The 72,089-nt window shown below is 42.4% G+C and overlaps 2 non-coding genes across 2 annotated transcripts; one reads left to right on the top strand and one right to left on the bottom strand.

Moving 5' to 3' along the window:
• Positions 1-44,396: 44,396 nt before the first annotated feature.
• Trnas-cga lies at positions 44,397-44,471 on the bottom strand. The gene has a single exon. It is a non-coding gene; the product is annotated as a tRNA-Ser (tRNA).
• A 90-nt stretch (positions 44,472-44,561) lies between these two features.
• Positions 44,562-44,636, top strand: Trnas-cga. The gene has a single exon. It is a non-coding gene; the product is annotated as a tRNA-Ser (tRNA).
• The last annotated feature ends 27,453 nt before the right edge of the window (positions 44,637-72,089 follow it).

The raw sequence follows: 72,089 nt of genomic DNA, 5'->3' as shown, positions 1-72,089 counted from the left end.
ACAAGAATAATATACAGAAGAATGGAAAAGAAAATTGAGAATGCGCTAGGTGACGATCAGTTTGGCTTTAGGAAAAGTAAAGGGACGAGAGAGGCAATTCTGACGTTACGGCTAATAATCGAGAAGGGGAAACGACACTGCCGACTTCCTTTTTCATTTTCCCAAATTCGGTCTTGAGCTCCAACAGCCTGGTCGTCGACGGGATGTAAGTGACAGATCAGTTTAAATAAACATGTAAATAAATAAATAAAATTAAGCAGTTATTGCTATCGATATTTGCAGAGGAGAAAATACCGCTGGTGACTGATAATTTCCACCACTAGCATTCGACAGCTTTCCTCTCCTTCGGTCGTTAGCGTCACGGTATAAATAATTGCTGAAATTGATTGAGGTGTCATCTATATCCAGATGTAAGAGGGGAAGATGCAGGACGAATAATAAATAAACCTCCATTTTTAGGTAAAGAAGGCAGTACTATAGTCACCAGCCGATGAAACATTATTGTAGGCAAATGATATGATGTACGAAACCCACTGACAGATTCTGTGAACTTATCAGTTTCTGTCAATAAAAAGAGTTCGCCGTAACAGCTCAGTGTCCCAGGTCACCGATAAGTGTTATGAAATTGACGCAGCTCAGTCTCAGAGAAGATTTTTTCAGCTAGTTATTTAGTTTCAGAAGTTATGAGCTCTTATAAGTTCAGATTTACTTCTTTTTGTGCAGCCTGAAGCTCAAAATTAGGGTGCGCTGTTCCGCGCCCCACCTTCTGGCGCCGCTGTACATCGCGTGCGAGAAAACGCTGACACTAGTGGTTCTACGAGTATTAGAAGCCGCACGCTTCTAGAGCTTCCCAGAGTGACAATGGCTTCAGGAATTAGTGACGTCACGTACTTCACACCATCGGATCGGCTGCTATTTCCTGAAAGCCAACTGGGGCATTATTCTGTTTACAACTCCATATTCTTCCCTCTCAATATTCGCTCAGGAGGCACTTGAGCATACGTTCAGCTAATATGGTAGTATTGTACATTACTATGTGTCACTGAAAATCAAATGTTGGTATAGCTTAAAAAGTATACAAACATAGTGAATACAAAAGTGCAATATTAGCACCAGGATAGGTTTTATAGTATGTGAATAATATTGTCATTCTGGCCGTAAAATCCCTTTTTCTCATCTGCATACGGTGAAACGTTCGTGTCCCTCGACTATAAATTGCTTAATACGGCAGTTTCTCTGGTTTACTGACACCTTTTCTAGCGTTTTGATGACTACTACTACTTGCGCTCGTACGGTATCCTAATAAATTTTATTTCTAGAAACTATGAGGAACAATGAATTCTGTCCGTAACTCTTTCAGTAATCAGTCTATCTTGTGCTAATTTTTTCATGCTAGGGAATTTACTTAATCAAAAATCGTAGTAAATCTGTTTACATACTCTGATTTTTATCCGAACTTGAAGCTTATCTGCTCTATTACTTTCCCCACACCAAGTTAAATAGCTTTGGACATACAATTGTTATATTCCCTCTTGTTGTAGACGTACGCTTTTCTTGTCACCTTGCGCACTTCCCGTTTCATCTTTTAACAGTCCATTTAATTTGTAACACCCATTTGAAGCACATTTCAGATGTTTTACATCTCTTCTTCTTGAGTTTTTCCACCTTTCGCGTGTCACCTACATCTGGTGCTGTGCAACAAACTTATTGTTCTGGAATAAATTCGATACCAATAAGTGATAATTCTATCACTCTACAGTGATATTAATGAGATGTTAACTGATTCCCGTTGCACCTGTCCATCCCTTTTTAACAGTTACTACACAGAGATTGTACCTATGGATTACTTCACGTCCATCTAGCTACCGAGTACTTCGCAAAGCAAACAGTTTTTTTCTGGTGGCTGGTTGTTCTATTGCTTATTACTTTGTGTCAGTATGTAAGCTATTGTTCTCAGACTAAGGTCGAATTAATTCTTCATCAACTTCATTCCGCGTATGCTTCTGGCAGGATAAATAGTCACTTTACTGGCATTTGGATTGTTTTACTTTCTTGTAGTTCTAACGTCGATGACGTCATCATTTGACTCGGAGAGCACTCTCGGTCTGGGGAAGATTTGGGAAGGAAACCGGCCCTGTGTATTTCAAGAGAACTGTGCAGACCTAAAGCATCGACTGCGCACCGACCAGCACAGCGCCGCGCAACGGCATCAAGGCGCTGACCCGTGCGCCAGTGGAAAAAGTTGGATGTACTACACTTCCATCTCTGGTCGGCCTCAATTCGCTCTCAGATTTCGAGAAAAACAGTACTGACTAGAGGATGCTACGACGTTGTGATCACAGATTGACTTCAATCTTTGTACCCCTTTAGTAGGCCATTAAAACAAAAAAAATGTGCAAGTAGTAAGGCGCACAACTGTGGCAATTCCAAGAAAATATCAAAAGAATTTTTACGCATCTGTTACTTAACTGACGTATCAGTGTGTAGGTTCCAGACATGAGAGTTCTTGGTAGTCAAGTGATTAGCATTTGAGCTTCGTAAGACGAACGTATGTAAGGCGACTGACGCCTGCTCAAACCTGCGTTTTTGTAGTACAAGTGTAAATTCAGAGATATTCAAAAAATTTGACCTACACTACTCGTTCTTCCTCCCTTAGCAACGTCTGACCGAAACGTGGGTTAACTGTCAAATGGGTCCTGCTCCTGTGCCTGCAGCTCGAAGCGTCGAGGTGCAAAGTAGTACTTCGTTATAGAGACTGCGGTCTAATACGCGCTGTGCCATTCAGCAACAGTTACAGTATGCATGCATTCCTCCTAAAGGGTGGTACTGCTCCTCATACGTCATGCCATAAGAACTGGTAATGTTGTGTCCGATTCACTTCTCTTGCTGACTCACCTTTAGTAGACGTGACGCAGCGTTGTACACAATGTTTACGTATTCGAATCGGGAACTTACGGAAAGGGAAATGGCAACAGATGGCGGGCAACAAGGTTTTATCAGGAGACCTATCTCCGCCGACAACAAAAAAATAGTTCAAATGGCTCTGAGCACTATGGGACTCAACTGCTGAGGTCATTAGTCCCCTAGAACTTAGAACTAGTTAAACCTAACTAACCTAAGGACATCACAAACATCCATGCCCGAGGCAGGATTCGAACCTGCGACCGTAGCGGTCTTGCGGTTCCAGACTGCAGCGCCTTTAACCGCACGGCCACTTCGGCCGGCCGCCGACAACAATCTCGGCATTCAATGTTTACAACAGTGTTTCGACGTTTGTCTGAGACAGGGTAGTCTCAGGAAGCGAGAAATCCAGAAAGACGTACCCGAAAGTTGGGACACAAGACTTGGAGGAAAATGTGATTAACAGTGTGGAAGGCGACCGCCGTGTCAGTACCAGGCAGTTGGCTCGCCAGCGTAGGGAAAGCCAGACGACCGTGTGGAAAATTCTCCCTTATCACTTACAGGGTGTGCAGGGCTTACTAGCGACATATTTTCCACATCGGTACTAGTTTTTTCACTAGTTTCTTCACTTGGTAACCCCGATTCCGGGATTTGTGTCATCCATCTTATTCACAGATGGGGCCACCTTTACCCGAGTGGGATCTTCAACTCTCGGAAGAGTCTTTTGTGGGATAGTAAGCAGAACACCATGGTTTGGTGACAGGCAATCAACGGCATCGGTGCGGCCGGAATGTGTGGGCCGGGATGATTGGAGACCGTATTTTGGTACCAATCTTCCTTCCACGTCACCTACAGGCCTAATATCGGCGTTTCTTGCGGACTACTTTGCCTCCCTGCACTGAGAATTCGAGGGGTTATGTGGCTGCTCTATGATGATGCTTCAGCCCACTTCGCCGTTAACGTCCGGATGCATCTCTATCGTGTCTTCCCTGGTCGATGGATCGAACGAGAAGGCCCAGTTGCATGTCTTGCTCGTTCGCCGGATCTCAACCCGTGCGATTTCTGGTTATGGGGCCATCTCAAAAGTGTCGTGTATGCAGAGCCCATTCCAAGTGTGGAGACCCTAGAGCGGTTTATTCATGCTGCCTTTGACACTGTTCGCATGCAGCCTGTCCTACGTGAACGTGTGAGACAGAACATGCTAGGGCGCGTAGACGCATGCGTTGAGGCACATGGAAATCATTTTCAACACACACTTAAACTGTAGTTGCATGGTAAAGGTGCGTATTAGACCGCAGTCTCTGTAACAATATATGACTGAATAAAGGGTCTCTAGCACAGAAATAATGAATTTACGACCATAAGTTCATTAGACCTTTTTGTTCCGTTTCCTCTCATCGACCAAACCCTACAGTTTGTATACGGTAGAAGAAATCATGACATGCATGTATTTTCAGGAAAGCTCTGTGCGTTTCTTCATTTACTTGTCGATAGCTATAAATATGTTTGTTCTAATAATTAAATTTAATTAAAAATAGTAAGTAATAAGTTAACATGAAAGTCACTAAAACTTCATGCAAATAAACGTGACTTTTTAAAATAGTATTACCTCTCAAATGTTATATACATTAAATAATATGACCAGTGGTGAAAAAAATATAGATTAAAGACTAAATCTGAGAGGAAGTCGAAAGGGCACATCATACACTTTCGTCTTACGAAACTCTGACGCTAACCACTTGTATATATATATATATATATCATCTTTTTCTTTAATGTTCGTTGCATTTGTCCGGGGCGGACGTCTCATGACACCTGTTTAACTTCAGCGGTAATCCGCTCACTCAGTTTTTTTTATTACAGAGGACAGCTAACCCTCTGACCAAACACGCTACGGTGCCGGCAACCACTTAACCATGATGAATTCTAGTATTCAGCGCCTTTGCACAGGTATATCCGTTACATAATAGACTCATAAACATTCTCTTGCGATTTTTTCGGACTTTCCAGAGTAGTGCATATTACTACTTGCAAAAAAAAAAAAAAAAAAAAGATGGTTCAAATGGCTCTGAACACTATGGGACTTAACATCTACGGTTATCAGTCCCCTAGAACTTAGAACTACTTAAACCCAACTAACCTGACGACATCACACAACACCCAGTCATCGCGAGGCAGAGAAAATCCCGGACCCCGCTGGGAATCGAACCCGGGAAGCCGGGCGCGGGAAGCGAGAACGCTACCGCACGACCACGACTGCGGAATACTACTTGCACATTATGTTGTTTTAATGGCCTACTGAAGGTGTACAAAGTTTCAAGCGAATCTGTGATTCCAGAATTGAGGACTCCTCTTGTGAATAATAGGAACTGCATTCTGCAACTAGTAATAATGTGTAAAAGTACTGTAATTGCACGTAGAAGGCACAGGAAGCCACCTCATAACAAGAAATTAAGTTATGTTTCTTTTATTTTTAGAAACAAATTGTTTTGGTCGTTTGAAAGTGTTTTGTACAGATCATTTTGGATTATTGCCACCGGCCATCGGAACTTTACCCATTCATTGTGTCGGTACTGACTCTCACAGTAGGCTACGCAACGGAAACCATTTCCAGTATTTGCCTTATGATTTAGGGAAACCTAAATCTGGATGACTGGAAGAGGATTCGAGTAGGTGTCCTCCCGAATCATAGTCCAGAGCTCACTCTTATGTCACTTCGCTCCGTGATTTTCAAGAAGAACGACGAAAAAGAGGTTGTAATGTCACTTCATTATCAACTATTATTTCCGTCTCATGTCCTTCTGCTCTTGAAATCGCGTTCCTGCTCAATGTTTAGACGGTTTTGACTCCCCGTATTTTATTACTGATCAGGATACAAAAGGGTGTGTTAAAACAAAAGCGAGTTGCATCATTAGCACTGAGCATACACGACGACACAATCATAAAAACCACTAATCTACATGTTTGCAGCGGGCTACAGGTTCGTGTTTCGATATACGTGTCATCCTAGAATTTTTCAATCGATTACAGATAGAGTAACAACAAACCCTGATAAATGAGAAAGTAGCAAGAAAATAGTTTTCGTTCTGTACTACCAAATAATTCTCCGTCGAAGTCCCCAATATTCGGCGTCCTGGAAGCAACAAAAGGTCGAAATTCTACCTATATTTAATTGTGTCAAATGAGATTAATTCATTACAATGACGGTAAGACGACTCATATTTCAGTAGAGTCGTTTAGCTGAGTTAAGTTATAAATCACTAAAATCCCATGAGAAGTATGGAAGATGATAGTGCAGAAAGGACGCAGGATTGTTTAGCTGGTCTGATTTACCTAGAAATGATTTTCTCAAATGATTCCAGGCGCTTTCCTACCGAAGGACCGGTAACTTCTTCCTCCTCTTTCTTTGCGCTTTATGAAAACTCATTAAATAAAGTAAACTTTTATTATGCTGGATGTTTGTTATTATTATTCTTACTGAATCAGTTTAAAGGCAGGAAACCATGGTCGTGTCATCTCCAATAGCACTATATTAGTATGGCTCTGTGGTACTGAGAACAACCTGCTCTAATTTATCTGAGGCTTTTTTATATGCCTTTAGCGTTCTGACTGGTTTCGTGCAGTCTACCATCAATTCCTCTCCTGGGATAAACTCTTCACCTTAAAGTAGACCTTGCACCCTTATTTTGTGGACATATTCCAATCTCTGTCTTCCCCTACCGCTTTTACCCTCTGTAGCTCCCTCAGCTACCATGGAAGTTATTCCTTGTCGAAATCCACGTCCTATCACCCTGTTTCATCTTCTTGTCTATGTTTTATGTTTCTCTCCTCACCGATTTTGTGGAGAACCATTTATGTGTCATCTTTATCAGTACATTTAATCGTTAATACTCTCCTGTAGCACCACATCTCAAACGGGTCGATTCTCTTCTTTTCTGGTTTTCCAACAGTCCATGCTTCATAACCACACCGTTCTCATTCTCAGATTAAGGTCGATGTTTGATACTGGTAGACTCCTTTTGGACGGGAACACCCTATTGTCTGACAACGTCTACGTTTTTCATGCTTAGTATCTATGTATTAGTTTGCTAACAAGGCAGTAGAATTCGTACATGTCGTCTATTTCGACGTCACCAATTTTGATCTGTAATCTAATTTCTGCTACTCCTTATTACTTTCGGCTTTCTTCGGATTCCATCAATAGAAAGTGGTCAGTTGATTGTTCATTCCATAACAGGTCCTACAGTTCTTTCGTTTTCTATTGAGGATAGCAGTGCCTCATTGATATCTTTTCGCCCCGAATTTTAATCCCATTCCTGAACCTATATTTTTAGTTCCATCATTGCTTCTCCGGTGTACATATTGAACTGCAGATGCTAGAGACTACATCCCTGTCTTATTATAATCTTTCAAAGCTGAACGCCTTGTTCCTGGTCTTCCACTGTTATTATTCCCTCTTTGTTCTCGTACATGTTGTGTATTACCCGTTCTTTACCATAGGTTACTTCTATTTCCGCACTTCGAACATCTTGCACTACTTTACATTGTTGAATGATTTTCCTAGATCCACTAATTCTATGAGCGTATCTTGATTTTTGTTGATACTTGCTACCACTATTAAGCGCAACGTAAGAACTGTCCCCTTATACGTTTATCTTTTCTAGAGGCAAAGTAATCTTCATCTAACACATGACAGGAAAAAAATCGCTGTACTAAGAAGGAACTGAGTGACATAAACGGAAGTTGGTAAGTGGGTTTCTACATCTGAAAGATGATGCGTATTCAGACTTCGAGCCAGTCGTATGAAGGAGACGCTACTAGTGCCATCGTGAGGATACAAATCAGGTTTGCTTTAAACAGACGCTGTAACTGCCATGAACGTCAGGTACATTCCAGGCTGGCAGTGGTGAGCTGATGTTAGTTAAGAATGTTTTTAAGGCGACGAAGACGCCATTACGAACAAACTTCCTATTTGGAGAATGAGCAGGAATAGTAGGAACATCAATAAGGATACTTATTAGTCCCGAACTAGGCCAACACAACTCACTGAATTGAACGAGGTCGTGTAATAGGGCTACGAGAACCTGGATGGTCGTTCAGCGATACTGTAGCCGCTCTACATGACTGCTGGCAGCGGTGGCCGCGAGAATGTGCGGTAGCAAGAATGCCGGGCTGTGGACGGCCACGAGACACTGTCGAGAGGAAAGACCATCGTGCTCGGCATATGGTTCTGGAGCATCGTACTGCGTCTATAGTAGCAATTGGAGCAGCAGTAGTTGGCACGACGAACTGCCACAAATCGGCTGCTTCAAGGACAGCTCCGAGACTGACGCCCCGTAGTGTGCATTCCACTGACCCCAAATCACCGCCATTTTCAATTTCAGCGGTGTCAAGCGAGAGCTCATTTAAGGGCAGGGTGGAGGTCTGTTGTGTTTTCTGATGAAAGCCGGTTCTGCCTCGGTTCCAATGATGCCCATGTGTCGGTTAGAAGGAGACCAGTTGAGGACCTCTACACGACCTGGCTGAGTGCTAGACGCACTGGAGCTACATCTGGAGTTAAGTTCTGGGGTGCCATTTCGTACGACAGCAGAAGCACTCTCATGGTTATACCACGCGCCCTGAAGACGGAAAATGTGTAAGTCAGTCTTGTGATTCGACGTGCTGTGCCGCCATTCATGAACAGCACTCCATGGGGTATGCTTTCCAACAGGATAACGCTCCCCCACATATGACTGGTGTAAGCCAACATGCTCTATAGTCTGTCGACGCGTTGCCTAGGCCAGCTCGATCAAAAACGCTATCGGCAGTATAGAACATATGGGACATCATGGGACGACGTCTCCAGCGTCATCCACAAGCAGTATTAACTGTCGCTGTATTCACTGACCAAGAGCAACAGGCATTGAACTCCATCACACAAACTGACTTCCGGCACCAGTACAGCACAATTCATGTACGTTTGTATGCTTGCATTCAACATTCTGGCGGATACACCGATTATAAATGTACCAGCGTTTCACATTTGCAATGGCTTACCTCACGCTTACCTTAACCTGTAATCTTGCAATGTTTGTCACTTAAATATTTTACCTAGACAAATGAATTCCAGAAATTTCATTACTCCACATTAATTTTTTTTGGTGTTATAACTTTTTTCCGTCAATGTACATCGTAATTATCCCTTTAAAATGCGATTATCAATTTTGTTAAATTAATTTGATCCGTGCGAAACCTCTCTTCGTATGCATTAACGAGACCAGTGCGGCTGCCTCTGCACGCCAGTAGCTGCGCACTGTTAGAGAGCAGCGAAACCGCAGCCGACCTCGCGGAATCAGGCTCACCGTGTAGCCACTGCATCTCAGCGCAGGCGCCGCGGAGGAGCCGCTAACCGCGGGAATTTCCCTGTATTACACAAGTTTCCGGATGTACTCGCAGAGGAAAATAGTTTACTCGGCGACAACTTGCCCCTGCTCGAATATTGGGCTGTAAGCGCCAACGGCGGCCTGCCTGCCTTCGTTACTTTCAAGGCAGTGAGATGCTTCAAAGCCAGAATTGTTGTTGTTGTTGTGGTCTTCAGTCCTGAGACTGGTTTGATGCAGCTCTCCATGTTACTCTATCCTGTGCAAGCTTCTTCATCTCCCAGTACCTACTGCAACCTACATCCTTCTGAATCTGCTTAGTGTGTTCATCTCTTGGTCTCCCTCTACGGTTTTCACCCTCCACGCTGCCCTCCAATACTAAGTTGGTGATCCCTTGATGCCTCAGAACATGTCCTACCAACCGATCCCTTCTTCTAGTCAAGTTGTGCCACAAACTCCTCCCAAATTCTATTCAATACCTCCTCAATAGTTATGTGATCTACCCACCTAATCTTCAGCATTCTTACGTAGCACCACATTTAAAAAGCTTCTATTCTCTTCCTGTCCAAACTATTTATCGTCCATGTTTCACTTCCGTACATGGCTACACTCCATACAAATACTTTCAGAAACGACTTCCTGACACTTAAATCAATACTCGATGTTAACAAATTTCTCTTCTTCAGAAACGCTTTCCTTGCCATTGCCAGTCTACATTTTATATCCTCTCTACTTCGACCATCATCAGTTATTTTGCTCCCCAAATAGCAAAACTCCTTTACTACTTTAAGCCTCTCATTTCCTAAACTAATTCCCTCAGCATCAACCGACTTAATGCGACTACATTCCTTATCCTCGTTTTGCTTGTGTTGATGTTCATCTCATATCCTCCTTTCAAGACACTATCCGTTCCGTTCAACTGCTCTTCCAAGTCCTTTGCTGTCTCTGACAGAATTACAATGTCATCGGCGAACGTCAAAGTTTTTATTTCTTCTCCATGGATTTTAATCTCTACTCTGAATTTTTCTTTTGTTTCCTTCACTGCTTGCTCAATATACAGATTGAGTAACATCGGGGAGAGGCTACAACCCTGTCTCACTCCCTTCCCAACCACTGTTTCCCTTTTACGTCCCTCGACAATTATAACTTCCATCTGGTTTCTGTACAAATTGTAAATAGCCTTTCGCTCCCTGTATTTTACCCCTGCCACCATCAGAATTTGAAATAGAGTATTCTAGTCAACATTGTCAAAAGCTTTCTCTAAGTCTACAAATGCTAGAAACGTAGGTTTGCCTTTCCTTACTCTAGTTTCTAAGATAAGTCGTAGGGTCAGTATTGCCTCACTGTTCCAATATTTCTACGGAATCCAAACTGATCTTCCCCGAGGTCGGCTTCTACTAGTTTTTTCATTCGTCTGTAAAGAATTCGCGTTGGTATTTTGCAGCTGTGACTTATTAAACTGATAGTTCGGTAATTTTCACATCTGTCAGCACCTGCTTTCTTTGGGATTGGAATTATTTTATTCTTCTTGAAGTGTGGGGGTATTTCGTCTGTCTCATACGTCTTGCTCACCAGATGGTAGAGTTTTGTCAGGACTGGCTCTCCCAAGGCTGTCAGTAGTTCTAATGGAATGTTGTCTACTCGTGGGGCCAGGATAATGAGCGGCAATAGCTACAAACGACAGTGGTCCAACCGGCTGCTATCCTACGACATATGCATCATCACATGTCAGTTATGCATATCGTAGATCCCAGGACGCCTAACAATACACTGGCGAACGAGCAGTTTACTCATGCAGCACGTTTACGGTAAGCACATTTCTTGCGAATCCTTTTTGCTAGGGTGCTACTGACAATGTGGATTAATACTGAGGGGGCTCACAAACATTACGGCATCAACTGAGTGACCGTCTTAGCGCGAAAAACATACACTGAGGAGATCAGAGTCATGGGTCACCTCCTAATATCGTGTCAGATCTCCTTTCACTTGGCGTAGTGCATCAACTCGGCGTGCCATGGACTAAACAAGTCGTCGGGAGTTTCCTGCAGAAGTGTTTAGCCATACTGCTTCTATAGCCACCCTTAATTGTGAAGATGTTGCCGGCGCAGGGTTTTCGGCACCAATTGACCTTTCGATTATGTCCCATAAATTTTCGATGGGATTAAGGCCTTCTGGGTGGCTAAATCATTCACTCGAAATGTCCAGAATGTTCTTCAAACCAATCGCGATCGATTGTTGCCCGGTGACAAGGCATATTGTCAGCCATAATTTTTTTTTTTTTTTTTTTTTTTTGAACATGAACTCCACGTATGGCTGCAAATGGTCTCCAAGTATCCGAACAGGAACATTTCCATTGAATGATCCGTGCAGATGGTCCTGTGGACCCGGTCCATACCATACAAACATAGCCCACACAATTATGGAGCTACCGCCAGCTTGCATCGTGCCTTGTTGACAACCTGGATCCTGGAGCCCTTCCATCAGCTCTCACCAACTGAAATAGGCGCTCATCTGACTGGGCCACGGTTTTCCAGTCGTTTGGGGTCCCACCGATATGGTCACGAGCCCAGGAGAGACGATGTCATATTGTTAGCAATGGCACTAGCGTCGGTCATCTGTTGCCGCAACCCATTAACGCCAGATTTTGTCACACTGTTCTAACGGATACGCTAGTCGTAAGTGCCACACTTATTTCTGCAGTTGCTTGATGCAGTGTTGCTTGTCTGTCAGCACTGACAGCTCTACGAAACACGCGCTGCTCTCGGTGGTTAAGTGAACGCCGTTGGGCACTGCGTTGCCCGTGGTGGGAGTTGATGCCTGACATTTGGTGTTCTCAGCACACTCTTGACACTAGGATGTCGGAATATTGAATTTCCTCACGATTTCCGAAACTGCTTGTTCAAATGACTCTGAGCACTATGGGACTTAACTTCTGAGGTCATCAGTCCCCTAGAAATTAGAACTACTTAAACCTAACTAACCTAAGGATATCACACACATCCATGCCCGAGGCAGGATTCGAACCTGCGACCGTAGCGGCCGTGCGGTTCAAGACTGTAGCGCCTAGAACCGTTCGGCCACTCCGGCCGGCTGAAACTGCTTGTTCCATGCGTTTAGCGCCAACTACATTTCCGCATTCAAAGTGAGTCAGTTGCCGTTGTGCCGCCGTAATTACTTCGGAAACCGTTTCACATGAGTCACCTGAGTACAAATCACATCTACGGCAGTGCACTGCCCTTTTATACCTTGTGTGCGCAATACTATCGCCATATTTATGTGTGCGTACCCCAATTCCACGACTTTTGCCATCTCAGTGTGTTTGTAATTTTGTTTAGGGTGATTAGCTTGGGTTATTCACATATCGGAGTTCAAAGGAAGCAGAAGTCTTAGAACTGAAAATAAATAAACACTTATTCGTTTACAGGAGATTTTCTGTTTTACAACGTACATTGTATAAATCGAAAGCCTGCAAGTCACTAACGTAATTCCGAAACTAATTTCAACGTGGTTGTGGGGCACGTTTACGCAGTTCTGTTGGGGAACGTTTACGCATTGTTTTGCTTTGCCATCCTAACTGATACACCAGTCAATGAAACTTTAACAGACCAGCTGCTGGAGACGCAGTCTAAAAAAAAAAAAATGAATGCACAGAAGAATAAAAGGTAGAAACTGCTAAAAACGCTATTTGAATCTAATGAATTTAAAAAAATTACAGTTAATTATATGAGGGCAAGAACTGATAAGAACAAGAAATTTATAAAAGCAAGAACAAGAAATTAACTGGATAGACCTACTTCTGATATAATTACCGTTCTGCCCAAAGGCAGGTTTTCGCAGGATTACTCTCTATGCTGCCTGTCTTCTGCCTCAGGTCGCTGTTCTTTATGTCGTCTACCATCTTGCGTCTCCTCCTTCCTCTTAATCTCCTCTCACAAACAAGTCCTTCCAAAGTGTCTGTTAGCAGGTGCTCACGTATTAACAAATGTCTCATCGATTTCTACTTCCTTTCTCTAATAACCTGCAGCAGTTTGATGAAGAGGATGAAACAAAATACCAGTCAGAAAGAAATCAAGAATGGGTCCAATGCCTTAGACGTAAAAGGCGAGATCACGACAATTGTGCCACAGGAAACACATAATTTTTGTATTCATAAATTACAAATTGGACAGTGACGATGGTTTGGTCTTTAATTGACATCCAGACTTCTACGTAGACCACATATTGCAAACATGTGGAAGTCTGCCAAAAAGTTTTTTCTGCGAGTAAATTTTATGTTTTTTACCTTTTTAATTGGTGTAAACAAGTCCGTAATTTTTTTAATTTGAGGAATACGTACTTAGAAAATTTCTTAGTGTGTTACGTTTACTCATTATTGGCTTCTAGGACATGCGTAAACGTACCGCCATAGATGCGTAAACCTGCCCCTATTCGGGGGACATTACGCGCGTGAGCCTATCTGCGATTGTTTTACACTCTTAAATATAATGTTGAGCTAGAGTTATTAATACCAAGTTACACTTTAATAACCATGTTATAAGGCTAAGAAATTTAAGACAGGGTAAATCTTGTCCCCCCCCCCCCCAAAAAATAAAAAAAAATCCGAAAAGATAACCGCGCTGGAGGTGTTCCGGCTTCCCTACCCTGTGCGACTAGCTCGGCTCAAGAAAATCGTTTAAATAACCTGTCAACACTTCCTCTGTATGAAGCTTTCCATGCGGTGATAGGTGCAACAACGAAAGATAAGAAAACACGGAACACGATGAACAGGGCTCGATGCTATAGACCCCCCTCCCTCCCGCACTGTTGAACGCTTGTGTTCGCCAGGTAGCAGGTAGCAGTTACACAAGACTTGGGTGCAGGTGCATTAGCATACGGCTACTAGCGTACTGCCATCCTCTATCGGTGACTGTCACAGGAAAACAATGCTATCGGTAATGGGCTGCCGGATGCCCAGGTCTGGCAACAATCTGCGTATGTGGAACAAGCACAAGTAATAGATTCTGCATAAGACCCCGCCTCCGAATACCACATCCTTGCCCCCTTCACCAACCACTCACTACAGACAGGTCAGTATAGGAACTGCAACAGGAAGACTTAGTTATTTGGGCGGATTTTGGGGAGGTGCAATGCAACCATTAGGAAGACGTAATGTGATCATCCCTTGATTACTACTGCCGGTTTTAGCGTCCTTATGTAACTGAATGAAAATGTCCAGTGAGGTGTTTCGCAGTTCAATGTGGAACAAACTCACAACCTCCATATTAAACTGAAATTCAGACGTAGGTAAAGAGCTAAAAAATAACAAAGCTTCTGGAGAGTATTCAGTTATTCCGGAAACGAGGAAAAATGTTAGCGATAACCGAAAAACTTTTGGAGGAAATCTGTGATAGTGAGAAAAAATTCAAAATAACAGGATCTTTCCACAAGAAAGGAAATAAGTCTTTAGAGCAGGGATTCCACCCTGGCGACCCAAAGGAAGTTTCAGTGTGGCCCAGGAAGTATCACACGATCGGAAAAACATAAAAAATCCATCAAATTCCGTTTATGTAAAGTTACAACAAACTGAATTTTTTTCATTGTGAAATCCTGTCACACGATACTCTTCTCTCATTGGTCAATCCCCCATTCTTTTTCTCTCTTACTGGTCAAAGGTTACTGTTAGTGTTAAGCATGCTACATGCGGTCCAAAGATATACGTATACCTCCAATGTGGCCCAGGTAAGGTGAAAGATTGGACAGCGCTGCTGTAGAGGCTTTTACGTACAAAATCCACACAAGTAGCTTTAAAATCGTTTGGCGGGCAATTGGGCAATCGGTCCGGTGAGTACGAAGCAGTATTTGCAAACAGCCAGACCTGCGTAAGACAGATTATTAATTTAAAACTGATATTAAGAAACTATTGTTTAAGAAGCAAACATCTTGTCGTAACATCAGTAGACTTCAGGGGCGGAAGGGACGCAAGGGTTTAATGTCCCATCGACATTAGTAATAACGAAGCAGCATCTCGAATTTTTTCAAGGATGGGAAGGAAATCAGCCGTGCTCATCCAAAGTAAACATCCCGGCGTCCACCTGGAGCTAATAGGGAAATCACGGAAAATCTAAATCTGGAAGGTAGGATGCAGATTTGAACCTTCGTCCTTCCGAATGTGGATGCACTGTGCTAACCATTGCATCACCTCGCTGGGATTCAAGAAAGCCTACTGCTCCGTAGACAGGGAAACACTCTTCAATACACTAGAAGAATTCGATTCAGGTATTACAATTACGAACAACTTAAAGTGGAAGGAAAACATAGACAATATTGTGGAGATGGCTAACCAACGACTGCGTTTTGTTGGCAAGACACTTGGAAAATGTAACAGATCTACTAAACAGACTGCCTACACTACGCCTGTCCGTCCTCTTTTAGAATACTGCTGCGCGGTGTGGGATCCTTACCAGGTAGGACTGACGGTATACATCACAAAAGTTCAAAGAAGGACAGCATGTTTTGTGTTATCGCGAAATATGGGAGAGAGTGTCACAGAAATGGTACAAGATTTGGGCTGGACAACATTAAAATAAAGGAGTTTTTCGTTGCGAAGGAATCTTCTCACGAAATTCCAATCAACTTTCTCCTCCGAATGCGAAAATACTTTGTTGACACCGACCTACATAGGGAGAAACGATCACCACGATAAAATAAGAGAAATCAGAGCTCGTGCGGAAAGATGTAGGTTTTCGTTCTTCCCGCGCACTATACGAGACTGGAATAATAGAGAATTGTGCACGTTGTTCGATGAACCTTCTCCCAGGCACTTAAATGTTATTTGCAGAGCACCCATGTAGATGTGGATATAGACTAAAACAATTTTGGCTAAAATTATATAAATACAGAAAGAAACAAATAAAACTTCATTGAGAAATGTCGAAATTATTTGAGATCAAACAAGGTGACGGTCTTACCCCAATACTCTTCAACTGCCTTCTGGAAAATTAATAAATGAACGGATTGTTAGACTTCAAGGAAAAGGAAAATAGGAAACCAGATTAGGATCTAGATACTCTACCTCAAGCTCCGTTGTCTAGGCTTTGCAGAAGAGTTAGCAATATATCTCGAAAACATCGGCGCAACAACTGAACAAATCAGTTTGTTGAAAGAGACGGCGGAAAAGGGTGGATTACAAATTTCTGTTGATAGGACAGAGTTCATAACGAGCATGAAAAAGGTTCCAAAATTCCTAAGCATAAGATACTGTAGAATCAACGAAGTGAAAAATTTTAAGTGCTCAGGGAAAATACTACAACCAAACAGTGTACATAAGCAAAAATAGAGCAGAGGAAATGCGAACGGTTTATCAATTAACGAAGGACGTTTGAAATTAAAAAAACGGCTGAAACGTCCCCTTTGAACAATTCTTACACGACTGTCCTTAAACTGACACACAATATTTTGTTAGCGCAACGCAATCTGACTTTCAAAATTCTCTGCAAAAGAATGGCCCTGACTAACATTAAACTATACCTCTCACAAATCACTTACCTCACAAAAATCTTCGCTGCTCAAGCTACTGCAATACAGCGAGCGCCACTACTGCCAGCTAAATAAAAGATTCAAACTACTGAAGGCACTAACTACTGATAGGGATAGTTAGCAAATGAAAGATATTAATAGAGAACAAACAATGTATTTACCTTAATATCATCACAAGTCATAATATATATATCAGTTCATGACAAATTACAAATCCCCGCCATCTCTCTCCCCACATCCACCACTGCTGGCGGCTCACCTCCAACTGCGCAACGCTACGCGCTGTTCACAGCCAGCTGCCTAACACTACAATGGCGAGTATTACAACAATGCAAAGCAGACACAGACTGCCCACAGCACAGCCAGTGATTGTCATACAGAGGTGGCGTTACCAATAAAAAACCTAAACAGCCTACTTACATAGAGAAAACATAAACAGCCTACTTACACGGCTCTCAGTAAAAACGAAAATCCAATACTTTAACAACGTCATAAAAGAAGGGGGCCCTTTTACAGCGAAAATCTTAACGCTCAAAAACAAGAAAAAAAGAGAAATTTAAGAGTTAGAGAAAAAGAAAAGGAACGCACTAAGGATAATACTTAGTCAAGAAAGAATGGGAGAACGGGGATCCGGAGAACTAATGAATAAATGTATCCCCAAACTATCTGATGCTCTCAGGAGAAGGACAATTTCGTTTTATGCTCCCTTGGTTCGAATGCGCCCCGAAAGACAGATGGGAAAAGCTTTTGAGCATTTCTACAATAACCCAAAAACGCAAATTACTTGTTTCGGGGAAGTGGAAAAGGACTGAGCAGAAATTAGTAGAAATTGCACACAGTCCAAATTTTCGAAGGAAGATTAGCAAGTTCGGATGTTTTCAAGAAAAGGTCAGGAAGCGCCTCATATGTACAGATGAAAGGAGACAAGAATGCGCCGGCCGTTGTGGCCGTGCGGTTCTAGGCGCTTCAGTCTGGAACCGCGTGACCGCTACGGTCGCGGGTTCGAATCCTACCTCTTGCATGGTTGTGTGTGATGTCCTTAGGTTGGTTAGATTTAAGTAGTTATAAGTTCTAGGGGACTGATGACCTCAGATGTTAAGTCCCATAGTGCTCAGAGCCATTTTTTTTGAGAAAAGAATGCAGTGAAAGAATGAGGAAGTACTGGAATGACGAAAATCGGGAAAGAAAATAATATCATGAGGAAATTACTTCACATGGTCCATAGGTGGCAGAATTCGAAGAAAGTAGAAGAAGAATCTGCTGTAGTTTCTTTGGTTAAAATATCATTTTAATTAGTATTCTCAACTACTGCACGTTTTCGGCTGTACGTGCAACCCATCAAACGAACATGCCTGGATTACAATCAAACCTACATTGGTCATTCATTGTTAAAACGCCCTACGGTCAAGCTAAGTTTACTGTGACCCACATAATCTCACCAGATAAAAACGTAGTAGTCACCCCCCTAAACAAGCACTCTGGTCTCCCTAGAGCATTGTAGATTGTATAGAACTACTAGAAGGCGGTCATGTTACTCTCCACTGCGGTAATGTGACCCCTGTATCTCCGTCATAAATCATGACATTGAGGTGGTCTGTTTGTGACAGTCAGTTGTATGAAACCAGCGAGGTAAGATATGTCGACGCAGAGACGTGACAGAATGGCAGAAGGAACTATCGTGTTTTGAAGTGCCATGACGTGCATGAAGTTGTCCCATTTATCTGTTTATCAGCTGTCAAACCCGTCTGAAGATGAGTGTCTCGCGTTGTCAGTGACAATCGGTTTCAGACACGTCAGGAAGTACTGGTGTCAGTACGATGAACTCAGGTCAGTCTGAGTTAGTTTCCGTGGGAACGTTGCGAAAAGAACTGTGTACAATAGAAATTTGGAGTCGCGTACAGAAGGACCCACTGCTCATAGTGGCACATAGAGCTGCAGTCTTTAGTGGACCAAATAACACATAAAGTAGACATCAGCTGATTGGAGGCGTGTGTTGTCGGTGACGAGACCGCGGTTTTGCCTCTTTTCAAGAGATGCGAGACGACCAGTACGCCGACTGCCCAATGATGCACGTGTGTGGTGGATGTATTTTAGCTGGAGGTGGTTCTATGATGTTCCGCACCATGACTTACGCCAACTCACTCAGGTTTCTGTGAACATGAACTAGGATGTTTGTTTCAAGTCTCAGAACTTCGTCCTTTCTCCTACATACAGGCTGTTTATAAATGAATATCGGGCTTTTAACCTTTATAATACTTATTATATTAAACTTACAGTTATAAATGATACGTCACAAGAAAGAGCAGCTCAAACAGTTTTACCAAGAACCTTATAAATGTTCAATGTGAGCACCATTGATTCTTCACTGTATCCAAGCGCTGGACAGGCCGCAAGGGACCCAGAGACAGGGCTTGACAGGGCTTGCTTTGCATGGGCTCCACGTTCAGCCGACCTAACGCCATCCAATTTTTTTCCTTTGGGGCTTCATCAAGGATCGTGTGTACGTGCCTCCACTACCAGCAGACTTCCCTGAATTAAGAAACAGGATTGAAGCAGCTGTTGCTACGATCACTGAAGACACACTTATCAATGTTTGGGAAGAACTCGGCTATAGACTTGATGTGTGCCGTGTTACAAATGGTGCGCACATTGAACATTTATAAGTTCCTTGGTAAAACTGTTTGAGTTGCTCTTTCATTTCACATATCATTTATAACTGTAAGTTTAAGATAATAAATATTATAAAGCATTAAAATCCCAATATTCATTTATAAACACCCTGTATTCAGGATGAGTATACTGCGGACACTCCATTCTTTCCAGATGACGGCAATACTGGTCACATAGCCGCATGCCCACGTTTCTGACTTGACAATCACTCCGCTACTCTGTTGCTGTTCGACTGGCTTCCTAAATCACTCTAACTTAATATGACATAAAACCTCTGGAACAGGGGACAGTCAAGAGCCTGAAAATCTGATTTCTATATAGTACCTGACTATGGTCTAACCTTAAATAACCTGCTGACACTCTTCCGCAACGAACTGAGCCCATTATCTACTCTACAGCTGGTACACGTTATTCCTGAGATATGTCTTGGGGTGATATAACTTTTTCTAGTGCGCCTACATCCGTTTGGCGGTCTACCTCAAACATTTGAAAATGGTTACACAGCTGAAACTGTGCGGTAGTGAGGAATGCATAATAAAATGACGTTTTAATCCAGAAAATGACGCCAAATGCAGTAAGTCGTTGTCATTCAGGAAATTTGTTTTGACTTTACAACCCTTTGCAACTACAAATTAAAAAAAATACAACAGATATTCTAAAATAAATTTCACTTATTTAGGGGACCAACAGCTTACTTCGCCTGTGGTGATGAGGATAAGACGACGGAGGTCACAGTGGAACGAAAGCATGCAAATTATAACTTTCCCTCTTCCTGTGCGCAAGCAATATAGCCCAAGGAGCAGCCAATATCGGTACGAAGCACGCTCCTCCAGATATTGTACAGTGGACAGCTGCGGAAGAAAGGAAGGGATACTTGAAATGTACTCGCAGTTCCGAATACGAACAATCATCAGCTGTAAAGGGAATAACGACAATGAAAATTTGTGTCTGATCAGAACTCGAACTCGGATTTCCCTCTTTACGTGAGCGGTCGCCTTAACCGCTTTAGCTGAACGTGCACGGCACGCCAGACTCAAACTTTCGTATGTCGTCGCTCTTGCATGGCTACCTGTACTCTTAGATGGACTATGTAGTTCCCATACAGGGGAGGACATTTGTAACTGAAAGTTACTGCGCTGTCCTGCGGGCATGCATGCAGTGTTGTTAAGACGAACGATGCAGAGTTCCTTCGGACATGCTTGCACATCTTAGCGACACAGGCACTGCAGCATAGTATCGCTAGTAAGGTAGGTTGGCGTTTCACGTCAAGCGACGACGAAGCCATTATAAACGGTGCAATTCGGCCGATTTACTTCCCCGTACTTTCTCGAAGGAGTTACCCCGGAACTTTTCCTTGGATAGTTTAGGGAAATTACGGATAATATTAATCTCGACGGGCGGACGGGGATTTAAACCGCTGCTTTCCCGTATACAAGTACTGCGCCAGTTGCGAGTACGTATGCAAATTCAGACGTGGGTTCCAACAGTTTCCGTGTCCCGAGGGATGTTATTGAAACTCAGTTCGTACGTCGCCTCTTAATATATTTTACAGTGTAATGAGTCATTAACTGCGGGTAAAAATAATATTTTGTAGAAGTTTTATCTCAACTTCAGCGATGTTCGGAAACCACGGTTTTAGGGCTTCAAATTTTTAAATTTCTTGCTACAGTGTTCAGTTTCAGCGAAGTTGATGTAGCAGCGAAGAGTAGTTTCACCTGACTGTGTCGTTCTGTTCGAAGAAGAAATTTAATGCCCTGATGCTTGCTATTCCAGGAACAACTTGCCGTTTGAAGACTCTAAGGTGTCAGCGTTTCTAAAAACTTGCAGTGCAAAGTGTAAAGGAACTGTGCAGCGCAAAACAATCGTATAGTCACGGATATTGTTATGGAGGCGGTACGTAATAAGACGAGAAAATTTCCCACGCTTCGAATCACTGCTACTAATACTAATAACTAAAGTATCGCTAAATTCTTGAACCACCGGGGTCTTTATTATGTCTATGGTCTAGAGCATATACCTCACTAGACGGAAAAACAGAAAAAAATGTGTACTGTCATGTTATGCTTGTGATGGTACTGTGCTGTTAACTTACTGCTTGTATGTTTATTGGTTGCTGCGGTGGTCGAGCTCCCGTCCTCGTTTGTGTAGTACCTTGTTCCACAGTTTTCAGTAACTTTTCACTTTCCCTAACGTTTTTAACGTAACGTTTCTCCTGCTTTTACAGAGATAAACCGCACCCCTTTAGATTTTATTGAACGTGAATATCTTTAAGTTTCCGGATTTAATATTGAGGACGATGCACGGGATACACAACATTCCATCAGAATTTCTGATGTCATAGCGGGAAGTGGCAACAAAACGATTATTCGTTATCGCACAATCGTTTTAGTAGCTCATGCATCAAAGTTGCTGACAAGAATAATATATAGGAGAATGGATAAGAAAATTGAGGATCTGTTACGTGATAATCAGTTTAGGTTCAGAAAAGGTGAAGGCAGCAGAGAGGCAGTTCTCACGTTGCAGTTGATAATGGAAGGAAGACTAAAGAAAAGTCAAGACACTTTCATAGGATATGTCGACCTCGAAAAAGCTTTCGACAATGTAAAATGGGGAAAGAGGTTCGAAATTCAGAAAAAAATAAGGTAAGCTATACCGAAAGACGGTTAATGTATAGTATGTATAACTGCCAAGAGGGGACAATAAGAGTGGAAGACCGAGAACGAAGTGCTCGAATTAAAAAGGGGTAAAACAGGAATGTAGTCTTTCGCCCCTACTGATCGATCTATACATCTAAGAAGCAATGACGGAAATAAAAGAAAACTTGAAGAGTGGGATTAAAATTCAAGGTGAAAGGACATCAATGATACGGTTCGCTGATGACATTGGTATCCTGAGTGAACGTGAAGAAGGGTTACATAATCAGCTAAATGGAATGGACAATCTAATGAATACAGAATATGGACTGAGAGTAAATCGAAGAAAGACGAAAGTTATGCGAAGTAACAGAAATGAGAACACCGAGAAACTTAACATCGGGATTGATGATCAGGAAGTAGTTGAAGTTAAGAAATTCCGCTGCATAGGCGGCAATGTAACCCATGACGGTAGGAGCAAGGAAGAAATGAAAAGCAGACTAGCACTGGCAAAAAGGGTATTCCTGGTCAAGAGAAGTCTGCTAGTGTCACAAATAGGCCTTGAGGAAGGAATTTCTGAGAATCTACGTTTCGAGCACAGAATTCTATGGTAGTGAAACACAGAGCGGATCGAAGCGTTTGAGATGTGATGCTACAGAAGAATGTTGAAAAATTAGGAAGACAGATAAGGAATGAGGAGGTTCTCTACAGAGTCTGCGATGAAAGGAATGTGCGGAAAAGTGTGAGAAGAAGAAGGGACAGGAAAATAGGACTTGTGTTAACACACCAGAGAGTAGCTTCTATGGTACCTGAGGGTGCTTTAGAGGATAGAAACTGTAGAGGAAGACAGAAATTGGAATACAGCCAGCAAATAATTTGAGGACGTAGGTTGCAAGTACTAGTGCTGTTCTGAGACGAAAAAGTTGGCACAGGAGAGGAATTCGTGGCGGTCCGCACCAAATCAGTCATAAGCCTGAGGACTGTAAGAAAAAAAAAAGTGGTGTACGTGAATGTAATTTTTTTTCTGAGTATATCATTTCATAACTTCTTGCTTTTTGTCAAAGAAATACGGCATAGAAAAAAAGTCGAAGTGGTCTCACACTCAGAAAGTGAGCGCAGGGGAGCAGATACGGTAATCCTGTGTCGCTACTCTTGGAAAGGTACCTGTGGAGATGGTATGACATTGCCCTCCTCCGGCCTGCGTATCTGTGTCATGCGGATGGGCGAGTGCCTGCACAGTGTAGTGTTCGGTTTATGTTGTTATGTATGAGGGGGACAGCGTGAAATTCTGTTGTCGCACCGAACCTACTACTGACGAACAGCACAAGCGAGGCCGCTGAGCTTAACGTCCCCAGCCGGCGAAGTGATGGCCAGCAAGTGTCACCCGTCTTCACTTGATGAGACGCTGCGCAGGGTTTTGGAATGGAATCCAGCACATTGTCGCACAGAATAGAGATCAGAAACTCTCCGCCACAACCTCTCCTGCTGTTGTAGGCCAATTACTGGCAGCGAAAACTTCATCCACTACCAGGATTCGAACCGACCAACCACCGAATCGAGAGCCACCGCACAGGTGTGTCTTAGCTACTTCGGTTTCGGGGGCAGGAATACAGGAAACATGTTTTCTGTTTTTATGTAGAGAGCGATATGCTCTTTAACTAATGAATACTCTGGCGACTCAAGGAATTATGGATCACCCAGTTAATAGTACTAGAAACAAAAATAACATTAAAGTGCTCTGTAGATCTTGTTGCCTGATGACGGGCACTTGTGGCTCGAAACGCTTCGTTAGTAAATTAAGACCATAAGATTAACAGTTTTACACACTGAAACCAATCAAAGTTGTCTTCATATTTGAAGGAACCAGTCAACGATTTTGCATGCAGGCAGGCTTGGCGAGAATTTATGCCTCATATGAAAATGAGCCCTCTGTTTTAGAAAGATAGAAATGACACGGTCTCACCGTCTCGTACTGTCCAGACGGGGTTGGTGGACAGTGTCGTCATAACAGATCTTTGCATACAATGGATGAAGAGGTGTTCGCCTCTTCTAGGCAATTGCTGTTATGTTATACTTCCCACATAATGCTTACGAGCTTCGTAGTCAGACTGTTTCCAATTATATCGCCGCCAATCTGGAATGGCTCTATTCAGTGAGCGTCAGTCGTCTGTCGTATCTGTTGCGAGATCAAGGGTATAAGACCTCGAGCTGAAGCAGATGCATGTCGTCAGTATTAACGAAGTGTTGTTTTCACTTTGTTGGTAATCGGCGTTTAACCATTTCTTTAAATTAGAGATGTTGGATGTCGTTTTAATCGATATATTGGGATACTGTCTCGTCCCAATATTCCTTCTCTTCGACGGTTCATCACCTACGAAAGTTCAGCTGAAGTTCGTTTAGGTCGAACTCAAACGTGTCCAGATTTCTCTTTCGAGAATATCCCAAAACTGTAACGACCATGGGAAAAGTACACAATATCATGTTGGAGAGTTGGAGAGTAACAGACTGTGAAACAGCTGACGTCATGAACATATACTAGGAAAGAGTATGCTCCATTTCACTTGGGTAGCTGTTTTGTGTAAGTTGGATTTCGCAGTTATTGTACTAAAAGCAAATGCTCAAACGATCGTCTAATAAATACCTGGAACGTATCATAACGATTTCAGCTGATTTTGTTCCAAATTTTGTTACCACTGATGACACATAGGTCCTTTACTTCACACCAGACAGTAATCCCAGGTAAGCATTGAATGGAGGTCAGTGTTCATCCAAAACAGCGAGGCTGAAACGGCAGTTTACATTCTATTTCTGGGACGCGGAAAGGATTTTCACAATTACCTTGAAAAGGATAAGACAGAACATGGTGAATATTAAGTAAGTCTCCTGGAGAAAATGGATGGAAAAAATAAATGTAACTTTCAACTCATGTTACATATGTTCAATGTGTGAATGATTTTTTTGCTTTTATAATACGTTTGGCAGCAGTCGCTTGTCAGATATGGTTAATATTATTACTATTTTGATTCTCTGTTATGTATAAGTTTTTGTGCTGTATCTGTTTCATTTTACGATTTTTGATAATCTTCAGATGGACAGCGTCTGTGAGTTAGCTGCGTCTAAAGATTAGGTTTTTTTCTGAACTTTTGTATATATTTTTCCTTTTATACCCCTCTTAGTAGTGGCTTTGTGATTACTCGCTATGTATCATCCTACCCTGTTATTTTATGATAATAATGTCGATTATTTAGTCCAACCGTTTCGTACAACACTTAAACATTTTCATTAACAGCTTTTTCTACTGTGGTACTAGATACAGTTACCTGAAACCATTACATTACCTTCAATTTGTAGCTATAATCAGGTAAATTTTTCTCTTTTAACCATTTTCCGTAGTATTTTTATTCAGATGTGGTACATGTACGCCATTCCTTTGTCGCCAAATGACATTTTGGCCTGTGTATACCGTCGAGAAATGCATTATTCGTGTTAATTATGTGAAACTATAGTCATTTGCACTTTTTTAACGTAGAACGTAAGATTTTATTTTTATATGTGATATTGGTTTACAAAATAATGCAACAAGGGATTCCTGGATAACCTAAAATGCACGTGGCTTGACCTAGAAACAAAAATTTTTTCCGACTAATATCGCATTACCTTATATTTGGCGAGTTTCGGATACAATATAAGAGCATCAAGTCCGTTCTGAAATTTTCGGATCCTACTAGCATCATTCAGATATTCCAGGTTTACTTGAAAATGTATGAGCCGTTAAATTACTAACAATAAATATAATTAATTAGAAAAGCTAATCTTTTCCCCTTGTTTGTTAACAGTGAATCATTACAAATTCAAAGCACAATGAATAATGTGAAGCCTGCGATATTACCTTCAATATTACACAAAAAAACCGGACAAGATTAATTATGTATACAGACAGGTAATCTAACTTTTGATGAGTGAGTTGGCGAGCATAAAAATAATGTGACATAAATGGTCGTATCATTTGATTGCATTGACTCAGAACATTAACTTTGTTTACACCGCCGAGGGAACGTAGAACTTACTATTTGACATATATTTAAACTTATACGTCTACCCGTTCCTGAGTTAAAGGAGTCTTAATTGACGGACAAACAGATTGAAAAAAGCGGTCCTATAACGGTTTAATTTTTACTCACTGAGTCACGGAACTCTAAAAGGGGATACATGTTCTATTGCTAATATTAGGCACACGGGAACGGCATAAGAATGCTCTTACTCACAAAGAAGTTGGATCAGTAAGAAAATAGAAATTACAATTATGTTTTGTTACAATACGTTCTCGTGTTTAGTAGATGAATGAATTTGTGTTCGGAAATGTTAGTACCTTCTATGAAAGAAACGGTTTTATTATCTATGCTCAATGGTGGAAACTTCTTTGATGGATTTCTGAGCTTCGTATCTTTCATACTGGCCAGTACAGCTGATATTTTTTGGGTGTGTCTTGTCTGCTCCTAGGGCTGCGAAATGCTAGACGAAGATAAAGCCTAAAGTTTAACTTCCCTTCGGCATCTAACAGATTAGCGACGGAGCGAAACAATTAAACAAGGATTTCGGAGGCAGTCGACTGTAGCCTTTCTGAGGAAACAGTTACAGAATTTGCCCGCAGTGATTCAGAGAAATGACCAAGATGCTAAATCAAGATGGCTGGATCGGAATTTGGAGTTCAGTTCTCTGCATGCAACTACATTGCCTCAATTCTGCACCACATCGCCGGCGTTCAGAATTTCAGATACTTGACTACATTGTTTATGGACACATTTTGGAGATATTCAGGTAAAGTGAGTTAGTCATTTTTGTTCGTTTATTACCTGCCTTGCCGTTTCCTCTTTGCGTGTTGCTTCTAATACCAGTTACCTTACATTTTAGGGGCAACATTTTTTTTTTTTGTCCTTCCGACAGTACTTGAATTATTCGGACACGTATTCAGCAGATGAACTAAATAGAATATAGGTTATAAATGCGATATAATGGTCACACTTAGGTATCGTGATGTTACCACGCGATGCGTGAAAATTTCCTGTGGCATTTCTGCAAATGAAACACCAGACAGTCAAACTACTGTAGCTACTCATGATGGAATGAAGTACGATGTAGGATTACCAGTAAAGGACCTGTCAAAGATTATTCTATCTCATTATTCTTCATCTCAAAGACTAGGTCTCTCGCCATCTTTTCGTGTTCCAGTATCTCGTACTCGTTGTGGTTTGTAGTTCAATATTTATTTAGGAAGACTTCCTTCCGGCGTCCTGTCAGTATATGCTACTCACTGGAGGCATTTTTCATTAATCCGTTAACTAAATAAATTTCCGTCTCTACGCTGAAGGATATTCCAATCTTCCGAGTGACTCATAAATCAGGTTTCAGTGGCCTGTATAACCGTTTCGTCTTGATTCCGTTTTGTAGAAATAAGGAAAAACTACAGCCGTACTATTTATAAATTTATTAATTACGCAACCAGTTTCGACACTTCATCAGTGTCACCTTCAGGCCCCTATAAAGACTGTATTGTGAAATCCAACCTTCTGTGCGTAAGACAGGTACCAAGCATATTCACTGGTCTCATGGATGTTTACACGATGTGTGCGCTCCTGCTCCAGTAGACCAGTGATTGATTATACATGGCATCTGTCCTAATGCACAGAAGGTTGGCTATTACCACTCAGGTTACATAGATGTCTGAAGATGATACTAGTGTAGCGTCGAAACTGTTAGCCGTACGGCTGTTGGTATTCCTTATTTCTACAAGTTTGTGACCAGCCGCATTCCCACGTCCAGTTCAATTAATGATCATCTAATGATTTCGTTTTGTCCACGACTCTGAGCCGTATCTCTAAATATATGTAACAGTTATTTCATTTTATAAAATTTTATTATCGTTTCTGTTTCCGTCCTTTGTACTGTGCCACATTTCATCTGGTATTCATTTAATTTATTGTGTCATTTTTAAAACTGGTAGCTTATGTCTCAGCGTGAGAAGTAAACTGCGAAGCTGGAACCTACAGCGTCTTTTCAAGTCACAGTCGTAGTCATCCCGTGAAAAATATTAAAACTATAGTTTTTGCATATCTAAGATGTTACGCACTGCATATCGTACTCGGTCTCTTGTAAAATTATTTGGTCGTCATGGGGTTTATTCAGTTATCTAGTTCTATTTTAAAGTTCTCCATTCTCTGACAATGTTGTCAATATGGATATTAAGAAGTGTGGGCGAAAAGATACTCTCTTGTCTCCGACACCTATTAAATCTTATACTTCCAGCCTTCTCTATGCTCTTGTTTACTATGGTTTTAATAACTTGTACTAAGTTCCTTATTTGTCTCTATAGCCGAGTAGTCAGTGAAATAACTGCCCTGCAGAGAACCATGGCTCGATTCGCGATACTGCCATCGACCTTCGAACGGTGTGCACTCAGCCTCGTAATGCCAATTGAGGAGATACTTGGCCGTATAGTAGCGGCTACATATCTGCTAATCCGTCAAGGGCCTGGACAGCGGTGTGCTAACTTCACGCCTCTGTATAATGCATCCAAGTGACGCCATTGTCTAATGGATGAGACGGCGATCGGTCGGAGCCAACTGGCCCGTCTGTAGCCAGATCAGAAGAGCCTAGCCTAACTGCTACAAGCACCCTGGTTTTTCTAAAGTACTTCGTAAAATACAGCGTGACCGAAAATTCCGTTAGCATTTGAAAATTCAATACTTCACAGTAAACTGTAGGTAGAGAGGTAAAGAATGACACACGTGCTTGAAATGACCTAGGGTTTTATTGAAACAAAAAGACAGTGCTCAAAATGACCAGCGATGACTCTTCATATGACACAGAAGCAATAATTAGCATAGCAATTGATTTTTTAGTGAAAAAGATATTCTTTATAACAGATGTTCATATAAGTCGTCATTCATCAACCACACATGCAGTTGAGGGACAATGCTGTGAACAGCACTGTAATACATATCAGTAGATCCGGCGAGAAAGTGCTGTCGATTGTCACCTTCTAGCATCCGCAATGAGGTCCGTTGATAGCGTTAGACTTGCGACTTCAGTTAACGCCACAACCAGTAATCACACATGTAGCAACGTGGTGTGGAGCGCCTTCCAGCAGTTGTTTATCGGACAGGCCCAAGGATGACCTGATAGCCTCTCTCTCAATACAGCTCATGTTATACACGATTATCATGCTTCGTCACTGACGTGATGCTGTCCAGATTTGTAAAACGCTGCAAACGGAAAAAAAAAACACGCTGTATTAGACAGGCACCTCGGATCCCGAACCCAGTCACAGCGGCCAACAGGCTCGTACGGATCTACCATAAGCAATCAGAGGATGGGTCAGTAACCAAATGGCAGCAAGTGAATAAAAAAAACGTGTCCAGCGACATCTGTGGGACAGTTTTTGAACTGCTTTTTTGTTTTAATAAGACCCCTTGTCATTCCAGACATGTATGCCATTTTTTACCTTTATTCCTACATTATTCCGCGAATTAGTGACTTATCGAATGTTAACGGACATTTGGATCTCCCACTATGTAGGCTGCTCCGGTCGAAAGCTTCCTCGCAGTCGCAAAACCAGTACGTTTTTACGTATTACAATACCTCGATCTCTATATGATTTGTTGGATAATAGAGATAAGTTGAAGACGAGACAGTTGTGCTCTTCTAACAAGGGAGTGTCAGTTATGTTCATAATTCGTTTGTACAACTTGTAACAGTAATTAAAAGACTTATTCAACAGTTGATTTCGCAATTATAACAATTTCCATATCTTTCCAGCACTGCTTTCTATAGTGCAGTTCAAGAATTTGTCCTACATATTTTAGTAACTCTGTCCTAATTCCGCTTGGTCTTGTGGCTTTTCGGTTTTTAATCTGTCTTATGGTTTCGTGTAGCTACTTCGCAAAATTTCGCTGTGACCTTTTTTCGCTGCCCGGGGACTGGGTGTCTGTGTTGTCATCATTTCATCGTCATCATCATTCGTGACAGTGACTAGAATGGACTGTGAAAAAAATTGGACTGTGTAAAAATTGGGACCTTATACGGGCGCTGATGACCACGCAGTTGAGCACCCCACAAACCAGTCAGTATCATCATCTTTATCATCATCATCGATGTGACCTTTGGTGGGTGTTGCTCGTATCCGCTGGCTCATTTTCTTTCGTACACATCCTCTAGTAGTGGTGAATCCAACTAACATTGTCAGTCATATGCTTTCACGATCTATTTCCGTTTTGTTCAAATGTTGTATGAGCTCAACCGAAATTAGTTTCTTTGTTATTTACTATTTCATCTAAGACTCATCATGGGCTTCTCTGATTGCTTCGGAAACATCGCCAGACATGAATGCTTGAACACAAATGCAGATGATAACCACGCTTACAGGAGGTGCTGTTGTAAGTGACCACGAGTGGTACCTGTGAAGTGTCCTCAATACTTTGCGAGTGTCAGTCGTATCCGGACAGTGTTTTGTGCCGGAGATACGTGAATTCGTACGTGGGCGAATTGATAGCGCTATTGTGGTGGGTGCTTCCTTGATCAAGGAAGTCGAAGTGTTTGGTGTTCCAAAAGTGACCATATGGAACATTTATACCACTTACAAGTAAAGCTGAAAAACATCGTCCGGTATATTATAACGCTGACAGAAGTGTGTGCTGAGTGATAGCGGCAGACCGTTATTGAAGAGGACTGAGATAAAAAAATAAGCTGCAAAAGGCATTCCAGAAGACTGGACGTCGTCCTCGTGAACCATGTAGCACCAAAACAAGACGGGAGCTGCATAAGAGGGAATTGGAAGGCGAGTTGGAGTTACAAAATCTCTCTCCAGTGATGTAGGTGCCTCTTTGACGCAAACGGTGGTCCGGAAGCCACAAAATCCGGACTCTGGAACAATGGAAGGAAGCCGATTGGTCGGATGAGTCTTGTTTCACACAGATTCTAGCGTGTGGAACAGTTTACGCCCAAGGAATGATACATGGTAAGCCATATGGAGACATTCCATAGGCCTCATGGTTACTTTGCAAGGTCCATTACTGCGAAGAATTATGTGACCGTTTTGGCCGAATATGTCCATCCCATGATACAATGTTTGTTCCCCAATGGTGACGCTGTGTTCGAAGACGCTAAGGCCACCGTTAACACAGCCTAAGACTGGTTTTGTGCGCACGTAGAGTAATTACCGCATCTCCTCTGGCTACCGCAGTTACCAGATCTAAATATTATTGGACCTTTGTGGTCTGCTTTGTACGAAAGGTTCCGTGATCGCTAAATGCCTTCATCTTTGCTACCTAAACTTGGTACTATTTTGCAGGAGGAATGGTATAAGATTCCGTCGAAAATCATAACGGACCTGTATTTATCCATTCCGAGATGAATGAAAGCTGTTTTGAATGCCAACGGATTTTCTACGCCGTACTGGGCGTGGTAAAGTGTTTTTTGGTTTCAGTATTTCAGTATAACCCCTTTACGTGTATCCTCTTCTTGTCTTACTGAGGTGCCAAAAGTTGTGGGGTAGCGATATGCACTTATCCGGATGGCGGTAGTATCGCTTACAAAAAGTACAAAATGGCAGAGCACTGGCGGAGCTATCCTTTGTATACACGCCATTCATATGAAAGATTTCTGACGTGATTATGGCCGCAATACGGTAATTAACAGACTTTGAACGTGGAATGGTAGTTGGAGCTAGACGCATGGGACAGTCCATTTAGGAAATCGTTACTGAATTCAGTATTTCGAGATCCACAGTGTCAAGTGTGTGCATAGAATACCGCATTTCAGGCATTACCTCTCGCCGCGGACAACGTAGAGGTCGACGGCCACTTAACGATCGAGAGCAGCGGCACTCGTGGAGGGTTATAATTGCTAACAGACAAGCAAAACTGCGTGAAACAATCACAGAAATCAATGTGGGACGTACGATTAACGTAGGCGCTAGGACAATACTGCGGAATTTCGCAGGCTAGGACAGCACACGACAGCCCGAGTGCCTTTGCTAACAGCACGACATCGCCTGCAGCGCCTCTTATGGGCTAATGACCATATCGGTTGGCTCCTACACGACTGGGAAACTGTAACCTGGTTAGATGAGTCCCGATTCCACTTGGTAAGAGAAGATGGTAGGATTCGAGTGTGGCACAGATCCCGCGATAACAGGGACCCAAGTTGTCAACAAGGCACTGTGCAAGCTGATGGTGTCTCCATAATGGTGTTCATAAGGAACAGACTGGGTCCTCTGGTCCAACTGAACCTGTTATTGACTGGAATGGTTATGTTCGGCTACTTGGAGACCATTTTCAGCCATTCATGGACTTCATTTTCCCAAACAACAGTGGAATTTTTATGTGTTACAATGAGCGATGTTCGCGTTTGGCTTCAAGAACATTCTGGACAATTGGAGCGAACCCCATCAAACATTTATGGGAAATGATGGAGAGAGGTGAGTTGATCCACAAAATCCTGCACTGGCAGCACATTCGCTGGACTGTTATACAGGCAGGAGGGTTCAATATCTCTGCAGGGGACTTCCAACGGCTTGTTAAGTCCGTTCAGCGTTGAGATGCTGCGCTATGCCGGGCAAAGAGGGGTCGGATACTATATTGGTAGCTATTACATGACTTCTGTTAACGCAGTGTGCAAGCGGTCGTCGCAAGCTTATAGTTTTCCTTTATTGCTATTTCGAACTCTTAGTTGCATCACTTCATATCATTGCTGCTGGAAAAAAAGTGTATTTTATCTTCTAGAGGAAATAAGGAAACCTGAATGACGGGAATGTTCAAAGGACTAAGGTAATGCCAAAATAAATCCACCTTCTGGCATGAGAAACATTAACTACAGAAATCACGGCTGCTACGAAAGCAGAAAAACCACATTCATGTTTATAATGAGTCTATGGTCGATAACAGGACACCAGTCACATATTTCTTTAGCTGTCCGCATCCACATGATAATAAACACCGTCCAATAAAATAAAATACTGATTTGTTGGCGACTGCGAAGGACACCATTTAATATGCTATGTTGTTTGCGAACGGTCTCAAGTGTGTGTCTCTGTGACAGGAAGAGATATAGTTAGAGAGATAGATAGATAGATAGATAGATAGATAGAGAGAGAGAGAGAGAGAGAGAGAGAGAGAATGGGAGACGGAACAAAAGAGGTAGGGAGTGAGATCGGACCTGTATATGGTTTTAACCATAGTTAAACTGATTGCTATTCATAAGCTGAATTAATTGTGTACAAACAAGAAGCCTCGTGACGAAAGAGAGACACCAATGCGGGAACCTCTCTCTCTCCGCCATGACTAGTACAGGGCGTCCCACATAAAACCAGTACGCCTCACTCCCGATATTCAAGTAACAAGGAACTAACTAAAAAATAACACATAATAGTAACGTTAAAAAACGTGTATTTATCTGTTCATATGAGACGCCTGAGGTGGTAACCAGGGACATCGCCGTCTTCGTGTAATGAAGTTACTAGCAACACGCTGTAATTATACATGCGTGATGTTACTAATTTCTCTAGAAATGTTCCGATTAAGATCGTCTATTTTGATTTTTAGTGAGCCCCATAAATAAAAATCACACAGTTTTAAGTCCGAGGACCTTGAGACCAGAGGCCACTGACAAGTCTGTGTTCAGGGAATACGTTGGTGATGTGGGACATACAATGGATGGATGTGTGAGCAGTTGCTCCATGTTTTTGAAAATTGCATACAGCTTCTACGTATGTTAGTTGTGCCTAGAAAGGATCAAGGATATCTAGGTATCTGCCACTGTTTAAGGTGTTATTGAAAAATATAGGCCAACAAAGCGATGACCGGACAAGGCACACCAAACATTCTCTGAGTGGAGAGGTTCTTCATGCAGAGTATGTGGGTTGTCCTGTGACAAGTATCTGCAATTCTGGCAGTTAATATAACCTGACAATTGAAACCAGGTCTCATAAAGTAAAGCAAGGAATCCAAGTAACCGTTAGCAGTTGGTGTTAACAGCCAGTTACAATTAAGAACTCTTTTTTTTTTCTGGTCATCAAATTTAAAATCTTGCGCCACATTCACAGGACAGCTTTTAGTATCATATTTCCTACTACACGACGATGCTATGTACATCAAACTGCTGCGATAAGCTCTTTACCGAATTGCGGAAATATCTCGTAATGTTCGTGCGAATTCTGAGTATAGTTTCAGGGGTTCTGAACGGATCCTACAGCCTCCCATTTCTTGTACAGATCTTGAATAGTCCTGGTCGTGGGGAGTTCCCTACCAGGATACTTCGCTTGAAACATTTCTTTACAAACGCTCCACCATATGACTTCTCTATTCTAAGGCAAACTGTCCCACTGCTATATCAACTACACGAGCTTTTCACAACTGACGCACGAACATAGCTGCACTCAAATTTCCGATAAAATGCAGCGTAGTCAACTCTCGAGATAGCGTTAGATTTCACAAGCAATTCGAATAGAATGTTGGGCTCCATGAGGTTCCCTTTCTGGGCAGCAACCTTGGAATATAAAATTATAAAGAATGTAGCAACCAGTAGCGGAAACATAATTTATTTATCTTGTTGCAAATCGATTTCGACTGATAGTATTTTTCTAACCGATCCATGCCATAAGTAGAAATTTGTCAAGGTCAGTACTTCTACTTATTGCATGTATCGGTTAGAAAAATACACCGACGATGACTGATATCAGCCGAAATCGATTTGCAAAAAGATAAATAAATTACGAGGGTCATTCCAAAAGAAATGCACACTATTTTTTTAAAATCCATATTTTATTCTACATGTTTGAAAGTTTTACAGTGTGTAGATACATCCTTTAGGAACAATATTTTCATTTCTCTACATCATTTCCATCCCTCTCAACTGCCTTACGCCTTCTTGGAACCAGCGCCTATATACCCGCACGGTAAAATTCTGGACCAACCTGTTGGAGCCACTGTTTGGCAGCGTGCACAAGGGAGTCATCATTTTCAAACCTTGTTCCACAAAGAGAGTCTTTCAGTTTCCCAAAGAGATGATAGTCCCATGGAGCCAGGTCAGGACTGTAAGGCGGGTGTTTCAGTGTTGTCCATCCGAGTTTTGTTATCGCTTCCATGGTTTTTTGACTGACATGTGGCCGTGTATTGTCGTGCAACAGCAAAACATCCTGCTTTTGCCGATGTGGTCGAACACGACTCAATCGAGCTTGAAGTTTCTTCAGTGGCGTCACATGTGCATCAGAATTTATGGTGGTTCCACTTGGCATGATACCCACAAGCAAGAGTCCTTCGGAATCAAAAAACACCGTAGCCATAACTTTTCCAGCAGAAGGTGTGGTTCTGAAATTTTTTTTTTATTGGGTGAATTTGCATGATGCCACTCCATTGATTGCCTTTCGTCTCTGGTGAAAAATGATGGAGGCATGTTTCATCACCTGTCACAGTTCTTCCAAGAAATTCATCTCCACCATTCTCGTATTGTTCCAAAAGCTCGCTGCATATCGTTTTTCTTGTTTCTTTGTGAGCCACTGTCAACATCCTGGGAACGCACCTTGCACAAACTTTTCCTAACGCCAACACTTTCAGTAGTCTGCAAACACTTCCTTCCCTTAAACCCAACGCAGCGTAACAATTCGTTCACTGTGATGCGTCTGTCAGCAGTCACCAATTCGTTAACTCTCTGCACATTGTCTGGAGTGTGTGCAGTGCGAGGCCTGCCGCTGCGAGGACAATCCTCAATAATGCCGTGCCCGCTTTCACCACGTAACCTGCTGGCCCTTCGACTAACTGTATTGTGATCGACAGCAGCATCTCCATACACCTTTTTCAACCTCTTGTGGATGTTTCGCACTGTCTCGTTTTCACAGCACAGGAATTATATGACAGCACGTTGCTTCTGACGAACGTCAAGTGTAGCAGCCGTCTTGAAGACATGCTGTGACGGCGCCACTCACGGGAACAGGTTGAACTAAGTTTGAAAACAAGCGGGAAGGATGTATCTACACACTGTAAAACTTTCACACATGCAGAATGAAAACCGTATTTTTACAAAAATAGAGTGCATTTCTTTTGCAGTGACCCTCGTATGTTTCCGCGACTGGTTGCTACATTCTTTATATAATTCGAATAGAGATGATTAACCGATACGTGAGGCGTATCGGTTTTTTGCAGGACACTCTATATCTCCTCTACGGGTAATTCTCGCAGCACGGAGGGAGAAACCTTTACCGTGGAGTTTATCCTCACAGTGGGCACACACGGCGTTGCTTCACCACACTAGCGCTGCGTAATCCAGTACAGCTTTACAGAGCCCGACATGTGTGCGTTTCGGCAGCGCCGAGGTCGGGGAAAGCGCAGCAAAGCAAAGTTGTCGCCGCCAGGCGGGCGCTGTGGCAGGTATTACACGTGAGTCCGACAGCGGCGTGTAAAACCGTGGCGACACGGGGCGCTGGCGCACCGCGACACGGGAGCGACACTGGCGCAGCGGGATCCGCTCGTCACGGCCAGCTCCTGGCTTTCAGCCACGTTCAGTGCGAGGCACCGCGCTGACGCTACTGCTTTATTGCGCCACCAGCACGCGATCCATTCCTGTCAAGTACAAGGTGTACGGCGCGCGAAGGCTGTACACCTCAAATGTCAGCCAACAGGACACCGGTAAGCAGACATGAACACAAGAGATTAGCAACAACAGAAGCAAAGCAGCTGTGCAGATCACTTAAATACGAGAGCCGCTGTAACCTAGAATGTATCATTTCGTAGCGAACAACCACATGTTTCATATAAAACTGTCAAGTGTCATTCTGGTTCAATATGACTACCACCTGGATGCGGCAAACATCCCTCCAGGAATCAATTTCTTTCCACACTCGTAGCCGCAAACCGTGCGTAACTTGTGCAACGGAAGCGTAGATACGGTTTTTTTCTCAGGTCATTTAAATTGTTTGGTAGGGGAGGAACATACACACATGGGCTTTAATGAAGCCCCAGAGAAAGAAATCCAGTGTTGTCAAGTCTGGGGAGCGCCGTGGCCATGCGATTGGCCCTTTACGCACAATCCACCAGTGAAAATAGCCGTTTTAACTGTGCTCTACACTGCCGCTCCTGGTGGTGGAATGGAGCATTGTTGCACTACGTGAATCAAACTTGAGGCTGTTTGCTGTCCATTCTGCAAGTAATCCCAATAAATTTCTAACACATTCGAAAGTCTTTTTTGACTCCCCATATATATATATATATATATATATATATACAGCTTCAATTTGGACCTATCCGACTTTCTTCTGTTTCCAAAACTTATAAAACACATTCGAGGGCTTCACTTTGGTATTGATGAAGCGGTTTACCCGAGATGAAGTTGTGGCCCCGTAAACAAAGTCTAACATTCTACAGTGACAGTATAAATCCATACTGGAAGGAAGGAAGGACAGGGTCCAACTTCTGGCGTCTCGTTGTCGTCGAGGTAAGTAGGGACGTAAAACAAAATTTTTTCGCGGAAGAATGAGAAAAGAAATCTCCTTTCATTAACCCAGCCTGGCTTTCGCCTTAAACAGCTTAGGAAAACCACGGAAAACATATATATGTATGTGGCCGGATGGGGATTTGAATCGTCGTCCTCCCGAAAACGAGCCCACAGTATTCCCACTCCGCAAACTCTTTTCATAGAAGGAAGACATTTGCATATAAAATGATGAATAACTTCAGTATGGATAATCATTAATAATCTATCTTTCATATTTAAGTCGGTGACCTATCACACGATCTTCTTAACAATCTGTTTCCATTTTTCCCGGTCTCCTGCACCTGGAATAGCTGGAGCCATGTTTGTCTTCTGCTTTATCTTAGAGCTCTTCCGTATTCTTGGCGGTATTCCCTGCAATCTCTTCTCTTTGATATTCCTTGGATAATCGAACTATGTGGCTAATAAACTGCGGGGTTCGCTGGAAAGGAATACTGGAATTTATTGCTGATATTTGATTTATGGCCATAAGCCATAAGCCCGTGGTCCAAGGCATACTGGAGGCATCGTCAGAAGCTTTAACAACTCAGAATGATGTTACAGATTCATCAAGCACAGCAAACCGAACTGTTTATACAACAGTCGATTCGGACGTCATCAAATTGTCACGTAATATCGCAGAGTCGAGCCGACGTATGCAATGGATCTTGTAGCGGGGAAGATTTGGCACTTCTCATTTTAATTATCACTAAGGCCCACAAATTACCTAATTTCAATTCTTCTTCTTTTCTGTTGCAATTGCGTTTGTGCTTTTGAATTTTAGTGGCCACTGTACATCCTAGCGTGCTAATAATTACATCTTGCTAAACCCAGTGCCACAGAAAAAAATTGATGGTTAACCGGTCCTATAGCTCACGTGAAACATTTCTGGGTTGTTAAGCCCTCTGATGATGTCTCCAGCAGGGGAAGACGAAAAGTTATGCCGATAATTATGCCTTGGACCACGGCCTGATACCTGTAAATCAAATATCAGCAATAATGCAGATAACAGCAAGGAAAGCCTGCATTCTCTGATTAAATACTGGGCACCCCTTTTTCCACCCCGACTTCTTCAAGAATGATTTTTTTGTTTCTTTGTCCATTCATGGTATTCTCAACAATCTCTTGTAAGTCCACATCTCAGAAGCATCAATTCTTTTGCAGCTCCCTTCACTTGTTGTCCACGTTGCAGACCCATAACACTGGAAACATCAGAGATTTCATCACTCACAATATAGTGAGGCTGGTTACGGCTCGATATTTCCAGATCACTGTCAGCTTCGATGCAGCATTCCTACGCTTGACGATTCAACGCCGTATTTCTCGCGTACAACCTCCCTCTTTCTGAATCACTGAGTTCGGCTGGATTAGGTGATCGGCGTCCTCATATTCCAACGGTACGTCGGTAGCTGGTAGTTCGTTAATTATCAAGGTCTTAGTTTTCTTCTTATTAACGGGCGGGTAGTAAAGATATAAAACACATAAATATTGAAGTGATGTGTAAGACGTAAGGGATAGTGTTCAACAAGATGTCGAGAACAAAAGGAAATGAAGTAACAGCGAACGCAAACAAGTTGTAATATCTTAAGAGGGCTAAGAAGCAAGAGTAGACACATTAGAAATGAGAAGAAGACACCAGGAAGAAACAACATGAACACACAATATGAAATGTGGATCTTCTCTTTTAAATTAAGTTTTCTTCTATTCATCAACAAAAGTTACACATAGAATGAGATTAACCATTAATGGGTATTTAAGATCGGTTAGGAAGCACTGTAAAAATTACTGGGCTATTTCCCTGCTCAATACAACACATAAAAATATTCTGAAGATAGTAACATAGAGATCCACAAACTGGCTCAGAAATTGTAGGTCTGTTTCAACAACACGTTTACTATCAGATAAGTAATTGAGAGGGACGTGAAACTCAACACAGAAACACATTTGCTGTTTCCTACCTGAAAGCAATTGAAAGAGTAGAAGAATGCTATGGGAAATATAAGACAGAATATGAGTAACATACCATTTAATGAAAGTAATTCGTCAGTTGTAAGACTTCAAGACTGACATATCTAGAACCTAGGTTATGAAAGTGTTCTAGATTTACGGCAGGGAACCCATTCGTCACCGATTGTTACTACATATCTACACCGGTTTCGTGTTGAGACAAAGGTTTTAGGAAATACGCCTACAACAGACAAAATTATTTAATTTTACAACTCTTTGAATTTGCGAATAGTGACAAGACCTTCCATCAACCCTAAAACATAAGTATCGCTAACATTAGGTATAGGGTAACTACTTCTATCCGACATTCAAAACTACGGCTTTTAAATGTCAAGATCTGTTCCTCAGTAAAATTGTAACAAACAATCAGAAAAATAGATGAAATGAGCTCATCTACTTGGGAAAGAGTGTCTCTTTCACAAAGGAACAAGAAATAGAAAAGAAGCAAGTTGTAGCACTGGGGTTATTCACAGAATGCTGATAAAAGGGTTGGGAAACAATCCCTAGTAAAATTCTGCTAAGCGATAGTTATACCATACATACTATATGATAGCGGGACATAAGAGCTGAAAATGAAAACAGAATAAAAGGTTCGGAGTTGAGGTCTTTTTTCTTTTTAAGAACATATGGCCACAGAACGTCTGACAGAAAAATTGAGAGTTAAAAGTACTAGTGAACACATTACGGAGTATAGAAATGAATGTAGAGCCCATATTACAAAAGTAAAAGAAAATAGAACATCAAAATGAGAATGAAACAGTAATCAACAGGTAAAAGATAATAATATTCAGAATAGTAATTAACAGTCGATAAACAGGCAAACTACCATTACGCAGACGAACAAAGAGGTAAAGATACAAGAAAAACAAACACATGCAGCAGTGCCATATAATAAGACGACGCGACAGAAAAATCTTGTTTCGGAGGATATAAGAAGACATGAACTAAAGAAAAACAGAATGGGGTTTGTTTATCAGTTTTCTCCGATGACTTCTCTGTGACACGACTCAAAACATTTTAAAACGCACCGGCAGCCTTATCAGATTAGATTTCGCAGTAAATTGGTTCGCATGTTCCACATTTACTCTCCGAGCTCAATTTCTTCTGGTCTCCTAAATTCGAATTTACCACCCCGGCTCAAGATCTACGCAACTCTTCCTTCGTCCGCTTCTGCAGCACATTGAGTCACAGAACTAGTTCCATTGTTGCATCGAGACTTCTGTGGTCCAGTTGTTCTCCAAGTTCGTCGTATGCGTTCCGCAAACGACGATAAATAAAATCCTTCCAAAAGTCGTTCTCAAACATACTCTTTCTAAAAGTAAATTGTGATCATCGAAGAATCCGATAAATCGTTGACTCGTTACATCCACTATATAGTGACCCAGACGTCATACGTTGTTTCAGTTTGCAAGCATAACCGTCGTATGATAATAGGGGCATCACAGGACTGAAGGCATTGTGTCGGAGGATATACCTCATAAAATATTCTCTGCAACTAGAACACCAGAAGCCGACATTGTAAAAACGCTGATTTCACTTGAATCAAATACGTGATCGTGTTGAAAAGTAATGCACCTGAATTTTTTATGTGAAACTCATTAAGGCTTTGTAAATAAAACAAAGAAGGCTCCGCGTTGTAACGTGTAACATGGTGGTGTGTATCGCAACTATGTCGGTCCGTAAGAAACAGCGCACTATAATCGATTTTCACGAACTCGAAGATTTCGTCTCCTTGAGCATGATAATGCCACACCACACAAAAGCGCTTTGACACTGCAACAATTCGACGTCTAGGGACAAACGTCAGCGATAATCCTCTACGCAGGCCGAATTAGCCCCATCCGATTTCCGTCTGTTTCCAAACTTAAATAACACCTTCCAGGACTTCATTTGGATTGCAATGAAGCAATGCAAGTAGAAGTGACGTTGTGGCTCTGTCAACACCGTTTAAGAGTCTACAGAGACGGTATCACCAAACTGGTCCCTCGTTGGGTGGTTGGTGGTCGTCGCCAGCTTGACTACATTGAGAAATAAATATGTAGATGTGGAGAATCAAGATGTAGGATGTTAATAACGTTTGTTTTTATTTAAAGAGCTTTAAGAGTTTTAACATAAAAAATTCGGAAGCATTATTTTTCAGCGTGTCCTCGTAGATAAGTTGTGGTTTTCTATGCAAATGAAACACAGTCCCTGAGCCTTGATAAGTGAATAGGAAATTTCGGCTCTTAGTACTTTAGGCACAAGAGTAATAAAAGCGATACAGCCAAAATTAGACTGAATAATTATTTGTATTTTTCTGCTACCAGTCACGGCTCCTAAGGTTAACCAGTATGGCCACCATTAATTATAGTACATAAACTGCAATATGCTGAGCGCTGTTCGACAAATAGTAGTACAGGATGGCAAGCATTCTGGGAATACTTAGGATTTTTATTTCAATTTTTTTCCAACGAGTCTTACAGGCACTCAGCCAAGACAATGTGGGTGAGAATCGTGGCCTGTGCAACGCGCCACCTTCTCCTGCACCGCCCACAACACCATTTGCCCTCGGCCTCCTTGCGAGCTCTAGGTAACTTGGTTCCCCGCCGTCTGCATTCCACACAGGCTATAGTATCAGTCATAATAAAGAACGAGACACAGATCGGAAGCACCGGAAGACATCACTGGACATCAGTTTCAGAACAACTACTGTCACCCCTCCCTTCATATACCCCAACAGCCACTCTAGCAACGAAAAGTAAACAGAGTTCTATTTCAATTTAATTTAACACAATTTATTTTTAAGTAACAATTGTCTGTGTGCATAAGCGACTAAAAATGGGCAGAACATACTCGAAATGCGTCGCATTAATTAAATTAAACATAAAACAACTAAAAGTGACTGGCAGCAGAAAAGAGAAATCAATAACAATACATCCTGTTGCTGTAATTAAAGTCGTCGGCATGTGTTGGGCTACAAAGTGAGTGTGACACTAAATTATAAAGGGTGTATGGAAATGAATGATCTGAGAGGCTCCAACTGACTAATTCGGCCATGTGTTTACAGCGCGGGGGAGGGCATCGACCACATCATTTTATTCTGCCCGCTGTGATATCACGCGACAACCGAAGTGCCGCAGTGTTTGGTCCTTAGTGGACAACAGCTTTCTACCAGTACAAAGTCACCACTCGCAGTGCATCATGTATCACTGTATGGGCATGTTTATCACTTTTTGGCAGCTGGACACATCATGATTTAACTGTTCAGTATAAACCAATGTAAATGTTTTGTGTGCATCTTGGGAGTAGTTATGGTGACAAAAATCTGTCTGCAGTAGTTTATATTTATTTATGGGAACGCATTAGAGGACAGATAAGTTTCAGAATAGAAAAGCTTTCATTACACAATATCTACGTGTCAACCAGCAGCACCATAGACGCCGGCCGTTGTGGCCGAGTGGTCCTAGGCGCTTCAGTCTGGAACCGCGCGACCGCTACCGTCGCAGGTTCGAATCCTGCCTCGGGCATGGATGTGTGTGATGTCCTTAGGTTACTTAGGTTTAAGTAGTTCTAAGTTCTAGGGGACTGATGACCTCAGATGTTAAGTCCCATAGTGCTCAGAGCCATTTGAACCATTTTTTTGAAAGAACACCCTCTAGCTAGGAGAACGGCACCGTGTTCCACTTTTAATAAGCCAACAGTCTGAATGAGAAAGAGTTCGTAGTTGCTATAGATTGTCCTGTATTTCCTAATAAGTTTAATAATAAGTGAACTCAAAATTACACGACCGACGACAGCTTAGAATGCGTGTCGGAAACGGCGTTAAGCGTTATTCAAATGACAAAGTTTTCCGTGCCAACGAAAAATTTTGGAGTCGACGTTGCTTCTAGCACTGAAGGGCGATGCATGTCACAGAGAAAACTGAACGTATATATATATATATATATATATATATATATATATATATATATATATATATATATATATATATATATATATACATACAAAAGAATGTATATTATTTTGACGAAATGCAACCGCCGGACAGAGATGGGCGGCACTGAAAAATATGGCTGCGAAAGTATAATGAGAAAAGTGATACGGCCGTCACCAGGCAAATAATTTATTTCTTGTATTTTTCGCTAATTATGTTAGTAAATGAAAAAAAGGAGTTATAATCTGGAAAACTAACAGAAACATTAAAGACAGTAACAGGTACACAGAAGTATGCATCTGTGTTTCAGTACGGTTTGGAATTCCCAAACATCTCCCTCAAACAAACTGGATGGGCATCATATAAAAGCTATTACATCTGGAGCGTATATTTACTATCACAAAAATAAGAGCGCGGAAGTTTTACCCGTATTATGAGGAAAGGAAATGTCATGATTTCAGTGATGGACTTACAAAAGTCGTCATTTTATTTGTTTTACACTTCTTGTAGAAACCAGGAAACAAAAACTATATTGTTGGCTTTTACGCAATAGGATATCACATGCGCGAACAATTACAATGCCAATGCCACCGGGCCCCAATTGATCGTGAGTCGTTTGAAGAAAATTCTGGGTAATTCGAGCGAATGGTTTAACCTCCAAATTGGCCAGACATGAATCCCAGCTACCATGTATGGGACATAATCGTGAGGTCAGTTCGCACACAAAATCCTTCACCGACAACACTTTTCCAATAATATGCGGCTGCAGAGGCAGATTGGCTCAATATTTCTGCAGGGGACTTCCAGTGACTTCCAGAATGAGATTTTCACTCTGCAGCGGAGTGTGCGCTGATATGAAACTTCCTGGCAGATTAAAACTGTGTGCCCGACCGAGACTCGAACTCGGGACCTTTGCCTTTCGCGGGCAAGTGCTCTACCAACTGAGCCACCGAAGCACGACTCACGCCCGGAGAGCTTCTGTAAAGTTTGGAATGTAGGAGACGAGATACTGGCAAAAGTAAAGCTGTGAGTACCAGGCGTGAGTCGTGCTTCGGTGGCTCAGTTGGTAGAGCACTTGCCCGCGAAAGGCAAAGGTCCCGAGTTCGAGTCTCGGTCGGGCACACAGTTTTAATCTGCCAGGAAGTTTCATTCCAGTGACTTGTTGAGTCCATAAGGAGTACAGCTGGGAAAACGAGGTTCGACAATATATAGGAGGTACGCGTATACCATGACTTTCGCCACCTAAACGTATAGTTCCATTCACTTCCTCGTAAGTGAGAATTTAACAGTTCTGTCCTTAGCGTTGCTGTTGCTTCTTGGGTCCAGAATGGCGGCCGACGCAAGTGGCGGTATTTTCTTTATTCAGAGCGTTACTGAGCTTATGCATGGACTGGCATCTAGCAGCGATTCTCTAAAACTAGTCCATATGCGCTCAATCAAGTTTCCTTTCCGGTCCCCGTTCCGTAATTATTACACTTTAAAATCACCGTAATTCCTTTTCATACACCATTATGTGAGGAAAAGGGTTGGGGATAGATGTTAACAAACGGAGACGCCTCTGCACTGAACTCTGGATTCACGCCAGAAAATGTGGCCCTTTGTAGAATGCTAGATACCAAGAACTAATCTAAAAATATGTATTGGAATAAAATAAATGTACGTTACTGTGTGCGCTATTGTTTGGAAAGGATTAAGTGTATCGGGAGCAATGAGAAATGTTGGCTACTAGAGAGAGGTGCGCAATGCCCTATTATAAATGTGCCAGGGGAATGTAATCCAGAAATATCAGCAAACGGCAGGAACAGAAAACCGCTTTGCTTAACGGCCTCCCAGATATCGCTGCTGGCAACCCAGGGCCGGTTCGGCGCGTGGTGGAGGCACGTCGCAGCCGCCGCCGGCAAACACTTCGGGCAGAGCGAGCGATGCCTGGGGGGCGCGAACGGCCCGTCCTCCCGTGGGCCGATGTGCACTGCTATTGCTTCTGGCAGCGAGATTGCTTCCCAACCACTCGCGAACGTTCTCAAAAGATACCGTTCTTCCCTCAGACCTCTTTCCCAGATCAAGCAGTCACACCATCTTCAAACTAAAAGAAGGTGGGGCAAGAGTATTACAATTCTAGCTAAGCCGAGACTGGATGCCACCTGACACGTTGCAGACACGTGACGCGTTAAGGACTTTATATAGCACATAGGAAGGACGAACTATTCCATCACGGACCGCAAATGGGGAAATCTACTGACGTAAGCGACTTTGACAAAGGACAGATCGTCATGGCGTGTCGCCAGGGAATGAACATTTCAGAAACGGCGAAGCTGTCGTGAACATGAGTGGGAAGTGATGTAAGGACGGTGAGACCACGGATAGGCGACAACGCGTTGTAAGTCCACGCCTAATCTCAGATCGTGGAGGTTCCAAACGTGCCCGCTTTGTAAAGCAGAACTTTATGGCGCTGCTTATACTAATTTTAGATTGTTTAGCATGTTAAGTCGTTGTCTGCAATTACGTATGTTAAATAAAAGGTATAAAATGTTTGAGGTATAGACAAAGTGCCTAAGGGTTGGGTTGGGTTGTTTCGGGGAGGAGACCAGACAGCGAGGTCATCACGCTCACTGGATTAGGGAAGGAAGTCGGCCGTGCTCTTTCAAAGGAACCATCCCGGCATTTGCCTGGAGCGATTTAGAGAAATCACGGAAAACCTAAATCAGGATGGCCTGACGCGGGATTGAACCGTGGTCCTCCAGAATGTGAGTCCAGCGTGCTAGCCACAGCGCCACCTCGCTCGGTAAAGTGCCTCAGGTAACTTTGTCATTTATCAAAGAAGTGTTACGATAATCCAAAGAAACTATCATGCCAACATCGTTTTTCGTGTAATGATAATATAAAACGATGATTCACGGCTGATTTAATTCCTCATTCCCCCCCCCCCCCCCCTCTCTGTCTCTCTCTCTCTCTCTCTCTCTCTTCCTCTCTCTCTTCCCTTGCTGCTTCGACATGATGCACGTAATTGTTCTGTAAATATGAGCTGGTTTATGTTAATAAAATCACCATAAAAAGAATGTAGTTTTTCATTCAAGTAATCCGATCACCCGGAGTTACCTTTAAAATTTAAGTCATTTTTAACCAATAATTTTCGCCTCACTTTGTGAGGAAGTGTGGACGATCGATTCGCATTCTCGACCGACCGTAATTTCAAGATCTGCAACTAAGGATCTATTTCATTTATTAGTAGCTTTCGAAGTCTGACGTTTATATAGGCGACATTTTATAAATTACTTTACGCAATCCGACGCGGTATTAAGCAATTACACAGGACAGATGCTATTAAATAACTTTGACTTGGAACCTACTGAAACAAACAGAACGTCTTATGGTGTATTGATAATTTTTACTTTTGGACCATCTAACTACAACTGAATGAAACACAGTTGTCGTACCATAGGCGTTTCGCGTTTATTCTCAGCAACGAATCTTCAATAGACTGGAACATGTACATATTTTTACTATTTGGTTTACACTTTAAGGCACTGTGCCTATAGGTTATAAACAATTCTGGTGGTTGTTTTTTTCTAAACCGGAAGTCAGTTATCAGCATAAAGTCCTATAAAGAAAGTTTTTTTAATCGACAGAGTTTTATTTTAGCTTCAATGATCCTATTAAATAAAAATATCAGTTTTTATCAACTGAAACGCTATAACTTTCCCTCTTGTAGTATTACGCGAAAACAATATCACCTGTATTTGCATTTCACTCATGTAAGCTGCGTATACCTTTTATTACTAACTTTTTTTTAAGTCCGAGGTTTGTATAGGCGACATTGTATAATTTTGTTACGTCTTCCGATACGGTCTTAAGCAACTATACACAACAAATGCTGTTCATTAACTTTGGCCTGGAACTAAATGAAAGAAACAGAAAGTCAGTTATCAGCATAAGCCCTGTAAAGAAAGTTTATGTTCCCTTCAATACTCCAGAGAGACATAGATCATTTTAAATAACAAGATCAGTTCTTATCACTTGAAAAAATATAACTTCCCCCACGTAGTATTGCGCAAAAACAGTTTCAGCTGTTTCTGCATTTCAATCGAGTGACTACGTATAAGGTAAGGACAAATTATAACAGGCGGCGATCAGTGGCTGATTTGGCGACAGGCACAAAGGGTCCAGAGCACATCGATCAACACACGTTGTTGAACAGGGGGCTCCGCGCGCAAACTACCCTTTCGTGTTCTCTTGTTGACCCAAATGACATCGTCAATAATTACGGTTTGCGGTACTTACGGGATTTTCGGGAATGGACCTTGGATCAAAGGAAACGTGTCACTTGGTCGGATGAATCGCGTTTCTTGTTACACCAGGTCGATGACGGTGTTTGTACACACCTTCATCCAGGTGTGGCAGTAACAGAAGGCGCCATGATAGCTGTGGACTACGCGACCATGTTACGAGCCGCCTGAATCCCTTCACGTTTTGTAGATCCATCATAAAAATGTGGATGCTTGACTGCAGCTGATCAATAGCTTGCAGCAAAAGTATACTAGCAGCCGTAATTCTTATGAAACATTTTTAATTATTGAAGCAAGTAATTTCGAAGCCCCATTAGCGTCACCCATAGGCTCCTATGCGGAAAACGAATGCTGACATTCAAACATTGGCCCACATATAATAGATAACATATATATGAACTATTCGACGCGTGCATTCCAAACGCATGACGACAGTCGTTGTGGGCCTGAAGAAGACGCTAACGAATATCTGGGATATCTGCGTGTTAATGTAATTTATTAGACACAGTTCTTGCGTTTTCGTTAGTGTCTGCAGTAGAACCGCACAGCGTGTGTCGGTAGTCCCTTGTCTGTGTAGTGTAGTTTTCCACAGTCTTTAGTATGGGTAAGTGCTGTCAAGCACCGGTGGTCTAGGGGTAGTGGCTTTGATTAGTAATCAAAACGTCCACTGTACCGGATTCAAAACCCACCACCGCTAAAGTTCTGATTAATAATCAGCATTGGCGGCCGGAAACTTCCGGCATAAGAAGTCACCTTCATTCTGCGACGTCCGCGTGAAAGACGGTCGGTGGATGAGCGGACAGAGGTTCAGGGTACACTCTTGTCCCTGGGGTGGAAACTCCTCCTAAGGGCGGAAGAATCAGCAGTGATCAACGGCATGATGATTCAGAAGCCAATGGAAACACGTAACATGTATCCACAGGACCTGTGGCCTGTAAATCAAAGAAGTGTCTGATGATCTCTCCACTGGCAAATGACTCCAGAATAGTCCCCTATTCGGATCTCTGGAACTGCCAGGGGGGGGGGGGGGGGGAGGGACCGTAAGAAAAAGACTGGATACCCAACAGAAGGCTAACGTCCTATGAGTCGGGGCGTGGAATGTCAGATGTTTGAACGTGATAGGGAAGCTAGAAAAACTGAAAAGCGAAATGCAGAGGCTCAGTCAGCTGCATTAGGGGTCAGTGGAGTGAAAGAGGAAGAAGACAAGGAATTCTGGTCAAATCAGTATAGGGTAACATCAACTGCAGCAGAAAATAGTATACCGGGAGAAGGATTCGTCATGAATAGCAAGATAGGGCAGAGAGTGTGTCGCTGTGAACAGTTCAGCGATAGAGTTGTTCTTATCAGAATCGACAGCAAACAAACACCGTCAACGTTCAAGTATACATGCCGACGTCGCAAGCTGAAGATGAATAGATATAGAAAGTATCCGAGGATATTGAAAGGATAATACAGTAAGTAAAGGGGGTTGAAAATTCAATAGTCATGGAGGACTGGAATGCAGTTGTAGGGGAAGTAATAGAAGCAAGGGTCTCAGGTGAATAAGGGCTTGGGAAAAGGAATGAGAAACGAAAGAGACTAATTGAGTTCTGTAATAATTTTCAAAGAATAATAGTGAATACTCGGTTCAAGAACCCAAGAGGAGGAGGTATACTTGAAAACGGCTGTGTAATAAGGGAAAATTTCAGTTAGATTACATCATCTTTAGAGAGAGATCCGCAGACACTGGGTGTAATGCGTAACCAGGGGCAGATATACAATCAGATCATGATGTAACAGTGAAGAAGGGTACGCTGAAGTTTAAGAGATTAGTCAGGAAGAATCAATACACAAAACAGTGGGATATGGAAGTACTAAGGAATACCGAGATACGCTAGAAGTTCTTCTAAGGCTGTAGATATAGCAGTAAGGAATAGCTCTGTAGGCAGTAGGCTACAGTTGAAGAGCAATTGACAATCACAGAACTTGGAAAGAAAAACATAGATACAAAGAAGGTAACTTCGAAGAAACCATGGGTAAGAGAAGAAATACCCCAGATGATCGATGAGAGAAGAAAGTGCAAAAAAGTTTAGATAAATTCAGGAATACAGAAATATAAGTCGCTGAGGAATGAAATAAACAGGAAGTGTAGGGAAGCGGAGACGAAATGGCTGCATGAAAGATGTGAAGAAATCGAAAAAAGTGTGTCGGAAGGACTGACTCAGCATGTAGGAAAGTCAAAACAACTTTCGGTGAAATTAAAACAAGGATGTTAATATTAAGTGTGCAACAGGAATTCCACTGTCAATTGCAGAAGAGTGAGCAGATAGCTGGAAAGAGTTCATAGAAGGACCCTATGAGTGGGAAGATTTGTCTGATGTGATAGAGAAGAAACAGGAGCGATTTAGAAGAGATGGGGGATGCAGTATCAGACTCAAAATTTAAGAGAGATTCGGAGGACGTTAGATCAAATTTCTAAAATCGTTGGGGGAAGTGGCAAAAACACGACAATCCAGGTTGTTGCGTAGAATCTATGAGTCTGACGACATACCATCTGACTTTCGGAAAAATATCATCCACACATTTCCGAAGACCGCAAGAACTGAAAAGTGCGAGAATTATCGCACAATCAGCTTAAAAACTCATGCATCCAACTTACTGACTAGAATAATATTCGGAAGAATGGAAAAGGAAACTGTGGATGTGCTAGATGACGATCAGTTTGGCTTTAGAAAAGGTAAAGGCACCAGAAAGGCAATTCTGACGTTGCGGTTGATAATGGAAGGAAGACTAAAGAAAACTGAAGACACGTTCTTAAGATTTGCCGACTTGGAAAACGCGTTCGACAGTGTAAAATGGTGCAAGATTTTACGAAATTCTGAGAAAAATAGGGGTAGGCTATAGGGAGAGACGGGTAATGTACAGTATGTACAAGAGTCAAGAGGAATAATAAGAATGGACGACCAAGGACGAAGTTCCCGGATTAAGAAGGATGTAAAAGTGGCATGTAGTTTTTCGACCTTGCTGTTCAAGCTGTACATCGAAGAAGCAATGATAGAAATAAAAGAAAGGTTCAGGAGTGGAATTAAAATCCACAGGATGTCAATCAGTCAATTCTCAGTGAAAGTGAAGGAAAGTTACATGATCTGCCGAATGGCATTAACAGTCTGATGAGTACAGATATGGATTGAGAGTAACTCGAAGAAAGACGAAAGTAATGAGAAGTAGCAGAAACGAGAACAGCGAGAACGTTAACATCAGGATTAATGGCCACGAAGTAGTTGAAGCTGAAACGGATGGAGCAAGGAGGACAGAAGGGCATCAAAAGCAGACTAGCACTCGCAAAAAGGGTGTTCCTGGCCAAGAGAAGTCTACTGGTGTCAGGCAGAGGCCTTGGTTTGAGGATGAAATTTCTGAGAATGTAGGTCTGGAGCACATCATTGCATGGTAGTGAAACATAGACTATAGGAAAACCGGAACAGAAGCGAAGCACTTTTGGTATGGTGCTACAGAAGAATGTTGAAAATTAGGTGTACTAATAAGATAAGGAATGAGGAAATTCTGCGCAGAATCGGAGAGGAAAGGAATATATGGGAAGTACTACAAGATGGGACTCGAAGATAAGACATCTGTTAAGACAGCAGGGAATGACTTCCATAGTACTAGAGGGAGATGTGAAGGATAAAAAGTGTAGAGGAAGACAGAGACTCTAATATATCAAGCAAATAATTGAGGATGTAATTAGCAAGTGCTTCTCTGAGATGAAGAGGTTGGCATACGATAGCAATTCGCGGGGGGGGCCGCAGCAGACCACTCTGATGACTCAAAAAGAAATTTAAAAAAAATAAAAGAAAGAGGGACTGTGATTGCAGTGTGCAGTTGCGAGCCAAGTTGGTGATACTTCGCTCTCAGCTCCAGACTGTGTTGACTTCGATTACACAGCTTGAGGTTACAGTGGATGTGCATCACTGTTCGGGCCGACCACGGGGATCGAACGGACGTCCAACAAAACCCACGTCTGCCGATCGGTCCACACCAGTGCCAAGCGCAGTTACTGCGCGCCCTGCTGTTGACCCATCACCTGTAGTCGAGTTGGAGGTCCATCGTGGTGTGGCAGGCTGAACGTAAGGCCTTCCTTGGTAGTCTGACAAACAGGTTGGAGGCGCTGTCTGTGGCTGACACTGTCCCTTTGCCAGATGCAGTTACTTATCCTGTTTCCGAGGAAACCTCTCAGCCCGCAAGATCAGCACAATCACAGAGGGTGGGTTCATTGGTAGTTGGGAGCTCCAGTGTTGGGCGTGTAATGGGGCCCCTAAGGGATATGGCTGCCAAGGAGGAGACGAAAGCCAATGTGCACTCCATGCGCATACCGGGTGAAGTCATTCCAGATGTGAAACGAGTCTTTCCAGATACCATGATGAGCACAGAGTGCAGCCGGTTGCAGGTGGTGGTTCACGTCGGTACCAGTTATATGTGTCGCTTTGGATCAGAAGACATACTTTATAGTTTTGAGCGGCTATCAGAATTGGTAAAGGCTGCCAGTCGTGCTGGGGTTGAAAACAGAACTCACTACTTGCTGCATAGTCGACAGGACCGACTGCGAATGTCTGGTGCGGAGTGGAGTGGAGGGTCTGAATCAGTGGCTCAGACCGTTCTACGACCATAGGCTGCAGAATGCTTGCACCATGGGTTGGTGGGTGCTTGGGTTCCGCTAAATAAATCAAGAGTACTTTACCCGCAAGACTCGCCTGCATGGGCAGCGGTGTGTGTGTGGCGTGAACTGGGCGGCATTTTACGTTAGAGGGTCCCTCGGAAACACAAAGGCTTCAGTCTCAAAGGGTAAAATCGGAGTAATGTAGATCTAAGAACCATCGGTCTAATAGTAATAACTTGTTGTAGCTGTGTTGGGGAAGTACCAGACCTCCAAGCGCTAATAGAAAGCGCTGATGCTCAAATCGTTGTAGGTACTGGAAACTGGCTGAAGCTCACCAGAAATTTTTGAGCAGAACCTAACGGTGTTCGGAACGAATAGACTAAATACAGTTGGTGGCGGCGTGCTTGTTGCTGTTAGAAGTAGTTTACCTTGTACCAAAATTGAAGTAGATAATTACTAAGAGATAGTATGGGTAGAGGTCATTCTTAGCAAGCTGAATAAAAAAATAACTGGTTTTTCATGGAGGGGCCTTCACCCCTTATTGTTTTGCGTGGCACTGTCACAGTACAGGCCTACATTGATGTTTTAGGCCGCTTCTTGCTTCCCACTGTTGAAGGGCAATTCGGGGATGGCGATTGCATCTTTCACACGATCGAGCACCTGCTCATAATGCACGGCCTGTGGCAGAGTGGTTACACGACAATGGGAATTCCGTTCCTCTAAGTGACTGGTCTGCACAGAGTCATGACCTAAATCCTATAGAACACGTTTGAGATGTTTTGGAACGCCGACTTCGTGCCAGGCCTCACCGACCGACATCAATACCTCTCCTCAGTGTAGCACTCCGTGAAGAATGGGCCGCCATTCCCCAAGAAACCTTCCAGCTCCTGATTGAACGTATGCCTGCGAGAGTGGAAGCTGTCATCAAGGCTAAAGGTGGGCCAACACCATATTGAATTCCACGAACTTGTAAGTCATTTGCAGCCACATGTCCGGATACTTTTGTTCACACAGTGTATTTCTTTACATGCGGTGAGAACTCATGTTAACACTTCAGTCGCGAGTAGCGTAGATAACCTTTATCGTCGGCGAGCACAGCCATCTGCGTCACATTTCGAAATAAGTCCAAACACTTGTGGCATGAACGTAGATTGCAAAACAAGTTTTCTTCTCAACTTAGGCACTATTTGCATGCAACAATTTCAAAACTTTGCATTCGCTGATGTATAGTGTTTTGAGTGTCGCAAATCTAGGGTATTGTACATCGAGAAGTGTTTGGCCTATCAACAATATCATCGTTCTTTCTACAGCATTTTTTTAGTTATTATTTTCTGCACAGTATTCGCTGCAGGAGTTATTTGGAAGAACTAAAGGGGAGCTATTTTCGATTTAATGATCAAAGTAGGTTTGCAATGGCCAAACACCTTCCACCACAGGCAGGTCTCCGTATTCTATCCTCAATAGGGCGCACAGTTTTAACTTGTCATATGTAAACTGACGTGTGATAATTAGATGTCAAAATATTTCTGAACTGGTTCTGTATCGATCGTGATTACCACTGTTGTACAGAAGTTTCAGCTTCACTTATTTTGCATTTCGCACTGATACAGACAATATGGGGTTCATGTTGTCTAATGAAAAATGGAAAGCGGAGAGAATTTACTTCCGAATATCAATGAAAGCTCACCAGTACATAGTCTCTTCGTCTCATACACAGATACATAAAAGCAGAGATGCTACCATTATGACTTCATCCACTGGTCTCTTCTGCTCTTTCCACGTCATGGCTCACTTGTGAGATAAAATCACAATGCTGTAGAACGTGCCATCAGTGCGGACGATATACGGCAATAACTTTCAACGTGCCTCGCTGTCGTCAACAGGAGGGGCCGCACACAGTCTCTCTAAATCCCAAATATTTATCACAACAATGTTCATACAAACACTTATACCACTAATGAGTCAATTTAGCGAAATATATAATAACTGAACAAAGGGTGAATTGGTCAGATTAAATCCCCGATGAAAACAATATTGACTAAGCCACATTATTTTCAGTAGCTTTGAATGTTCAGTTCAGATAAGCAAAATATAATTATGTGAATGGTGGCCTCATGTAGTCAAAACAATGGTATCATTGATCATTATCTGAAGCAAAATTGCAAAATTTATGATCTTCTTGTGCAGGCAAAGCGCTTTAAAACAGCGTAATCTAAATAATTATACACTATTTACGCATAAACACTGGAAATGCTGAACGACTTAATGTTCGTTAGTACGTGATCCTCAGCGTATTTGAACTCAACAGCCCACAATACTATTGCATTGCTTTTCATCTAGGTCAATCGTAATTACAAATAATTTAAACACAGCTAAATTCTTACAAGTTCTCAGCTCTCATGATTAATTAAAATGATATTCAAGATCCCACACTCACTCAAACACTGCAGAAATTCCACGTCCCGACTGAAATCTAGAATCCACAAACATTCACAAGTTTCCACTCGCGACTTCCAAGTAATTTCAAGAACCTGTCATCTACACAGCGAAACATACGGCACACGCACCGCACAAAATCTTACCACAGTGCTGACCGACTGCCAACGTAAACATCTGATGAACCACCGAAAACGAAAAAATCCGTGTGATCTGCAGCGTACACTTATCTATGGGTTCGGTCACATGATCACTACTCGGCTCAGTGAGCATACTTTTACCTTGACCACGATTTGGCTCAATGCCGATTTACAGTAATTTCGCATAAAAACATATGAAACAACATTTTACAAATCGTTAAAGTCAGTTTGCGAACTTTTTAAAAAAACATTTATACTTCAAGCAACAGTCAAATAGGCCGGCCGGTGTGGCCGAGCGGTTCTAGGCGCTTCAGTCTGGAACTGTGCGACCGCTACTTCGCAGGTTCGAATCCTGCCTCGGGCATGGATGTGTGTGACGTCCTTAGATTAGTTAGGTTTAAGTAGTTCTAAGTTCTAGGGGACTGATGACCTCAGATGTTAAGTCCCACAGTACTCAGAGCCATTTGAACCATTTTTTTGAACAGTCAAATATATCTTTCGTCAGATCCGGAACGAGTCAAAATAATAGCCCGCATTTATATCTTATGAATTTAAATAAATGCATCTGAGATTTATTGAATTATTGTCGAGATACTCATGCTGATAACGTATGTGTATGTATAGAGGATCTCGTAATTACGACACTATTTACGTAAAATTAAATTGTTTATGACATTTTTTGACGTCACAGCGGATCCGATGGTCAATTGGATCATTGCTGTACGTGGGGATATACATGGCACTTCAGTGATTTATGTATCAGATACAGGAAAGTACTTAGTACATTATCGCACCACCTCCTACGATGTATGCGGGTGCAAAACGAAACGATGAGACCTACTCACTACCGCGGTAATTAGCACGGCCTAATCACCTGTAGGTCATGTGACAGTGATACGAAATGCATGCGGGTGGAGATACCGACTACTGCAACCATTGTTGGGGAAAGCAGTTAATATTGGTGACTAAAAAAGAAATACGTTGCAGCACGGCAGTGGTTCAAAACGACTACCATGCAAACAAGGAAGTACTCTGAATGTTTACTTTTAGCTAACATTAATGCATTTCTAAACTGAACTCAATGCGTTCAAACTACTATTAAACTGTACGGAATATATTGCTTCTTACAAGAACATGCGTAATCCTTTTTGTCAAGCAGATTGCACCAAAATGTTGGTGTTTCGGAGCAGACCATTCCTTCCACTGCATGTTGTGTACGGAGCTGAGGGTGCCCTGGCCTCCGGCTACAAGACGCTCGTAACCGTAACAGTACGTACTCGCCTTTCACCGACACGACGCGTGCTCGATGCGTGCACCGGGGAACTTCCACAGCTTGGTAGTAAGCGTGTTTTGCATGGTGCCTGCGGTTGTTACTAAACGCTGTAAGGCCTGTGTCCGTATTATTGCGAGCTATGGCCACGTTCTCCTAAACAGAACAGTGCAGCATTTCATGACCAGGTCGGAAGTACAACAGTGAATCGAGGAGAATGCTGAAATCCTCACTAGACAAAGATGGTTCAAATGGCTCTGAGCACTATGGGACTTAACATCTGAGGTCATCAGTCCCCTAGAAATACTTAAACCTAACTAATCTAAGGACATCACACACATCCATGCTCGAGGTAGGATTCGAACCTGCGGCCGTAGCAGTCGCGCGGTTCCGCACTGAAGCGCCTAGAACCGCTCGGCCACAACGGCCGGTCTCACTAGACACCTGTTCGTAATGTACAGAAATTGAATGACCCTTCATTTTCGGTGTTACTTACCACAGGCAACGTATCACGACTTGTAGACGATCTGTAGATACCGAGTGTGCCACAGGAGGACGAAAACTTCTCCGACATGGTTAATTATTTTATACAGGGATTGGAAAAATATGTAAACACCAAGAACATGTCACATTACCATGCCTAATGCGGTTTAGGAAAACCATTGGCATCCCAAACAGCTTCCAGATCCCTCGGAACTGGTAAATTGAGATCTGATAACTGTGGTGAGCTGGAAAAAATGCGGCACTTTATCCTCGTAATCACAAAATCAGCCCTGCGCGATGCGAGGTATGTGAACAAGTGCTTTGACGTCTTCGAACACAACGTCACCACTGGGGAACAAACATTGTATCACGGGATGTACCTCATCAGCCAACATGGTCACATAATCCTTGACAGTGATGCGACCAAGGAGAGTAGCCGTGGAGCCAATGGGATACCACGATGTGCCTACGAACCCCCGCCATGTTTCATTCTTGGGACGTAAACTCGGCCAGATCTTGGAAACCGTGTAAAACAAGACTCATCCTACCAAATTAATTTCTTCCATTGTTCCGTAGTTCAGGTTTTATGGTTTCGGCACCGCGTTTCTCTGTTTACGGGCATTTGCAAAGTTGATGAGTGATTTTGGAATTCCAGCTCGCCTTGTAATCCCCTTATTATTGAGCATCATTCGTTATGTTTTCTACATCTACATTCTACATGGTTACTCTGCAATTCACACTTAAGTGCCTGGCAGAGGGTTCATCGAACCATTTTCATACTACTTCTCTACCATTCCACTCTCGAATGGCGCGTGGGAAAAAGGAACACCTAAATCTTTCCCTTGGAGCTCTGATTTCTCTTATTTTATTGTGGTGATCATTTCTCCCTACGTAGTTGGGTGTCAACAAAATATTTATGCATTCGGAAGAGAAAGTTGATGATTGAAATTTCGTAAATAGGAGGAGGAGGAGATTAGTGTTTAACGTCCCGTCGACAACGAGGTCATTAGAGACGGAGCGCAAGCTCGGGTGAGGGAAGGATGGGGAAGGAAATCGGCCGTGCCCTTTCAAAGGAACCATCCCGGCATTTGCCTGAAGCGATTTAGGGAAGTCACGGAAAACCGAAATTAGGATGGCCGGAGACGGGATTGAACCGTCGTCCTCCCGAATGCGAATCCAGTGTGCTAACCACTGCGCCACCTCGCTCTGTTCGTAAATGGATCTCGCCGCCTTTGCTTCAGTGATTGCCACCCCAACTCGCGTATCATATCAGTGACACTCTCACCCCTATTGCTCAATAACACTAAACGAGCTACCCTTCTTTGCACTTTTTCGATGTCCTCCATCAATCCCACCTGGTAAGTATCCCATACCGCGCAGCACTATTGCAGCAGAGGACGAGCAAGTGTAAAGTATTTTTGTTAAAAATGAAACTTCTCCAGCTGTACTTAACATTTTATATTTATTTAGCCAAATAAGTACAAAATCTGATGTACAGCTGGAGGAGTTTCATTTTTAACAAAAATTATACCAACTGTATCCCACCTTCATCCAATTTAAATATGGATGTACGAAGAAGTGTAATATAGGCTGTCTCTTTAGTGGATATGTCGCATCTTCTAAGTGTTCTGCCAACGAAGCGCAGTCTTTGTTTCAGCTTCCCCACAATATTATCTATGTGGTCTTTCCAATTTAAGTTGCTCGTAATTGTAATTCCTAGGTTTTTAGTCGAATTGACAGCCCTTAGATTTGTGCGATTTATCGTGTACCCAAAATTTATCGGATTTCTTTTAGTATCCATGTGGATGACCTCGGTCTTTTCTTTGTTTAGTGCACCATACAGAAATTATCTCTAGATCATTTTGTAATTGGAATTGATTGTCTGATGATTTTACTAGACACTGCTAACACGGCTCAGGAGTGCGATGTTGAGTTCTGCAGCAGCATTACGAGTTGCCATTCTCTTATTTTTCGTCACAGTCCTTTTCAATGACCCCCTATCTCGATCACTACACTCGTGCTTTGATCCGTGTTGACATAGAGGTGATGTTTCTCCGCTTTCCCTAAATGCTGTATAAATCTTCGATACAGCGCTTCTTGAAACACCCTGCTCCCTTGGTTAGGGAAGTACCCATCATACGAGGGCCAACAACTTCCCCACGTTCGATTCATTTAGCTCCGACATAATGCACCAGCCGAGCGAGGTGGCGCAGTGGTTGGCACACTGGACTCGCATTCAGGAGGACGGAGGTTCAAACCCGCGTCCGGTCATCCTGATATGTTTTCCGTGATATCCCTAAATCTCTTCATGCAAATATCGGGATAGATCCTTTGAAAGGGCACGACCGACTTGCTTCTCTATCCTCCCCTAACCCGATGGAACCGATGACTTCGTTGTTTTGTCACCTCCCCCAAATGAACCAACCAACCACAGTTCACCCACAACTACACAGAACACTGTTCTCACCACGACTGGCACCTGCAGCGTATTGAGAACACTGCACAGGCGACATTCATGGTCGAACAAAACAGTGCAAAATTCAATATGAGTTCAGGTAGGCCTTAAATCAACGACAGACTTTGGTTTCCTTCATATGTTACTGGAGCTTAGCTGCGGATGGAATCTCAGAAGACTCAAGTACCCTAGAACTTAGAACTACTTCAACCTAACTAACCTAAAGACATCACACACATCCATGTCCGAGGCAGGATTCGAACCTGCAACCATTGCAGCAGCTCGTTTCCAGACTGAAGCGCCTAGAACCGCTCGGCCACAGTGGCCGGCCTTTCAGTGATAACAATCATGAAAGTCAGCAACCTTATATTAAAAATTGAGCATTTCAAATGTAGTCCCAGTATCCGAAAGCGGTATCCTGGCTCAGTGTTTTGAGAACGAGAAGACATCATTCTAGTTAAATTTCTGCGTCAGAGGGAGAGCATGAATGCATAACAATATTGCGAGACCCTAAAGGAAGATCAAAAGGAGCATTCAAAACGCAAGAAGGGGAATGCTGGCGAGAGGAGTGTACTTGTGCGACAACGCCCGTACTAACACAGCCTTAGCCACCAACGGGTTTCATGGTCTCATTTGGTTGGAATATTTTGAACCAGTGGCCGTATTCCCCTCACTTGAAGCCTTCAGATTATCAATTTTCACCTCCCTGATGGCACACTTGATTGAAATTAAGTTTCTGGTCGACGAGTGGATGCAGAGAGAGGTTCTGAAAAGGGGGAAGAAGCCGGCGGGAGAGTTCTTCGAGGAGGGCATGAAGAAACTTGTGACACGGATCACCACATGCATTGAAGGAGATGCCGATTATGTGGAAAAATAGTCAACAAGTGTATCAACAATATCTCGTAATTCTTTTCAGATACACTTTTTTTTACTTTCTGAAGATGCCTTGTGTATTCTAAGTTGTTTTTATGTGCAATATCCTTGTCAGATTGATCTACTGATCAGTAAAACTACTACTAATACCACTGGTATAAAGATGAAAAACAAGAGCACTAGTCACTCTATACTTTGCCACACATCTGTAGTTGGCACTGACGCAATATTACGAAACGGTGATTCTGAGTGTACACAAGTTCCGAACCGTTACTATTTACGGTCCGCCACCGTACAAGCTGCGACAAGAAGTGCTACAAGACGTATCTGAAGCGGCCGCTGAAGTGCCGGAAGTGCGGCGACACGGGGTGAATGCCTCCGTTCAGCCGAACAGTCGATGCTGTTATTGCCTTATCTCAAGTCCGCTGCCAACTTGCCAGAGCGAAGCGGGCGCCCGGGCTGAGGGCCAGTGCGTTCCAGCTGGCAGCGGTTGGCAGCGCTGGCCCGATAGCGGCCACCGTGCGCGCTGCATAAACAACAGGGCTTCAGGGCCACGCGGGGGCGGGGTGGGGAAGAGCGGGGGCGGGAAACACCCGCCGGCAGGCAGCAGGCGGCAGGCGGCGAAGGCTCCGTCCCGAGCCGTGCGGGCACAAATTACTGCCCCCTACCCACTAGCATCCCGGTTCTCCTCCACGATCCAAGAGACGAAAGGAAGCTTTACTGTACAGTGACGTCGACTTTACTTCGCATACCTTCTGTGCACTGATGTACTTACTTGACCTCCAACGCAAACTCTGTAAGGGACCTCCGTACCATCTATTAATTTATAGCTGACTTGCTTAGAGCCCACTGCTTCGCGTCATATATTAGGCTTATTGAAAAATTGCTATGTTGAAGAGCCATTTATTTTTCTAAGCACTGTGTTAAAAGCATTCGTTGATTATGCCTACTAATTGCAACACATTCTAAACTCTTCACGCTCACTATGGGCTTAGGAATATGGTCTTTTCCGAATAGCCTTCTGAAGGAAAAATGATACTGTAGCTGGAATTGGAGGCTTTTCTTAATCCTGCGTTTTGAGTTCTTATGATGATGTTACCATAGAAACTTTCTTCCCCTAACACATATTTCTTTATTTATGAGACGGCAAATGCTAATTTTCATAGATGTAGCTTTAAAAATATTTTACTACGACGAAATATTTTTATAAAAATTTTCATCCCCTTAGGGGTCGAATTTTCAAAAACTCTGAACCATTTACTTTTTTATCTAACAGCGAAGCCAAATACAAATTTTTATAGATTCGGCTTCAAAAAGGCTTTCATAATAAAATATTCCCATGAAATTTTTCATTTCACCCTTTGTAGAGGTTGAATTTCCAAAAACACTGAAACCGACAAGCCAAATACAAATTTCACAGACTTAGCTTACAAATACTTTCGTAATGAAATATTTCCAACCCTTGTCTCACGCTCCAAAAACATTGAAAAACAGATTTTTTTTATTTCTAAGCGAGAAGTCAAATACCAGTCTTCATAAACGTAGCTTTAAAACGCTTTAGTAGCTCTTTAATGACGATTTATTTAAAAAAAAGCTTTCACTCACTATTTCACCCCCTTAGGGTTTGAACTTTCGAAACTTCAGAAACACCTATCTTTTTTAGTTATTAGGGGGGAAACTAAATATTAATTTTCGTACTTCTAGCTTCAAAACTGCCTTAATAGCGACATACTTTCAAAAAACCTTTCATCCCGAATTTCACTCCATTTTGGATGTAATTGCGAAAAATCCATTCTTAAATGATTCCTGCGAGTATAGAATCGACACCCTCTCGAAATTTCAAGTTTCTGTCCTTAGGAGTTTGGGCTGGGCGATGATGAGTTAGTCAGTTAGGACATTTCAAAAACTCTGAAAAAAGGCTATAGTCTGGCTGGTTGAAAAAACTGGTATCGGACATTTGTAAGGAGCCAGTTTTTGATGGCGAACTTACTCCCAAAGCATGCGCAGATAACTGAGGTTCTGACCCAGGCCCTATCTCTTCTCCCACGTGGTCCTACAACTCATTCCATTTCAAAATGTTGTAATAACAACGAAGAGGTTGTAACACGTGAACGCGTTCGCACGACACAGTTAATCTTTTTCAGCTTAAATACATCACGTCGCCACTTGTTCTGAGCGCACTCTCACTACACTTGCAGACACTGATCTATCACGCGCTTACATGAGCTTGCCATCGCCCATTCCTCACTGTGCGATCGCCGTTTCATTATGTAACAACTTGCACAATACGGAATTAATACTGAGTTTCAAAATTATCAATTTGTTCACAAGCACACAAGTCCTACTCGCGTGGTGACTCTAGAGTGACTTTCCATTATCTTCCTACAACATACGTGTCTTTTATACGCGATGGATGGGAAGCACGGGCGCTTGGTATCCGGCCCCGAGGCATGCTCCGGCAGCTATCCTATTTAGGTTTTCCGTGATTTCCGTAAATCACTTCAGGCAAATGCCGGGATGGTTCCTCTAAAAGGGCACGGCCGACTTCCTTCCCCATCCTTCCCTAATCCGACGAGACCGATGAGTTCGCTGTTTGGTCTCTTCCACCGAATCAGTCCAGTCCAGCATGCCCCAGCTCGACTGGCTCACTGCTTCGCCAAACGACAATCTGTCCCTTCTTGAACTACGGGGCTTTCCCGTCAGCGATGCCGCTGCGCTGCAGCAAAGAAGCGTAAAGGCAGATTCGATCCCTCAAGTATAGGATCGATATCTGTGCCCTTACAACTGCACTCTACCGATTACAGTGTTTCGTGAAGACGTACAAATTTCTAATAAGTGATCTGCCAACAGGTCACTTATTAGTGATTAAATTAATGCTTTGGTACTATATTTCTTCCAGTACACAGACTTACATCATAACAACTTTGGTAAAGACAGTAGATGGAGAACTGCGTGGTAACGGATATCCGCAGTAATAACTATTTTGCGGATAAAAGCTTGCACCGATGCCAACAACTGCGGGTATCTCTACTGGTGTCTGCAGTACTAAGCACTTACTTTGCGGCTAATGTCAGTAATACGATGTACATCGGTCTGCATTACATGTGACTGATTATAATAATAATAATAATAATAATAATACACTCCTGGAAATGGAAAAAAGAACACATTGACACCGGTGTGTCAGACCCACCATACTTGCTCCGGACACTGCGAGAGGGCTGTACAAGCAATGATCACACGCACGGCACAGCGGACACACCAGGAACCGCGGTGTTGGCCGTCGAATGGCGCTAGCTGCGCAGCATTTGTGCACCGCCGCCGTCAGTGTCAGCCAGTTTGCCGTGGCATACGGAGCTCCATCGCAGTCTTTAACACTGGTAGCATGCCGCGACAGCGTGGACGTGAACCGTATGTGCAGTTGACGGACTTTGAGCGAGGGCGTATAGTGGGCATGCGGGAGGCCGGGTGGACGTACCGCCGAATTGCTCAACACGTGGGGCGTGAGGTCTCCACAGTACATCGATGTTGTCGCCAGTGGTCGGCGGAAGGTGCACGTGCCCGTCGACCTGGGACCGGACCGCAGCGACGCACGGATGCACGCCAAGATCGTAGGATCCTACGCAGTGCCGTAGGGGACCGCACCGCCACTTCCCAGCAAATTAGGGACACTGTTGCTCCTGGTGTATCGGCGAGGACCATTCGCAACCGTCTCCATGAAGCTGGGCTACGGTCTCGCACACCGTTAGGCCGTCTTCCGCTCACGCCCCAACATCGTGCAGCCCACCTCCAGTGGTGTCGCGACAGGCGTGAATGGAGGGACGAATGGAGACGTGTCGTCTTCAGCGATGAGAGTCGCTTCTGCCTTGGTGCCAATGATGGTCGTATGCGTGTTTGGCGCCGTACAGGTGAGCGCCACAATCAGGACTGCATACGACCGAGGCACACAGGGCCAACACCCGGCATCATGGTGTGGGGAGCGATCTCCTACACTGGCCGTACACCACTGGTGATCGTCGAGGGGACACTGAATAGTGCACGGTACATCCAAACCGTCATCGAACCCACCGTTCTACCATTCCTAGACCGGCAAGGGAACTTGCTGTTCCAACAGGACAATGCACGTCCGCATGTATCCCGTGCCACCCAACGTGCTCTAGAAGGTGTAAGTCAACTACCCTGGCCAGCAAGATCTCCGGATCTGTCCCCCATTGAGGATGTTTGGGACTGGATGAAGCGTCGTCTCACGCGGTCTGCACGTCCAGCACGAACGCTGGTCCAACTGAGGCGCCAGGTGGAAACGGCATGGCAAGCCGTTCCACAGGACTACATTCAGCATCTCTACGATCGTCTCCATGGGAGAATAGCAGCCTGCATTGCTGCGAACGGTGGATATACACTGTACTAGTGCCGACATTGTGCATGCTCTGTTGCTTGTGTCTACGTGCCTGTGGTTCTGTCAGTGTGATCATGTGATGTATCTGACCCCAGGAATGTGTCAATAAAGTTTTCCCTTCCTGGGACAATGAATTCACGGTGTTCTTATTTCAATTTCCAGGAGTGTAATAATACACCCCGTGGAGGCCCGGTATGTTCTGCCAGTCGTAAAAGGCGACGAAAAGAACAAACCACTAATAGGGCTAACCGCCCTTTTAGTGTGATTAGTTGGTTCAGGACACAACTAAAGAAGCCTCGGACAAGCGCCGTCATGGTCGGGGACGACGCTTGAACTCTATGCCCGCCCACAATGGTAACGACACAGCTAGCCAACCGGAAAATGATTTAAATCCAAGTAGACGTGTTTTGCAGGACATGCTTCCTGCGACCACCCTAGAAGGAAAACAAAGACAGAGGATGAGATGGTCAGATGAAGTTAATCGATACCTCATGTTCTGTTATTATCAAGCAACAAACCTAGGAACCAACACAACTGGATACCGATCACAAGTATACACAACATTTATTACCAGATACCCAGCCGGCCGCGGTGGTCTCGCGGTTCTAGGCGCGCAGTCCGGAACCGTGCGACTACTACGGTCGCAGGTTCGAATCCTGCCTCGGGCATGGATGTGTGTGATGTCCTTAGGTTAGTTAGATTTAAGTAGTTCTAAGTTCTAGGGGACTGATGACCACAGCAGTTGAGTCCCATAGTGCTCAGAGCCATTTGAACCAGATACCCAGAATTAAAATTTTTAACAGAACAACGACTAGCTGATCGGATCCGTGTAATAATCAAAAATAACAGGATACCCCAGTCAGAATTAGAAAACATCAAACAACAAGTACAACAGATACTGGAACAAAATAATGTGCAATCAGAAGAAGAAGAAAAAGAAGAATATACAGTAATGGACTCAAACATCCCAGAGCAAACAAACAAAGAACAACACGCATCAATTAAACAATCAGAGGAAAACGAAATCTCAAGACAACCACCAGAACAAGCACAAATAGAACACGAAGTGACACACATGTTAGATATAGAAGAAAAATTTCAGCTGACATATACAGAATACAAAGACACAAATACAGACATTAGACCATTCTTGCATAGACCGCCAAATAACCGACAAGTCGAAACAACAATAAAAACTATCAACACAATCATACACAACAAAATAAATGAAAACACAACTATGGAAGAGTTACAACTACTTGTTTATATAGGAGCACTCACTATACTAAATATACACACTAGGCAGAGATCAGAACCAACCAACACACAGAAGAAACCCACAAAACCAGCATGGCAACACAGGCTACAGATCAGAATAGAAAAACTGAGAAAAGACATCGGACAGCTAACACAATTTATAAGAAATGAAATGTCAGAAAAAAAAAGAAAAAGGTTAGGTAAAATCTCACAACAAGAAGCGATAGAGCAATTAGATGAAAAGAAGCAGAAATAGAAGCATTGGCCAAACGACTTAGAAAATACAAAAAAAGTGAAAATAAAAGGAAACAAAACCAAACATGAAACAGAAACCAAAAGAGATTTTACCAGACAATAGATAACACATTAAAATAGACAATCCACCAAACATAACAGACATGGAACACTTCTGGAGCAACATATGGTCAAACCCGGTACAACATAACAGGCATGCACGGTGGATACAAGCAGAAACAGACACATACAAGATAATACCACAAATGCCTGAAGTGATAATTTTGCAACATGAAGTCACCCAAGCAATTAATTCTACTGACAATTGGAAAGCCCCTGGAAAAGATAAAATAGCAAATTTCTGGCTAAAGAAGTTCACCACAACACATTCACATCTAACTAAATTATTTAACAGTTACAATGCAGACCCATACACATTCCCTGATACACTTACACATGGAATAACTTATCTGAAACCTAAAGATCGAGCAGATACAGCAAACCCAGCTAAATATCGCCCCATGACATGCCTACCAACAATATACAAAATATTAACTTCAGTCGTTACACAGAAATTAATGACACATACAACACAGAACAAAATTATATATGAAGAAGAAAAAGGCTGTTGCAAAGGAGCACGAGGGTGTAAAGTGCAACTGATAATAGATGCAGAGGTGACATATCAAGCGAAAACCAAACAAAGGTCGTTACACTACGCATACATTGATTACCAAAAAGCTTTTGATAGTGTACCCTGAAGTGTTGGCAGAAGAGCCAACACTGTGTTGCTAGAGGAGGCCGAAATGCACGCTTTTAAGCTCACGCAGATTGGCGTGAGGTCTGGAACATTACAAGGAAATGGGAACTTAGAAAAACGGACGCAGTTGCTGTAATACTTAACTTTAATCCATAATTGTAGAACATCGCTCTTGATTGTACATGCTTCAAAAAATAATATCAAATGCTATGGCGCCTTGCTAGGTCGTAGCAAATGACGTAGCTGAAGGCTATGCTAACTATCGTCTCGGCAAATGAGAGCGTATTTGCCAGTGAACCATTGCTATGAACGTCGGCTGTACAACTGGGGCGAGTACTAGGACGTCTCTCTAGACCTGCCGTGTGGTGGCGCTCGGTCTGCAATCACTGACAGTGGCGACACGCGGGTCCGGCTTATACTAACGGACCGAGGCCGATTTAAAGGCTACCACCTAGCAAGTGTGGTGTCTGGCGGTGACACCACATACCCCACTCATGGTTACTACAAATATTGGAAATATACAAAGTAGATCCTAAATTGATACAGTTCCTAAACATAGTAATGAAAAATTGGAAAACCACACTTAATATCCAAACAAATTCAAATAATATCACATCACAGCCAATACAGATTAAGCGTGGAATATACCAAAGAAGATTCATTAAGTCCTTTCTGGTTCTATCTTGCTCTGAACCCACTATCCAACATGCTAAATAATACAAATTATGGATATAATATTACTGGAACATACCCACACAAAATCACACATTTGCTATACATGGATGATCTAAAACTACTGGCAGCAACAAATCAACAACTCAACCAATTACTAAAGATAACAGAAGTATTCAGCAATGATATAAATATGGCTTTTGGAACAGAAAAATGTAAGAAAAATAGCATAGTCAAGGGAAAACGCACTAAACAAGAAGATTACATATTGGATAACCACAGCGACTGCATAGAAGCGATGGAAAAAACAGATGACTATAAATATCTAGGATACAGACAAAAAATAGGAATAGATAATACAAATATTAAAGAAGAACTAAAAGAAAAATATAGACAACGACTAACAAAAATACTGAAAACAGAATTGACGGCAAGAAACAAGACAAAAGCTATAAATACTTATGCTATACCAATATTGACCTACTCATTTGGAGTAGTGAAATGGAGTAACACAGACCTAGAAGCACTCAATACACTTACACGATCACAATGCCACAAATATAGAATACATCACATACATTCAGCAACAGAAAGATTCACATTAAGCAGAAAGGAAGGAGGAAGGGGATTTATCGACATAAAAAACCTACATTATGAACAAGTAGACAATTTAAGAAAATTCTTTCTCGAACGAGCAGAAACCAGCAAAATACACAAAGCAATCACTCATATAAATACATCGGCTACACCACTGCAACTTCATAACCACTTCTACAACCCTTTAGATCACATAACAATAACAGATACGAAGAAAGTAAATTGGAAAAAGAAGACACTACATGCCAAGCACCCGTATCATCTAACACAGCCACACATCGATCAAGACGCATCCAACACATGGCTAAGAAAAGGCAATATATACAGTGAGTCGGAAGGATTCATGATTGCAATACAGGATCAAACAATAAACACCAGATATTACAGCAAGCATATTATTAAAGATCCCAATACCACAACAGATAAATGCAGACTTTGCAAACAACAAATAGAAACAGTAGATCACATCACAAGCGGATGTACAATATTAGCAAATACAGAATACCCCAGAAGACATGACAATGTAGCAAAAATAATTCACCAACAACTTGCCATACAATATAAACTAATAAAACAACACGTTCCCACATACAAGTATGCACCACAAAATGTACTGGAGAATGATGAATACAAATTATACTGGAACAGAACCATTATAACAGATAAAACAACACCACATAACAAAACTGACATCATACTCACCAATAAAAAGAAGAAATTAACACAACTAATCGAAATATCCATACCCAATACAACAAACATACAAAAGAAAACAGGAGAAAAATTGAAAATTACATCCAACTGGCTGAGGAAGTCAAGGACATGTGGCATCAGGATAAAGTTGACATTATACCAATTATACTATCAACTACCGGAGTCATACCACACAATATCCACCAGTACATCAATGCAATACAGCTACATCCAAACTTATATATACAACTACAGAGATCCGTAATTATTGCTACATGTTCAATTACCCGAAAGTTCCTAAATGCAATATAACATATACCGTACAGTTAAAAGGAAGTGACGCTTGATCAAGGTCCGCGGTCCGCGTCACTTTCCATTTTAGACCAGACATAACGTCTGAGAAAAGAAATAATAATAATACTTGCTTTCAGTCATCATTATTACCCACTTCTGCTGGACTACCACTATATTGGCAGTGTTCTGATTTCTGCAGAATGGCTAGAAAGGGCGACTGGTCCTCTGGTCCTTCTTTTTTGTTTTTCATACAATTACACGCGCATCCTGATTGTCCTACAAGCAGCTGCCATACTTCCGAGTCATAACTGTTTCCATAGTTGTAACAGAGGACACTTACACAATTAGTGAAAGATGCCACAAAGCTACCAGAAGACTCCCTTGGTATCTGTTGCCGCATGGTCCCATTCTTCTCTGTGCAAATACTGTTCATCATGAAACCAGCGAATGTATCAAAGTTCTTCTCAAATACATTTACGAGTACGCAATACAACTCTTATTACATCGGGAATCGTAGCAAGTTAACGTAATTCAACGCTTTGTGGAATTAACGTACATTCCACAAACTATTTGACTAATTTTAAACAGTAGGCTATATGCGGCAACTTGTAACACGATTTACTAACGTTTCGGTATTATTCGAAAGAAAGTTTCACAAAACCTGTTTCACTGATTCCGACAGCAATTTTGTATCTTACAGGTAATATCAAGAAAATGACAGGCTATCTTTCATTAAAATGTGGTTATGTCGGCCTCCTCGTTTTTACTCAGGGGAATGTGAATTACGAGCTCCGACTTCAGGTGCCGAAAATTTAGGTCACGGGTAATCTCACCATCATGGCATACCATAAGGGTTGGAATGGTTTATAAAACTTTAATATCCGCGGATGCGTATATTAAAATTTTATAAGCCATTACAACTTGAGGATGCGAATCTCATTTGTTCTATCCTCACAGACCTCTAACCGTAGAAATATTGTAATCTTAAACCTCCATGCCCAACAGCTTAGCGAAAGAAAACAGTGGAAGACGAACTGTTTTACATCAAATTTTATTTTTCATCTTTCAGTTTAAATCATGAAACTAACTACTCCTGTTGATGCGCTCACGCTTGAAACTAGTGACACAGGAGTAAACTAGTCATCACTAAGTCACAGGTATCACGTTATCTGATCGAAAATCTGAAATTCTGTATCATCGTTACAAACAATACTGCACGGTTCCTGAAACTGTCATTAGGAAGGTAAAAGCACGCGGTCGCAAAGAGAATAATTCTCAAGATAAAATTAAAACCGCATGGTCAGTCATGAAGGCAATGTCTGGCTAACAGCACGAGGCTGGGGTATAACACCAATACGTAAAAAAAATGTTTTTGTTAGTGATAAGTAAGATATTTGTACTGTATTTTATAACCATTTCTAAACATAGCAGACGAATTAGAGAAAGACTTAGTTTCTGCAGGGAATCACATAACTCTCTTTGAAAATAGCTTTCCAAGCTCTATGATACTGACAAGGGGGAGATTGACTGAATAATTAAATCGCTAAAGCCTAAAGGCTCTCACGAATATAATAGGGCATTTAGCGGTATACTAAAGCACTTTGCTACGTATTTTAGTCCAGTATTTAGCCACATTTGTAATTCTTTAGGAACGGACAGTTTCCTGAACTATTTAAGTACTCAGTAGTTAAACAGCTTAATAAAAAAGGAGAAACGGATAATGTAGACAGTTTTAAACTCATTTATATGTCACCGGTGTTTGCAAAATTTATTGAGTAGGTTATACACTTAAGGGTAACTAATCATATCAGCTGACGTTATTAGTTATCAAACATAAAATTTGATTTTAGAAGAGGTTTAACAACTGAAAATGCTATATCCCCTTTTTTCTGTGAGACATGGGATGGATTAAACAAAAAAAAAACTTCGAACACTAGGCATCTTGTCTGATTTAACTAAGGCGTTTGGTAGCCTTGATCCCGAAATATTACTCCAGTAGTTGGATTGTTATGGAATAAGAGCAGTAGCTCACAATTGGTTCCTGTCATTAAGAATAGACAGGGAAGGTCATTCTCTACAGTAATGAAAAATGTAAAGAGGTGGCGTCTGATTTTGCACAGTTAATTATCGGGAGATGCCTCAGGGATCAGTGCAGGGACCACTGTTTTTTCTTATATATCTTCTAATATGACAAGTCGACTCTATAGGATTCGTGTAAGTCATATTTTATCCGTTATTAACTTCTCTGATGTTAATTCCATGCACTGATTAGAGGCAATAGCACGATATAACTAATTCATTCCTCACCATAACCCTCCTCTCAGTTGCGCAGAGTTGCAACAAAAATTGCATGAGGGACTCTATAGAACTTTTTGAGTTATCTGGCTGAGATTTCTTATCGGATGTTTCAGCTGATGGAACCTTCCCGGCGAAACATGGAAGTTCGCATTCCAGTAGTGATCCATCACAAGATTTCTGTCTGTCACGACGTTTCGTCCTTTTGTTTATCCCTGATATCCCGTTGAACACCCATATTTTCAGTTGCATCTCCTCTCTTGGAGACATACCAATAATCAAACCTGAGGCTTATGTCAATTTCCATGCTATAGCCAGGGACAGCGTGGATGCTGGGAAGGTAGTTCAGCGAAGGCTTACAAATAAATTTTCGTATAACGCTCGTAATTTTTTGCATGTCTCCCTTCTGAGAAAATTAGGCATTTCCGCAAACATATTTATAACGAAGACAAGTCACGGGTCTCGAAAGTGTGTCTCGTATTTAACATTGATCTTTTGTTATCTAGAAATTGTAACAATCTAATCACTCTAATAAAACATCAAACACTTGTATTTCGGGACATTGTATGTCAGTGGGATCCCATAAAACACCAAAGATGGACTTTGACGCTACCAGCTTCACAAGTTAATACCTTCTGATATTTACCCAGACGGTTACTGAGACAGATCTCCCTTTCACTGTAAAGCGAAAAGCAACATGTGCCCCAACATGATAAGATTCCGGAGCTTGCTTGCGGCTTCTCTTATGTGGTCAGCTACTGGGGTCTATGGTTACCACTCTCTGATTGATGTAAATCAACGGTT

Source organism: Schistocerca piceifrons, chromosome 2, assembly GCF_021461385.2.
Source record: "Schistocerca piceifrons isolate TAMUIC-IGC-003096 chromosome 2, iqSchPice1.1, whole genome shotgun sequence".
Taxonomy (NCBI): Eukaryota; Metazoa; Arthropoda; class Insecta; order Orthoptera; family Acrididae; genus Schistocerca; species Schistocerca piceifrons.
Note: the sequence above shows the minus strand (reverse complement) of the source record. Positions and strands in the feature narration are given on the sequence as shown.